Consider the following 72,089-nt stretch of genomic DNA (forward strand, 5'->3'; position numbering starts at 1 on the left):
TTTTTCTTCCATATATATCAAAGATGCATCAGCGATAGATCACAGTTTTTTTTATGCATGTTTTTATCAGTGCCTCGTATATATACATCGATTATTTTTTATACATGTTTTTATCAGTGCCTCACATCGATTATTATTTAATTTTTGTTTTCTGATCACAGTATTTTCATCTCTTTGATGGTTGTTGAAAGGTAAGCAGGAACATGTTCTGCTCGATTCGGGGCTAACCACATGCCTTTTCTTATCATATCATGTACGGTTGTTGTCCCACATAATACTAGATAGAACTCATGCACATTAGTCTAGCTATATTCAAAAACACATTATAACTATGCCTGGTAGATACTAGATAGAACTCATGCACATTAGTCTAGCTACATTAAAAAACGCATGATAACTATGCCTGGGTTTATTGCTATCTATGGTGTGAGTGATAAACATCATCTTCTTGTAAGTGATGAGAGGCTATATATATTCTCCATTTCTTTCAGGAGCCATTTGAACTAGCTAGTATGATGAGATGCCGGAGGATGACAAAGTGATACACATATGCTACGGCGCCCATCCTAATCATTGCTACGAGACGTAATCTTCACTATCTCATGTATTCATATAAATGAAGACACAATATTGTCCCGGGTTATATTCATTTAAATGAAAACTGGATTGTTACTATCTTATGTATTCATATATATATGAAGACACAATATTGTGCCGAGATGATTATTCAATGGATTATTGTAATTACTAGTAGGGTACCTGTGCGTTGCTATGAGAAATTTTGTTGATCACTGGAAAAAAATCGGGCAATCCAATAGACATCCGGAAGTACGGATGGACGGAGTTTGGAGGTGGTTTGACGGTCAGACCGGCAGGGTCCGAGTTCGAGTCTGTTTTCGTCGGGTCTCGGGTTTCCTTGTTCGGGAAGGCTTGTTTCGTGTTTCCTTTGGTTTCTATCCCGAGTTTGGCATGGAGAAGGGCCTGTAGAGGGCAAGACCAACCCTTATTTAAGGGACAAGGCCGGTTCATTGTAAAACCCCCGAATACAATCTACTTGAATCGTTCTTTTACTATGTTTTCTATTTTACCCTAGTTTAGTCCATCTTTGTCGGTTTGCGCCGTAAAACATCCGCCGCCACTGCGAGAGTGCGATACCTCTTTGTAGGTTTGTCCTGAAAACCTTCCGTTTTACCCACGAGACGGGTAGTTATCCTCATATTGATCTAAATCGGCCTAGAGGCTGATTTTGATCTCTAAATCGGCTCCGCTAGCCGGTTTAGTTGTTTTTCTACAAAACCCATCTTGATTTGGCCCTTTGGCTAGATCGAGGTGGTTGGCGACTCTAGGATCACCGCAAGGCATTTAGGTGCTGCGATCGTGCTTGTCGACTTGTCACAAAAAGTTGCCAACACGATTTTTGGCGACTCCACTGGGGAATCGATCTATTCGGACATATTACGGCCGAATTTGCTTTAACCTAGTCGTTTCGTTGAATTAATAGTTTCTACCAAGCGGCCGAAATTAATCTACGCATCACGCCGTCCGCCGCCGCTGCGAGAGTGCGACAACTCTTTGTAGGTTTGTCCTAAAAACCTTCCGTTTTGCCCACGAGACGGGTAGTTATCCTCAAATCGATCTAAATCGGCCTAGAGGCTGATTTTGATCTCTAAATCGGCTTTGCTAGCCGGTTTAGCTGTTTTTCTACAAAACCCATCTTGATTTGGCCGTCTGGCTAGATCGAGGCGGTTGGCGACTCCATATCATCGCAAGTCGTTTAGGTGTTGCGATTGTGCTTGTCGACTTGTCAAAAAAGTTGCCAACACGATTTTTGGTGACTCCGCTAGCCGGTTTAGCTATTTTTCTACAAAACCCATCTTGATTCGGCCCTTTGGCTAGATCGAGGTGGTTGGCGACTAGGATCACCGCAAGGCGTTTAGGTGCTGTGACCGTGCTTGTCAACTTGTCACAAAAAGTTGCCAACACGATTTTGAGATGCTTATGGCTAAGTACAAGAAAGGATTAGCCGGTCAACGATTTGATAATCAAACTAGTGATTCAAAAATACCAAGATCATCTCGTTGGAAGAGATTTGGTCAAACACCAAAGCAATCGGAGCCATCAACTATACCAACTCCATATAAACCTCCAGTTGTGATGCCATGGTATCCATATCCAATGTTACTATATGGTTATCCTTTTATGTATTATATGCCATGGATGCCTCAACCACCTATGCCGTGTCATCAAGGATTGAAGCAATCACCTAGGACGATACCAAGTCATTCTAACTCAAGACAAGACCGTTTCCCACGAAAGAATCGGTCCGGTCGATCAAAGGTGAAAAAGGTGTGGGTGAGGAAAGACCAAAAAGTGGGACATTTCCTTTCATGACGCCTTGATCGGTCCTAATGTATTGTGTAGTAATCACGTTGAACTCGTTCCCGCTCGTCATAGTTGATGAATAAATTCCTTGATTAAATCCGGCCATATAACTCATAGCCGAAATTGCTGACTGAATAGATTAATATACGGTCCTTGATTTCCGTCGGTATGCTACTGTGTGTATGTAGCAAATATTTAGAAATTGATGCTATTCTCTAAGCTAGCAACACAATCCGAACCATCACTTGGTTTGGCTATTCCATTATTGTCTAAATTAATAATACAATCCGGACCAACACTTGGTTCGGCTATAATGGTTGTTGCATCATTATCTAAGCTAGCAAGACAATCCGAACCAACATTTGGTTTGGCTATAATCGTTATGGCATCACTGCACAAATTATTAACACAATCCGAACCATCGCTTGATTCGGCTATACATGATATTGCACTATCATCTAAACTAGCATGTAAGCTACTGTCATCCACTCGGCTTTCCTGAGCCAGAGCTTCATTCAACACATGATCAACATCAAGAAATATCTGGTCATTCAATCTCTCTTTAATAGAATCAAGCAATCCATCATATGCAATGTTGGCCAAATCTTTGTCAGTTATTTTCAAACTAAAACATCGGTTTTTAACATCCCTAAACCTTTCAATATAATCAGCAACAGATTCATTGTATTTGTGCCTAACCGATGTTAAATCAAACAACCTAAGCTCAGTCTCACTAGTGTGGAAATAATCATGAAATTTTTGTTCTAATTGAGCCCAGGAAGAAATAGAATTTGCCGGTAAAGAAGTAAACCATGCAAAAGCAGTACCGAACAAAGATAAAGAAAACAAGTGCAATTTACATGTATCCCAATTAGCCTCACCACATTGCGCTAAAAATTGATCTACATGCTCCCATGTGGTCCTACTATCCTCACCACTAAACTTAGTAAATTCAGGAATTTTATAACCACGAGGATATGGGATAATATCATAAAAATTAGGATACGGCTTTTGGTACTCCCTAGCACGATTCCTTAGCTTTGCGAAATTCTCCCTGATAGTATTTCTAAACCAATCCTCCACAGTTTCAGGCTTTGGTGGATCTGGTGGTGGACTTGGTGGCCTAAAAGGTGGTTGTTGCGGCACAATATTGTTATATTGGCCATACCTAGTATCGGGAGGATATCCCCTATTAATATCATTGTAGGCATTAGGGATATGTGGAATAGCATGACTAACAGTATTAACAGGTGATGAATAATAATTAAAATCAGTACTGCTAGTCGTGGTATGAAAACCTGGAGAAACTCCCAGGGAACCGGTCTGACCGGCCCATGGCTCGGTCTGACCGGTGGTCAGTGGTGCGGACAGACCGGCCACAGGAGGTCCGATCTGGCCAAAATAGGGCACGGTCTGACCGGCTATGGTAGGCACGGTATGACCGGCATAGGATGCGGTTAGACTGGTGTCATGACCGGTCATACCGTTAGCTAGGTTTTGCATATAGCCGATTCCTGTGTAATCGGCTGTATAATCACCCATTGAACACCCCCCCTAGCATTATAAGCATATTGTATAGGAGCAAAACTAGAAGTAGCATATGCATGTACACAATGATTATTAACGTTTTGAATAGCAAAGGACGGGTTGGGCGAATCGAAGGTGAAAAAGGTAAAGAAGGTGTGGGTGAGGAAAGAAGCTAAAGCTCCGGAGGTTGTTACTATCAAGGAAAAGTCTCAAGATGTTCAAGTACCTACCGGAGATGCGGCAAAAATTATACAAGTGGAGAAGACTGAGGCCGGCACCGTTACTGTCAACATTGGCGGTCTAACCGAGACAGCTGGCCGGTCTAACCGCCAGTCTACGGCCGGTCTGACCGATCCTCCTGGCCGGTATGACCGACGGCTTGCAGCCGGTCTGACCGGGCCCAGAGGCCGATCAGACCGAGGGGCATTAAAGGTGAGCGGGAAAATTGAGAGCAACACAGGAGCTTCTACATCGACCAAAAATATTAAGAATCATTGTTTAGCTCCTGGAAAACAACCATAGCCGAAGTGGATACCTTCCGGCTTATCTCGCTCTCAAAAGAGGAGGCTACAGCGTCTTCGAGCCATAGGTCAAAAGAAAAAAGAGGCCGAAGATGTAAAGAACAAAACATGCAATAATTTAGAGCCTCGAATGACACCTAAGCGAGTGTGGAGACCTAAAGAAGTAAAAGTTAAAAGATCGGTGATTTCACGGAGTAGCGATGGATTCAATTCGATGAGACAAGAATCATCGGTCATTAGAGATAAGTCTCCTTCACATGATGCTATGGATGTTGGTGCGGTGTTCGTCTTGCCTTCGAAATCCTGCAATCAAGAAAGCTGACTTTGCTTGGGGGCAAGACATTAATATGCTCGTGAAGAAACCAAGAGAAGATGAACGGCGATGGATACAACATCACATCTTTGAGCCGCCGTTTGTTGGATGCTAAGGCAAGGTATGGGTTTATTGTGTTCATCATCATATTATATGCCTATGCCATGTTAGAACATTGCTTGATATTTAGCACATGTGTGTTTTGCTTATCAAATCCATATTATACATAAATGTTGCAAATGCCAGTTCTAAGTAGTGGAATTGGTAGTTTGGCATATAATTTGTTTCAAGTATGATTTGGCTCATGAGTCTTTAATATTTATTTAAAGCCAAATCGTATGTGTTTTTATGGATCACCATATAAGATATAGATATCATATGTATTGCACCATGAAAGTTTTGCTTATTAGTAATTCGGCTAATGTCAATGGTCAATGTGATGATTTGTTCTAGAGTTATTTTATTTCAGAACATTGGCATTGTTAATATTTTGCATACATGCTCAAGCCGATTACTTACATTTGTAGTTTATTGGAATCTATGCATGTGATACATATGACTTTGGTGATTCATTATTGATCATACTTCAATTGGCTAAGTGTTTTGATGCCATGATGATTATTGTTTCAAAAGCCATTTGAATTAGTATTCATCTAGACATGTTAGTTGGATGTTATAGTTTTTCATATGTCTAGAGAGAAGGAATTTTGGTCCAATAATTTGATACACCAAGCATCTGGCTATTATGTGAAGAAAAATTATATACCAAAGGCCGATGCTTGATTTTAAAAGTTTGGACGAAATTGGCAAAGTCATAGACCAGGGGCGGTCTGACCGGCATTGCACGGCCGGTCTGACCGGTGGTACCGGCGGTCTGACCGGCTCTGCATGGCCGGTCTGTCCGGGCAGACAGGGAGGTCTAACCGGCATTGCGTGTCCGGTCTGACCGATCTCGGGCAGAGAGCTGGGGGCACGTTATAATTGATTTAAAGACCGAATTAATTGTGAATTCAGACATTTGTGCCCATAAGTCAGATAGATTGGAGAATCCCTTTGAAAAGAATATTTGAAAGATCCTAGTCTTGGGATTGATCGGAAGATTCGGCGGCAAGCGCTCAAATATTATATCGCCGAAAAATAAATGGAGTATTAATTGGATAATGATCAATCTGAAGTTGCTAGGAGAGTAGTACATGAAGGGATTTGTGAAATTCATCAATCGGCCCGTAAGATAAATTGGTTGCTTAGGAGAGTGGGGTTTCATTGGCCAAAAATAATTGATGATTGTTTCAAATGTTATAGAGGGAGTGAAGCTTGTTAACGGATTGGCAATGTTCAGTTAGCGCCTACCGCTGTGTTGAATCCTATCATTAAACTATGGCCGTTCCGAGGTTGGGCTTTAGATTTCATTGGTCAAATTTATTCTTCGTCATCAAAAGGGTATTGGTTCGTACTAGTTGTAATGGATTACTTCACTAAGTGGGCCGAAGCCGTGCCACTCGAGAATATTACTTGTACGGAGGAGGTAATTGACTTTATTTTGAAACATATTGTTCATAGATTCGGTATTCCTCAAACGTTAAAGGAGCTTCTTTATGTCCAAGGAAATGAGAAGTTTTGCCGAATCTTATGATATTAAGTTGTTGAGTTCTTCTCTTTACTACGCTCAGGCTAATGGATAAGCCAAGTCGAGTAATAAAACATTATTGAAATTGCCGTTTTGCCAGTTGAGGTAAATCTTGTCTCTCTTCGGTATTTCAAGCAAGACGACTTGTCTGTTGAAAATTACAAGACCTTGATGGGAAGCAATTTTGAAGACGTCATCGACAAGCGTTTGAAGACTTTGAAGGAGATGAAGACACTTCAAGATGGTATTTTCAGAGAGCAATTAATGAGAGATAGCTTGAAGAAATACTTACCGAGCATTTGGTAAGATGCTTAGGAAGTCCTATGGCCGGTAATTGGATTATCGCCCTGAGATAACATGTTCTATGCTTTTAGGTTCACGTATGTTCACCAAAAAGGCAGGGGGCATGTGTTTACACCCAAATTTGGCACCTATGAACGAAATAGGGAAAATTGCCAAAGTTTGGAAAGTGCCGGGTTTCCTTCACTAGGGCCGGTCAGACCACAGGTATGTGGGCGGTCTGACCGGCTAGTAGGACCGGTTTGACCGCAGGTATGTGGGCAGTCAGACCGGCAGGGTCCGAGTCCGAGTCTGTTTTCGTCGGGTCTCGGGTTTCCTTGTTCGGAAAGGCATGTTTCGTGTTTCCTTTGGTTTGTATCCCGAGTTGGGCATGGAGAAGGGCCTGTAGAGGGCAAGACCAACCCTTATTTAAGGGACAAGTCCGGTTCATTGTAAAACCCCCGAATACAATCTACTTGAATTTTTCTTTTACTATGTTTTCTATTTCTATTTTACCCTAGTTTAGTCCATCTTTATCGGTTTGCGCCGTAAACCGTCCGCCGCCGCTGCGAGAGTGCGACACCTCTTTGTAGGTTTGTCATGAAAACCTTCCGTTTTGCCCACGAGACAGGTAGTTATCCTCATATTGATCTAAATCGGCCTAGAGACTGATTTTGATCTCTAAATCGGCTCCGTTAACCGGTTTAGCTATTTTTCTACAAAACCTATCTTGATTTGGCCCTTTGGCTACATCGAGGTGGTTGGCGACTATAAGATCATCGCAAGGCGTTTAGATGCTACAATCGTGCTTGTCGACTTGTCACAAAAAGTTACCAACAAAGTGCTTCGGTTGCTGCTGCTGCGACTTATTTGATAATTGTAACTAATCACGATTAACATGATCGAGCCGTGCCGTCAAAAGCGAAACAATGAATCCATTGGCTGGCTGGTTGCTTAGTTGAACCGTAACAGTCAGATGTTATACGGGCCGATTAGACCCATAAGGTCCATAGTTTGTTTCCTTTCTCAATTAATTTCACGGGTGCACAGAGATTAGGCCCATAAGGTCCATAGCTTGTTTCCTTTCTTAATTAATTCGTGCACATAACCAAGCAAAATATTCCATGGCGGGTGTTGCAGATCTGCTGCTTGGAGTGCCACATATCTGATACAGAGAGAGCTTCTTGGCAGTGTGAAGATCTGGAGGTGCTTGAAAATGCTGAAAAAAAAAAGCATGGGAAAGATCCACGTGCAATGTACAGTCTCAGCCTTTTATACCAAGAAATTGGTGAAATTAGAGGCTGGATAGGAATTGAGGAGTTGGCTTCTTTTAGCTCGAATACTATCTGCTCAGACACAGTTTGCTGATGCTAAAACCATTATTGATGCGGCTCTCGATCAGACTGGGAAATGGAGTCAAGGAGATTTATTGCGAACCAAACCCAGAACTCAAGGCTGCACAGGGCTAACTCAGGGACTGCTGTCGAGACATACACCAAACTTCTCGCTGTCATTCAACTCAGAACCAAAAGTCTCGGTGCTGGGATCTTCTTGGCAAAGGTGCTTTAAAAATTCTATTTTGAAATTCATCAGAGATAATCAAGTTTCTTGCACAATATCAATTACTCTTACACTAATAGCTCTTGAAACTCTACTGTTTCTGTTTCATTAGTTATCTGGTAGCATTTTCTACCAGCTGAACACACAATATTCTACGTTCATTTTAATTCCCATTTTCATGGCAAGAGAATAATTCCTTTGATGTAACCTACCTGATCTCCTTTCTGAAAGCATATTATCTGTTTAAAATGTAATCCCGAACGATCACAATTAAGAAATCACATCTCATTTTTTCAACCAGCAAACATTGCCCCTATCAATAAATTGCATGATCCACACTTTTTATCAGTAAAATCAACTACAGAAATCACAAATGCCAGCAACACTTCTGCAGGAAGACAACAGAGCATGTTCAACCAGTGCCATTGGCAATGATAAGGAAGCTTCTTGCGTTGCTCCTTCCAGTTTACATTCACATCAAGGAACCAAACAGCTGGTAATCAGAGTAGTAAAACACAGTACTGGCTCATGGTTTATCTGAATGATGGAGTATAAAGTAAGTATAGTGCACTACTCGTATACAATAGCAATTAATATTTAGCAGAAAAAGAGTGTGCATATAGGTAAAGAAGGTATTTCTTTGAATTGTTTAACAAATTGGTCAGGAAGACGTGTGAAGAACAGATCAAATGCATTGTTTCTTCCAGGGAATTGATTAAGTCAGATATGCTGTAGTAGGAGACTTTCCCTCCTGGTAATAACCACTCTTTCCATGTATTTTAGAAAATCGTGGCCATGTACACCTATTTGCTCTAAGGTTCATCAAGATAAAATGAAGATCATCGTAGCTTGAGCCTGCTGTACGCAAGGGCCAGGTGTTTTTCCATAGCAGAACAAATGTTTATTGCTTAAACAAATAACAGTGAAAATTATTCAAAGGAAATGATTATCGGTCAGTCTAGAATATCGGAATTACCACACAAGCAATTCACTTGTCAATGTCAAAATTTGACCAGATGTATTGCTTATAATATCAATTTCCATTATGTCGAATAATACACTGTTCATCCAAGGTGTACATATATAACAATAATGAGATGAGTTGGCCTTACCTTGATGCAATGTAGAAGAATCGTTCACTTCCAATTGGCACGTTATTAAATCAGCAGCACTTTTTTTGGAAAGCTCGCAAAGTGGGGCTGTTCACACGACGAAAAAGTGACCGAAGATACTTTTTATTAGTACATATATATATTACAACTCAAGCTAAAGCGGATGCTAAAAGCAAAATATTGGATCCTTTTAGGTACTTACCTACATCACTATTGGTAGCAGACTTATTTAAAACATGACTTTCCTCCTTCTTCCGTTTTCTTCTCTCACGGTCATTCTTGTTCCTCTCATCCTTTTTCTCCTGGGTCAATGATGCGTACTAGTTTCTAGCACGCTTTCTTACAACTTTAGCATGGGTAAGGTTAGTAACATCTCCATGCGAACCTGTGCACATGGGCAAATTGCTGGGTGTACTGAAGGACGTATCGCGGTCATCCGCAAATGGTTGACTATTAGGCGTAACTATACGATGCATAACTTTATGGCCCACATCAAAAGAATATATTCAGTGTTGGTTGATACAGATGGATATATCAAATTAAATTAGGAAACACACATTCTGATGAAGCATACCATTTGAAGCAGTTGGAGTGTTTTGTTCAGAGGTGTCACAGTTATCTCCCCTAGCCCGCGTATTTCTCGCTCCGGAAGCAAGAGGGACTAAGAAAGGAACACATGTGTGAAATTAGCATGCAAAAAAACTTTATTGTACTTTGAAATAAAAAACATTAAAATTTGCTGCACATTAACCAGTTAAAAGAACATGATCAGAAAGAAACCAGCTGATGCTTTGAGTCTAGCCCACATCACACACATATAGTCTGCACATTGGTGTTGGTGGATATAGATGGAGATTGAATTAAATTATTAGAAATCAAACAATCTGATAAGTATACCATTTGAAGCAGTTGGAGTGTTTTCTTTAGAGCCGTGACACTCTTCGTCGTTTCTTCGAACAACACATAACGACTTGGCTCTACCCTTGCCCCGTCTATTAGTGAAACCGAGACCACTTGTATTTGTTATATCAGCAAGAGGGTCTAAGAAAGGAACACATGGTCGAAATTAGCACACAAAGAATTTTTGCATATGGCTAAATAAGATGCACATAGCTAAGCTAAGAAACTCAAACATGATGTTGTACTTGATGGTGCAGCGCCCCCAACAAACTCTTTCATTTTAGTATTCCCCAAAATCTAGTTCCGAAACCAATCATTATGGAAAAACTAAAAGCTTCAGATCCCATAGCAAAGTTAAGAAGGGAGCGGTGAAGAAATTGGTCGTACCTTCAATTCAGGGAATGAGATTGTGAGGGATAGAAGCAGCTCTTCGCAGTGATACGTGACGAGGTGTGGGCAGTGCTACCGTCTTTGTGGATCCCGCCTACTTTATGGTGGTAAGTAAATTCTTAAGATGTTTCAAAACAAATTTAACAATTCAACATGGAATTAATCTAGCGTCAATCGCAAGAATCACTTCAAAATATATGGATGATACTGGTATCACCATGAGTCATGACAGCTGATCTGATTCAAAACAGAAAAACAATGTGAGTTGGAATCCTATATTCCTATATATATCTATATAGTTGATCCACACTAAGTGCAATTAATTTGATTTTCCTGTGATATGGTTGCTCCACGTCACTAAGATTGCTTTGGATCGTTCGATTAAAATTGCACGGCAGGAGATTAGGTCGTTTCTGATTCCTCCGTTGGTGGAAAACACAACGGATGACATGCAGCTCCCTGGCTTTTCTTTCTCGGTCTTCCATTCTGATCGCTCCACTAACCCCTGTAACCGATGAAAATAATGCAACCTCCTAGCGCCCTGACAGTTGAACAGCTTCGTTCTCGCCTCCATGCTAATTAGCGTGCCACAAATCAAAGGAAACCGAAGCAGGCAGCTGAGAAGGCCACCTTAATAACAGCCCTGCTTTAACAGCTACATATTCAGTAGCTCCCCAGGGACAGCTTGAATTTTGGGGTCCATCTTTCTACTTCTGTAGTATAGCGCGCTCTTCCTTTCAACATCTGCCCAATTTGCTCGAGAGCTTCAGTTTGCTTCGTCATCGACGGTGTTAGACAATAATTAGAACTCAATTAATCACACGTTATTATCACCTCGTTTTGTGTGAAACACTTAATCTTTATCTTCATCTTAATCTTTAGGAGATTCAAACACCACCATAAGGTTCTCTCACTCCTTCCTGATAGCAGATTATTTTTTTATCAGCTGATTTTTTTTGTCCCCCACAAGGTTTAGTATTTTTTTCCCCTAGGAAGACTCTCCTCTTTTACGAGATTATGCATTCTTACTTCTCATTGGATTTTCAATACATGTATTTTCCTTAATAGCCACCGAGTTTACAATACCCTTGCTCTCAATCTTTCTACTTTATTTGTTTATCGGCAATGAGAATTATGTTGTCTTTTCTCAGATTATGGTACTGTGGTTCGAGAACATTTGAAGAATCCACTCTGTTTCCTTTTTATAGCACAATATCAGTTATTATATTCATTCAATGATGTGATTTGATCAACCATGATAACAATCTGCAACAGTACTACAAAGGTACTCCTTATTATTCAGTTCAGAACTATTAACCCGCTTTTATGTTCTCATGAGGTATTGTTACTTTTCTTGAGTATAGTGTACAAGTATATGTGTATAAACTTTTTATGCTTTTTGGATCAGCATTTCCTTGGTTACCGATTCAATGCATCAATCAAAAGCTGCATAATTTATTTAGTTCATCAAAAAGTAACTTTGCAGGGATAATTTCATCTGTTCACCTGAAAAAAAGTGCGCAGCAGTACAGATTGAGGTAAAATCAATGTTTCGTAATGGTTTCATTCGTTGAATGTCGCTTCATTTTGCTAAAAAAAAACGAACATATATGATTTGCTCTATGTTTGATATAAAAAAAATTTATGTTGCCTCATTTTTACAGTTTGCAGCTATTTGTTTCTGTTTCTAGGGCATTTAGCAATGTCACATCATCTATACACCAGCTTGCTACAGCCTACGTTATCTTTGGCTGATGTACCTAAACTTAAGTTAACTATTTTAGAAATGTATCGGTGATCCGCATGTTTCAGCAAATAAAACCTGATAAGCACTTGCTGAACATCTTTATATTTCCTTCCAAGTGTTTTCAGTTAACAGTTGCCTTAGTTCCCTATCTTACATATATATATATTTATCGACAACATTCCACAGCAACACGCACTACTACGGAAATCATCTTTCGTGGCGGTCATTTTTGGTTTTTCCTAGCGGAAATTGCAGCCGCCACAAAGCAAAGTTCAGAGAAAATATCAATCTTCGCTAGCGGTTATCGGCCGCCAGCGATAATCAATTTTCGCTAGCGGCTGTATTATACCGGCCGTCAGCAATAATCGATTTTCGCCGGCGGCTGTGTTATACCGGCTGCCAGCGATAATCGATTTTCGCTGGCGGCTGTCTTATACCGGAGGGAGTACAACGTTAATTTGTAAACCCCTAATTTTTTAGATGGTATACGTACATGGAATCAGTGTTCGATCTGCATCCGTCGAAGTGCAAGACAATAATTATATTTTGTGAATTTGCCATGTGTGACTTATCGATATTTTCCAGGCTTCTTACGAGGCTATTTCAGTTCAAAATGTACTGGAGTAGTTATTATTAGCTTAATCATGCGGATGGTGCCATGAGGCTGTACGTCTGTTGATGCATTTTTAGATTTGGATCGATCTGGATGCCGCAGAGTCGAATCCAGCGTCTGCTCTTGCGTTTTTAGATGCCATTTTTATTTCACAGCAGACAAGGCTGCACTCACAGTTTTGTTAGTTATTCACCTTCAGAAACCCAGGCATGATCATTACATGCCCTCTCACTATATATATATATATATATGCACCTCTTACGATTTTGAGAGAGAGGATACAATTCTATATTTTGATATGTCATTTTATTTTGATTTATCGACAAAATGAGAATTTGGAGAGAACCTAATTCAAATCTATTGACGGATTATACACGAACACTTAATAATATATTAAAAAATAATGATTTTTATACATGGTAGGCCTCTAATGTGGATAACAACTTTACTCCATGTATTGATCTGTCATCTTTGTCATCTATGACACCCAGTTAACAAGCTTTGGCAGCTCAGTTTGAATCTTGGCACCCTACTTTTTTCCATATAATCTTTTAATGTGGCGTAAGAGATGATGCAGCAAATTGATTTTATCTTATTCGATGCACCAATTTTATGATGCGGCAAATTGAATGATGCGGCAAATTGATTTTATCTGACTCAATGCACCAATTTAAATGTAATTCTCATGTATGCAGATAAGCAGGAGGCAAATCAATCTAGATTGATATCACATGCATGAAGGTTAAGGCCTTGTTTGTTTTAGCTTAATATTATTGCAATCTAGATTATTAAATCAGATTACTCTAATCTGAATTATAATAAGCTGAGCTGCGAGCTGTGTGTTTCTCTGGATTATTGGAGAATCTAAAGGGATTATTGAAGACATCTAAGGGCAGTGGATCTGTAGCCACCGTCTGAAAAAGCTCCTCCAGCAGAGATTATTAGATTATACTGGATTATAGATTATAGTAATCTATTTGTTTATTTCAGCTTACTCCTGATAATCCAGATTATAATAATTCTAAGCTGAATCAAGTAGGCCCTAAAGCATCAAAGATTTTTCATGCAAATTAGAGAGTCCAAGTCCCAAACGTCAATTTAAATTGGAACTGAAACGGAGTACTAGACAAGCCTGTGGACCGGGCCTCCCTTCTAATTCCCTCGTAAAATCGTACGCACGCACACTTTCTCTCCCAATTCCCATCTGCGCGGGCTGCTGCGAATTGAAGCGAGCTAGGACATGGGAGGGAGAGGACGCCACACGCACGCCTGCAAAGCGCAAGGCCGGCCCTGGGCCTAGGCCGGTTGTGCGACCGCCTAGGGCCCAGGCCGGTGGGGGGCCCATCAATCACACCCCCTCCCCACAACAGCCCAGCCCAGCGGCTGCGGCAGAAACCCAGTGTGCTGAACCTGCGGGCTACGGCCTGCTATTTCGCGCAAGCGCAAGCCCAGGAGGGAGAGGGAGCGCTTTATTTTCCGTTTTTTTTAACTACTTTGCTATATCTTACTCGAAAGATTTTTTCTTATCTCTTACTCGATTTTCTCACTTGTGTATTTTCTTGTAAGTTACGGTGTAATTTATGAAACTTACATTATAACTTTTGTAAGTTACCGTGTAATTTTTAAATCTTCGCATGTAAGTTTTCAAATTTGTATTGGATTTGGTTTTTTTTTCTTGAAGATATGGTAATTTAGTGCTCATTATGGTGTTTCTTAGTTGCTTTTTGTCTTTTACTGTGTCTATCAGATTTTAATCTAAAGATTAAAAATATGTGTGATACGATTATAAAAATTTTTCGAAAGATGCAAAGGTGCTCCCTGTTTATAATTGCGACTTCTTTGGCGTCTTCGTTTTCTTTGTTTGTTTTTTTTTTCTTTCCGCAAATCACGACGTACTCCGCCTCTGGCCCTCCGCGACCACGAGCGACTCGCTGACTCCCGGCCACCGCCAGTCACGCGTCGCGCGCGCGGCCGCGCCAACGACGTACGCCGCACGGCCGATCGACGTACGCCGGATCGCCGGACTCGCCTCTCTCACGATCTCGGCGTCTCTCCTGGACCTCTCCTGACAGTGGACGCCGACGCCCGGGGCTACAGGAGGAGGGCAAACTGAGGTTAAAGACTTCTTGTTTGTTCTTGTGTTATTTCTTCAATTTTTCGAAGAAATTTAGGTTAGCGACTTATTACTTATGGACTTAGGATTTTCTCGCTTGTATGATTATATGATTTTTCGATTTTTCCACTCTAAAAGTTAGGTTATAGAGTATATATATTAGAAGTAAAAAAAATAGCATCACCCCTTAAGGGCCTATAGTGTCGAGTTCGTCTAGTGCCTTCCAAATGTCAAGACCGGCCCTAGCAAAGCGGAAACGGTTTTCTGGTTAGGGTTCGCGCCGCCCCCATCTATCTTTGCATGTTGCTCTTTCTAATCATCAATTTCGAATTCCTTTATAATTAATCAATTTCGAATTCCTTTATAATTAATCCTGATCGAGAGAACATTATCTCTTTTTCTCGTAATGTAATGCAGCAGAAGTTTCGTGAACATTATCTATTTTTCTTGTTGTAATGCAGCAAAAATTTCGTTTCTCCATTGGACTAGCATTAATTAATTTTTGCATTCCATTGCCATCCAAACTTGATGCAGATTCCACGGAATTTTGCTATTATGGGTCGCAAAGAGGCGACCGACGGCGGCAGATTTTTCTACGACTGGCAGAGAGGCGACCGACGGATGGTTGTTGTGACGAGGGCCACGAAGAGGAGGTTAAAGGAGGAATCCTGCGACCCGGAACTGAGAAAGATGAGGAGGGTGGAGGAACTGAGGAGGTTGAGGAGGCTGGAGGAGGAATCCGGTGACCCGAGGCTAGGAGAAGACCTGATAAGCCGCCTCCCAGACGATGTCCTCAGGGGCATCATCACTCTCCTTCCTACCAAGGATGGCACCAGCACCCAGGTCCTCTCATGACGGTGGCGCCCGCCGCCCGCTCTGGTGCTCCGTGCCTCTCAATCTTGAGGCTTAGGTCAATGGCGAGACAATGGGGAAGGATGTGGCCGCCATCCATGACACGCTTCGAGCCCACGAGGGCCATGTCCGTCGACTCTCCCTCATCTGGAGAGATGGCCACGACCGTTGCTTTCCTGTCGTCGAATCCATCCTTGGATCCCCCGAGCTTGACCGCCTCTAGGAATTTGAACTGTTCTATGATAATGTTTGCTCTCAAAATCCTCCAGTTCCACTATCTGTACTCCGTATGTCTGCTGCTCTATGTGTTCTCAGGATTCGTTCAACGCGTGATGGTGCACTTCAGTTTCCCATGGAGACTGCTTGCATGCTTGATTTCCCACACCTCAAAGCGCTCACCCTATCCAATGTCAACATCATGGATAGCGCTCTCCATGGTCTTCTTTCGCGATGCCCTGTCTTGGAGAGCTTGGTGTTGGTTGGGAACAGGTGGTGTCGTTGTCTCCATATTAGCTCCTTGACACTTCAGAGCCTTGGTGTGTCAGATGGTTTTTCCTCGGTAGAGGGGAAGCTGGAGAAAGTCACTATTGTGGATGCCCCACTCCTAGAAAGGCTTATTATTCCACGTGACAAATGGCAGGATGACTTTGTTGTTCGGGTTACTCAGGCACCGAAATTGGAGGCATTGGGCTATCTAAGCGATGGAATTTCTAGACTTGAGATTGGGACCATGGTTGTCCAGGTAGCAACATGCACATATTCCATAGGCATTTATATTTCTCGATTTATTTTTTTCTTCATGCTCCTCGCTCATACATTTCATTTGCCATGTCTATTTCAGAAACTGGTGCCTGTTAGTCTCTCCAATGTGGTGCGCACTGTAAAGATTTTGGCCATTAACACCAATTTTTATCCGAATGTTGTTATTGACTTTATAAAATGCTTTCCATGTGTGGAGAAGCTATACGTCAAGGTAGGAATTTTCTCTTTATTAAAATAAGTGAGTAAACACCCATTTTGTTCTATTGTGCGCGTCTTGGCATTGGCCATCTTCTTGGATCGATAGGCATATCATGTTTCTATCAACTCTTAATTTTTTTCCTTGGCAGGTGCGCTATTATGCGTACTTCAATAATGTACAACAAAATGTTTCACTTGAGTGCCTTGATCTACACCTCAAGATGGTGGAATTTATTAACTATCAAGGAAATGTGGAAGATTTGAACTTCATTAGGTTCTTTGTGTTAAATGCTCTAGTGCTAGAATGTATGAAGCTTGTAACCCGTCGTAACAAATGCGACGTGAAATGGATTGAAGAACAACATCAGAAGCTACAGCTTTATAGTGGAGCTTCACGGAGAGTTACATTTGATTTCCAAGCTGATTATGAGGGAGATAGTTTGGTACACATGAAGCACATCAGTGATTTGACTACAAATGATCCATTTGATAGATCATTCTGTAGATGCCGTGATGAGGAAAGATGAATTCCTTTGAAGCTGTTGATCAGTCATATATATACTTTGGTAAGTATCAAGAACATGTTAGTTTACACGCCTCAAAATCCTTTTTTGTTTTGGCATATTTTGTTGCAAGCCTAGGATATTTATTTTTCCAAAGAAGTTGAATGACATCCCTATTCTGTTTTTTTTTTCATTCTTTCTGATTTGCTATGACTGTCTGTTCCTCACCTATTCTACACAAAACAAAATTATGGTGGTTTTGCTACTAATTAGCCAACTGCCGGTTAGATACATACTACATTAATTTTCACCTCTAATGAATACGAGCAAGTTGTAAGAAACCATGTTAGCAAAAAAAATTGTATGTTGAAGAAATAATGAATATTTACTTTGAATTGGTTGTTTTATGGAACATTAACTAACTCCCTAGTCGAACGGCAATAAGCACGATTGGAGATTCTGAATATCAAATCCCTTATAGCTAGGCATTAACATTGTTATTTTTATATTTTTCATTTTGGTGCCACATGGGGTTTCAGTGAGACTTGAGTTTTAAGTTGTTAATTAAGCTATTGGTCCGTAAGCTGAGACACCAGTATAGGGGTTTAAAAAAAGCAGATGCTCACTTATTATCCAAAATTCCTTCATGACAAGGAGCTGCCTTGTTCTTTGTTCTTTTACAACGAAGAAGTTTTTTTTCCCCTGCATGATAATGGCAGCAGAAGTGTTCTGTCTGCTTTACCACCGTGATTCAAGAAAGGAATCCTCTCAATTATACTATCTATGTGTGTATATATATATATAGTGGTAATAATAAGTTTGCTAATTGTTTTTGTTTGGATAAAAAAATAGTTTTCTACCATTACACCTGTTTTTTTTTTGTTTTTGCTATGTATATATGGTACTTGAAAGAAAAATCTGATTGCAGTGTTCTGTTTGCAGGTGTATGCACATATTATAATGCTGCTACTAGATGGAAAGGAGTGCTACTGCTGCTGCTGCTGCTACAGAGACAGCCGATTGTTCTTATGAATTCTGTTAGGCCCAACTATCTACTATTTTTGACGTCTTTTGGATAGTTCAGTAGAGATTTAATCATTTAAGTTATGTCATTCAATGCACTCTGTTTATAAATTTTGTTTTGTCTTTCGTCTCAAATCCTGTGGCCATGATACGACTGAGGTTTAATTTGAGCGGAATAACCACTTGATGATCGGTAGTGGGTAAATTTAAGTTGCTTGTATGCAAGTGTAGTATGAATTTGATGGGTTAGCGCTTCAAATGCTATCAGTTGTAAGCTTGCTTGGCACGGTGGGATTAGGCTGTGGTGAGTACTAAATTATGTGCTGGACAGGTCAAGATCCCATCTAGAGAAATGAATTTGGTGAGTACTAAATTTAGTACTTTTTAAGCTGGACAGGTCAAGATCCCGTCTAGAGAAATGAAATTTCTGCCTAAAAAAATGAAAGTATTCAACAATTCAGTTCAATTTACAAACAGTACAATTTTATACCCCGTTTGTAAAGAAAAACCATGTGTCTTGAAAACTAGGAGTGAAATAAAAATACAATTAACTGCACAACCTTACCAAATTTTCATAATTTTGGAGCTAGTGCATTGCCCTTCTTTTAGTCATCTTGGCTTTTAGGTTTGGACCGGTCGATGCATGCAACTCAAAAAGCTAAAAGAGCCATAGGTCTCTAGTTCAAATCCTAGGTAGTGCACAAAATAAAAGTTGCAACATACTTATATTCCATGTCTGAAATCAGGGGAGCCTCCGCGTAAGGGGTGTGTTAGAGTAGAAGTGAACGATCGGTGTTTGAGTATAAGTGAAATGCACTCTACCTGAGGGGGTGTTGGAGCATAAATGAATTGCTGGTGTTTGAGTATAAGTGTATTGTCCGGCTCCCTCATAGTGTGGTGCCAGCTCGAGGCAACGGTGAGAAAAAGGAACCTCCAGCACTAGTGGCGGTGCGACTTGAAGAAGAGAAAAAGGGAAAAGGAGATAAGAGACTGGATGAAAGAAAAAAATAATAAATGAAAAGAAAATATTCCAAGTGGTTCTATAATTTGTCAATCGGCATAAGAGTTAGTGACAATGCCACACCCACGTCTATGTGGCATGCCACATCAATGTCACATTAGCGTCTAGGAGGGGTCGTGGTAAATTAGGATCAAAATGACTCAATTTAATAAGTTTTGAGATCATATATCCGGTATTTTAAGAGTATGGGATTTATATAACCCACATACAAATTTTAAAACCGATCATGCGCTTCAATATAAATGGAGGTGTAATTTACTATGACAATAAAATCGTGCTGCTCCTATTTGCTTAATTTGTCAGCCAGCTTGCTGCATGCCAGGGCTGGCAGGAATAGCGAGAAAATTATGTATGTGTTAGTTACCGTCTAATTTTGACAATTTGACCCTTTGAAAAAACTAATTTTATAAATGAACCGTCCCCAAAACTTATTTCGAAAATGACCTTTTTTTTTTCAGCGCCAAATCATGTGGCGCTGAACTTAGACACCTTAGCGCCACGTCAGCTGGCGCTGAATGCCGTGCCACGGCGGATGGGACGCTAAGTCAGCGTGCCAACATACATTCAGCGCCAAGCTATTTGGCGCTGAGGTGTCTAAATTCAGCGCCACATGATTTGGCGTTGAGCAAAATGGTCAGTTTTGAAATAAGTTTTGATGGCGGTTTATTTGTAAAAATAGTTTTTGCAAAGGGTCAAATTGTCAAAATTTGTGTTAGTTACCTCTCACAACATTTTACTTCTATTGGATAGTTGTTCAATCGGACAGCAATCTTTCTGGCACGCCATTTTGTCATCACACCATTTTTCTTCTATTAATGGATAGTAGTTTGATCACACAACAAGCTCCCTGTCATGCCATATGTGATTCTCATTCTCCCTATATATGTCATTACAAATATAAAAGGTGATCCATGTTTCCATAGATATGTCGTTGTCTATTAATTCAGCAATGAAATGAATGAGATATTGAAGTGGCCTACATATGTCATTACAAATATAAAAACATGTTTCCTTATATATGCCGCTATCTATCGATTCAGCAATGAAATGAATGAGATATTGAAGTGAGCCAAAGTTATGTTCATGTTATACTCTAAAGAACTGTATTCACAATTCAACGCGTACATGGAGGAGAACACTCACTTGTATGTTTTTATGCATGTTCTCAATCCAACATGCTGGAAAAAACTCATCGAACATGTCATGTTATATAGTTTTAGATAAAACTAGATCGAGATCCGACGATTTACGGTGGATAACAGCGGGGACCAATGCATAATTAATAGAACTGTAGCTTTTTTTTTCAAAAGTGATATCTGACGTGGTATCCCTAACTCTCCAGCAATCCAGCAATCCCACGGTGTTTAAGTAAACAAATATTTCATCCATATCCCAAACATTCTATTGATACCTAAGTAATACCACAATATTATTTCTTCTTCCAAAAATACCACACGCATCACCATGTTTATTTTTGTGGACAAAATTGCCTTCACTGTCTCCCCTCGAGTGAATCAGCTACAAAATTCTCAGATGGACAGTGAGATTGTTGTCGTCCCACGCCGAAGGTGACAACAAATTTCCACACAAAGAATGTACTACCTCTCGCTCGTGGACGATAGTCGTGACGCTGGCAGGATGTGCATCTTGCTCCGCACCTTTACATGGTGCGTTGTACTGCCCAGGTGAACATCAAGCACATGTGTTCGTGTTCAGCAGTGACACATTAATCAGTTGGAGAGCAGCAAGACAACTCACACACATCCTCGTACATTCACAGCAAGAGCTGTTCTTGGCTTTAGGGAAGAGGTACAACATGACAGGAGAACACCTCGATGCACTTGGGGTTGCTACGCCAATCCGTGCTAGTCGGCTCCCACGGCGGCAATTGGGAGAACTGCCACGGCGATCGCGGTGGCAATGGTTGAATCGACCAGGGGCAATTTTGTCCATAGAATAATATTTCCTAGTTGTCAGCTAATTTTTGTGGTATTCTTCGAAAAGATGCTTCTACCTTTTGGCATGCAATGAAGGTGGAAAAATCTTGTGGTATTACTTGGTACCTGTAAAATGTTTGTGGTATAGATGAAATTTCCCCATAGTTTTATCATGTGTGTGCATATGCTCCATCTGTATATTATAATAGGTGTCATCAAATCGTCGACAATAACAAAGGGCATGTTTGGGGGAGCTTCTGGCATATAGATTTTCGTCCAGATTTTGAGAATCCTGAACTAGAAACCAAAAGCTGGGAAATCCAGCTTGTCCAGATTCTCAGAAGAGCTACCAACCAGCTGCTTTTCATAATCTTAAGTTTCCTCAATCATGCCCAAAGAACACTTTAAGAGACTGGTATTTGGCTCCTCTACGGCATTTAGGACTGGCGTAGCCTCCCGCGCAAGCTGACATGTCACTGCACCCACGTTGGGATCCGGTGGGATTTCGCGAGCACCCGTCGGCCTGTGTGTTCATGTCATTGTTGGTTGTGTTGCGAAAGAAACCTTTATTTCATCAATAATTTGTATTAGGCCCCTACTCTTTAGTTTCTACGTTCTGAATTATTACGAACAGTCCCTTTACAAAATGACATATTCTATACGAAGAAGCAAAAAATAACATAATAGGACTGCGCTCGGAAAATGGGAAATTAAGGGCTTGTTTGCAAAAACTTTTATCCTTATCACCCCTCCCATGAAACTTCATGATCTATGATTTGGCTATTGAGATCTGCCAAGATTGTCCCCTTCTTTTTGTAGTTCTTGCAGTATATGAAGAACCCAGATTGTCCTTTTCCTTTTTTCGGTTCTTGCAGTATACTGAGTCTGTTTGTGTTATGAAGGCCTGACTAAGTGTTAGGTTGGACCTAAATTACGTAATATGGTTGGTGAGTCAGAACAACGTAGTGGCCTTGGTGTTTGGCAGTGTTGGGTTGTGCTAACTGGCATATATTTTTTATGACATGGGCTTCATTTACAAAAAGCCTTATGTTTTTTTTGTCATAGCAGTAGCCTCATGGTTGCTTGCAATGGCAGTAGCATACTAGCATGAGGTATTTCGTCGGGCCTCTGCTTCCCATGGAAAAGAAGTGGCTTCATTATGGCCTTCTACACTATTAATCAAATTGAGGCATTGCATATAGCACTATAGTTCTTACCAGAACTATATATCTCCATGCTTCAGTTAAATAGAAGAACAAGCCTCAATTCTTAACAGTACCATGTTAATTCTCATGCGTTGGTTGCTCCTGCTTCACTGATTGCCCACAATGCTGAAGGCCTGAAGTGGATGGGAAAGTGGTGATTGAGAAGATTGAGGACAGTGAGTGGGAAGTCGGTTACAATGCGATGAACAACAAGTATGGGCACTCAATTGAGGCAGGTGTTATCGACCCAGCTAAGATGAGAAGATGCATGCTCTAGATGGTTTCTTGCAGAGTGGAGGTACAATGCATGGTACAAACGCCACATGTTGTTTGACCCAACATTCAAATACAAATGTTAGGTCTATCATGCATGTTTTTTTAAACCGAGCCAGCCTTGGCTGGTGTTAAGCCTGGGCAAAAACTGTACAGATACCACAGGTGGTCTAGAGAGAGGAAACAAAATAAAGAGAGAGAGGAAGAAAGCATATCATAGTGAAAAGGCCTATTCTCCTGGCATCAATGCGATCATCCCTTTTGCTCCATCCATTTTCCATGTGGCCGATTCTTCCATGGTCTTGCTCAGTACTTGCTGATGTGTGGACTCTTCCGCCCCGAAGACTGGGTTGTTGGGCTCGGTCCAAATTTCCAAGAAAAGTATAGACACTTTATATGCATATAGAGTATAGCCAGCCAAATTATCACTGCATTTTGCTTAATACCTGTAGAACAGATTATTAGCATTTGCTTTTCGCAATTCTGAGATGAGATAATCAGGTACTCACCCCCCCCCCCCCCTCCCCTGCTTTTCTATGGCTTCATCTTAGCCATAGAAAACAATTGATGGCATGGATTTAGTCAAATCCACCGGGTGGAGTTGTAGCCAACTCCAGGAGATCTGGACTCCCACAGGGACATAAAAAAGAATAATATAAAACAAATATTACGAGATATTTTAGACCATGTATCGTAGTATTCGGTATTCGGTAGTTTTGTAATTATGTACTTTACCAATTCAATTATGCAAATGCTAGGACTAATACAAATTGTAACTTAGCATTTGCTTCAATACATATTCTAAAGTTCTCTCCGTTAATTAGTATTTTTAGCACTTCCATCAAGCTGCAGTTCAACATTGCCATGGTACCCTCGAGCAGTTCAGTGCCCTCTTGTCTTGTCTCCAGAAGCACCGGCGGCGCCATTGTATCGCAAGACTATTCCTTCGCCATATATACACCAAGTTGCTGGCTACACCTTCGTCGTGCTTCATCGTGCTCCCTGATGGCTTCTTCAATGGCACAGGGGTTCGGAACCCAGCCCAATGCCTTGCCATGATGGTGGGTTCGATTATGCTATCAAAATCAACATCTATGTGTTGTTCTAAGTGTGGGTTTCCGTGATGGAAATTAGACTGAATGTATGCTGTTGGTTTGGATTTGATTCGATCTGTTCTAGAATGACTCACGATTTAAGGCCATCCCACCCTAAAATTTTACACTTGAACGTTCAAATACTTGCATGAAGTATTAAATATAAGCTTAAAAAATAACTAATTGCACAGATTGCGACTAATTTGCGAGATAAATCTTTTAAGCCTAATTTGCTCTATGATTTGACAATGTGACGGATTAATTAGGCTTAATAAGTTCATCTCACGAATTACTGTTGGATTCTGTAATTAATCTTTTTATTAGTATCCGATTACCCCATGCGACACCCTGTATAATACCCGATATGACACGGTAAAACTTTAGACTCTGAATCTAAACACCCCCTAGATGGAAAAAGATATGTTTGCCCTTGTGCTGTCAGGCTGCTCGATCTAGAGCTGATTGCAGTCTAAGTTGACGGCAAAGGAGAGAGAAGTGACGGAAATGGAAGAAACTTTAGGTGCTATTAAAGTAAACTAGTAATTTTTAGTGTTATAAATCTAAAAACGTAAACTTTCGATGCTATACAACCAATCTTCCCAAACTTAAATCCCTCGTGAACTATCCAAAAGACGCCTAAGATAGTACATGTTGGGCCTAAAGAATTTAAAAGAACACTCGGGTGTCTCAGTAGTAGCAACAGTCCTTTCCACCTATCAACATCAATATATCCGTACACCTGCAACTGCAAGTGCAACCCTGCAATCAGATTTTTCTTCAAGCACGGTTTCTAGGCTGAACTCCATCATCAGATCGCATATCCAAGGTGGTATTGATATGGTACTGATATGTGATGATTTGCAGATAAATTGGTCTTGTCGAAGATAAATTGGCCTGCTTATAGACTGCAATTCAATATTAGGGAAATTCCTGAGATGCTTCACATATACATGATCCAAAATCCAGGTTAAGAAATCCAGGAGAATTAAGAAAAAAAAATACAAATTGGATCAGTAAACTGAACAAATTTATGAAGAAGACAAGAGACACATATGCATCGCATTCATCACGACTCAACACTGCCTAATCCCATCATATCAAGAAGTTTATAATTTTCGTTGATCCAGATAGGATTTAAAGCACTAAGCCGTCAAAGTCATACATTAGTATGAATTTCAGACAAAAGACAATATAAACAGAGTACATTAATGGCATAACTTAAATCCCTCGTGAACTAACCAAGAGACGCCAAATATAGTAAACGTTTGGGTCTAACAGAATTCAAAAGAACACTAGGGTGTCTCAGTATCAGCAACAGTCCTTTCCACCTTAGCAACATCAATATATGCATACACCTGCAACTGCAAGTAGAACACTGCAATCAGATTTTTATTTCAAGTACCATACATAGCAAAAATAAAGGGGGTATAATGGTAGAAAACTATGCGTATCCAAGCAGGACAATTTGCAATCTAACTAACTGCTGCATACATAAATAGTACAACTGAGAGGATTCATTTCTTAAATTGCGGTGTTAATGCATACAGAACACTTCTGTTGCAGTTAGTATGTGGCAAGGAAAGCTGCTTCGTAGTAAAAGAAACACAGAACAAGGCAGCTCTTAGATCTCCTTATCATGGAGGAATTTAGGATAATAAGTGGGCATATCTTAAACCCAACTTACTGACCATTACCTTAACAACGTAAAAGTGAAGTCTCACTAAAACCCCATGTGGCACAAAAAACAAAAAACATAAAAACACAATGTTGATGTCGGGATATAATAGATTCGATCAATACTCAGAATCTCCTTTGATGCTTATTACTGCTGTTGGACTAGGGAGTTAATTAATGTTCCATAAAAAAACGACATTTAAAGTAAATATCCATTTTTTTCATGAGTATTCATATTTTTCTTACTAACATAGTTTCTTACAACTTGTTCATAGCCATTTGAGGTGAAAATGTAGTACGTATCAAACTGGCACTTGTCTTAGTACATGAACATGTTCAACATAAAAAATAATATTCTGACAGCTGTAAACCAGTGATGAAAAACTTCGAACTGAACCTAAATTGAAATTGTGAGACTGCATGGATGCCAAAATGAGGTACAAAAAACAAGAATAATGTAGCTCAGAGTGGAATGAATAACACAGTATCAAGACCAACATAGTCTAGTTTTGTGTACAATAAGTGAGGAAGAACACATCGTCATACCAAACAGAAAGAGTAAAAATACTAGAATAGATCAATGCAATGCAACTTCTTTGGCAAAATACATATTCCATTCTTGCAACAAAATATGCCAAAATAAGATATTTCAGGCATGTAAACTAAACATGCACTTGATACTTACCAAAGTATATGACTGATAAACAGCTTCAAATGAACTAATATATTTCCTCATCACGGCATCTACAAAATGATCTATCAAAGGGATCATCTGTAGTCAAATCACTGATGTGCTTCATGTGTACCAAACTATCCACCCCATAATCAGCCTGAAAATCAAATGTAACTCTTCGTGAAGCTCTGCCATAAAGCTGTAGCTTCTGATTTTGTTTTTCAATCCATTTTGCTTCACATTTGTCACGACGGGCTACAAGCTTGATACATTCTAGCACTCGAGCATTTAACACAAAGAACCTGATGAAGTTCAAATCTAACATATTTCCCTGATAGTTTATAAATTCCACCATCTTGAGATGTAGATCAAAGCACTCAAGTGAAACATTTCGCCGTATATTCTTTAAGTTCCCCTGATTGAATGCCTGACAAGAAAACAATTGAGTTGAAAGAAACACGATATCAGCATAGATCCAAGAAGAGGACTGATGCCGTAGCCCATAGCATAATAGAAAAAAAAGAGAGTGTTTATTCACTGAATTTAACAAAGAAAAAACACTCACCACAATGTATAGCTTTTCTACGCATGGAAAGCATTTTATGAAGTCAATAACAACATCCAGATCAGGAGTGGTGTCAAGGGCTAAAATCTTCACACTGCGCATCACATTGGACAGACTAACAGGTACCATCTTCTGAAATAGACATGGTGAGTGAACTGTATGAGTGAGGAATTTAAAGAAATAGCATATTAAGACATATAAATGCCTGCATGATATGTGCATGCAGCTACCTGGAAAACCATGGTTCCAAGCTCAAGTGTGGTAATTTTATGGCTTAGATAGCCCAATGTCTTCAGTTTCGGTGCCTGAATAACCCGAATAACAAAGTCACCCTGCCATATAGTGTGTGGGGTAAGCCTTTCCAGGAGTGGGGCATCCTCAACAATGACTTCCTCCAGCTTTTCATCTTTTCGGGTATCATTTGACACACCAAGGCTCCGAAGGGTCAAGGAGCTGATCCGGAGACGACGACAGCCCCTGTTCCAGCCAGCACCAAGCTCTCCAAGACAGGGCATTGTGACAGAAGAGCATGGAGAGTGCTATCTGAGATGTTCACATTGGATAGGGTGAGCTGCATAAGGTGTGGGAAATAAGCAGTCTCCATGGGAAACAGAAGCGTGTCACATGTTCCACTAATCCAGAGAACACGTAGAGTAGGCGAGAGACGGAGTACAGACCGCGGAACTGGAGGATAGCGAGAGCAATTATAATGATAGAAAAGTTCAAACTCCTGGAGGTTGTCAAGCCTAGGCGATCCAAGCAAGGAATCAACGACCGGAAAGTGGTTGTAGTCAAAGGTCCAGCTGACAGAGAATCGGCAGACAGGACCCTTGTGGGTTCGCAGCGTGCTGCGGATGGTGGCCACATCCTTAGCTATTCTGCCACCATTGACCCTGGCCTCAAGATTGAGAGGCGCGGATCGCCATAGGGGGCGCCACCGCCGCGAGAGCACCTGGGTGCGGGCCGCATCCTTGCCGGGGAGGATGGTGATGATGCCGATGAGGATATCATCTGGGAGGCGGTTTATCAGGTCTTCTCCTCCTCCGGGCGCCAGATGTGGGTTGCTGGATTCCTCCTCCAGCTTCCTCTTCTTGGCCCTTGTCACCACACCCATTTTCTTGGCCCTTTTTGCCACTCAACAAATCTGTGTGGATCAGGTACAAAACCTAACCAAGAACCTCTTATTCTTTGTGCGCAATTTTGATCAGGCACAAACCCTCTTCTTTGTTCGAGTGAATGAATGCAGACGCTACACCCCTGATTGATATCCAATGCAGACCAATAAACCCCCTGTCCCCCTGGTTTGGAAATGCAAAAATGTGGGGAAACGAACTTAATTTCTATGACATTGCAGGAAAAAAAAAGTCTATCGAACCGAATAAACATGTGGAATCCGAGATTATTATAGGAGCAAAAGGGAAAAGATTAGGGGGTGGGGAGGCAAACCCTAACCAGAAAATCGCTTCCCTCTCCGTTGAGCGGCCGCGTCTGGGAGTTCACCCTAACACATGTACACTCACCTTCGCTTCTCCTCCTCCGCCGCCGCCGCCGCCGCCGCCGATGGGGGAAGAGCGCGGCGGTGGAACTCCGGACGCCGCGATGGAGCAACCGTCCAGACTCCAGAACGAAGAGAGGTAGGGGGGACTGAGGAAGGTATTTGGGCCTGATGGGCCGTATATGGTCGTGGCCCAGGAAGAGAAAGGGGAGGGACGGCCCAATTTGATTGAGTTTTTTTTTTTTTTTGAGAATTAACTTGATTGAGTTGAATTGATACTTGACTTCACATTTTTCCCGAAATTAGGTGGAAGGTAGATTGACAGATTGTTTGGTATTTGGGATGAAGTTTGGAATTTTTTTTTCCGTATTTGGATAGATTTGTAGCTAGAGGGGATAGATTGGAGGGCCAAATAAAAATATTTCACAAATGATATTTGAGTTTACCTGAAGTATTTGAATTCTTATCAACCTCAAGGACAAGAGGATATCTAGTGGGGAAGAATATTGAACTGAAGAAGTGAAATCTCAAACAGAAATCTCTCCTCTCTTTCAACCCTCTCTCCACCTTTTAACCTTGATTTAGCCCATGGATCCAAACATACCACCCTAAGCTAATGTTTAGCCTATCAATTCATGACTAAACATTAGCTCTCAAAATTAACCCTGGGCTAATCTTCCAAATAGAGCCTAGCTAGCCTGAAATTTGTGCTGCCTGTGGAAATGCGGGTCAGTGCCGGAGTTGCACGGCCGCTGGATGGGCTAATGTTTAGCCTATCAATTCATGACTAAATATTAGCTCTCAAAATTAGCTCTGGACTAATCTTCCAAATAGAGCCTAGCTAGCCTGAAATTTGTACTGCATGTGGAAATGCGGGTCGGTGCCGGAGTTGCACGGCCGTTGGGTACATGCTCCCATGGGAGCGGACTACGTCTGAAGTGTGAAAGATGCACACCTCAGACGCGCTCCTCATCAGGGTTTTCACTTTTGATTTCGGCTAAAAATTCGGCAATTTCGGTAGAACCAAAATTTCGGTATTTTTGGACCAAAATTTTATGAAATTTTGACACAATTTAACTGAATTTGACTAAATCCATAAAATTTAAGAAAAAATGAAAATTTCAGTCAAGATATTGACTTATGGAATATCCGAAATTACCGAAATTTTGAAAATTTTGAAACTAAATTTCAATCCTTGCTCCTCACCGGCGGCTGGTACTGCACAGCTTAACACCCGCGCGTGTGCTGCCTTCTCGTCCTCCTCACCGTGAGGGCCTCCAAAGCCGACTTCATAGGGATTGCAATTTCGGTAAGCAACTATCATTAAAGATTTAATCATTTAATTTAAGTTATATCATCAATTAATGTACTCTGTTTATAAATTTTCTTTTGTCTTTCGTGTCAAATCCTGTGGCGATGATACGACTGAAGTTTAATATATTTGAGAGGAATAAGTACTTAATGATCAGTAGTGGGTAAATTTAAGTTGCTTGCATGCAAGTCGGTTGTCCACATGGCAGTTATCTAGCGAGTGGGGGTAGCACGAGACCCTTATTTGTATCCGGTCTCCACGAGACAACATATGTTTTCCCTTTACTAACACACAAGGCAAGCAAGTACATTCACGCCCTATATGACCTTCTATGCATTAAAAAACTCATCAATTATATGTGACTTTACTCTCTATATGGTATGGTCTCCCTATAAATAAACCCACATATCTAGACAAAGAATGCAGCTCCATAATTCTATATCTATCTTACTTTCATCAACTATTAAAATGAGATATTAGAGAGAACCAAAATAGTATCTATACTCCGCCGCTACGATATCGACTTTTACGCATACACTGAGAAATATACAGTAGATAAACTATTCACTAGCGATAATTTCGACTATTATTTTTAAACTGACAAATATACAGTAGATGAACTTCTCAATAACTATATTAGTGTAAAGGACTGCTCTAAATCTAAAATGTTTTTATTCCTCCGAAGGCGTTTTGTTGTTGTTCAATAGTTAATCTTTGAATGTTCATATATGGTTTTACGTAAGAAGATGAACCTAGACCTATTCCATTGCGAAACTTTGGTTAATTAAGGTGGCCAAAAGTGAAGTTTACTTAAAAACAATATTTACTAAGTGAGATAGATCGATTTTAGCTCAATTTTGAATGAACAAAATTCCTTATATATATAAGATTAGAAAGCATGTACATAAACCCTCAAAGGTGTTGTTTAGAGCTCTACCAAAACAATTTCAACGCGAGCCATGACATGGCACGTATTCTTAAATTTGAAGAAAAACTAGCACTGTTGCGACTAAACGCTCTCTAAAGCACCGCTAATTTCAGGTCCAGTTGCTTAATGAATTGGCTCAGCTTTTTAGTAAGTTGCAGCTGAGCTAGCTGTCCAAATCACCCGATTAAGTGTAGCAGAGTCACAGAAGTGCTGCGGCGCCGCGGCAACGGAAGGGCATGAGTGAGCTTAGCGTTTGGCATTAGGATTTCAGAGAATCAGATGTCATAGTGGGTTTGTTCAATCTCTCCTCCTCTACTTTTGTCAATGATATTTGATTCTCATTTCACCGATCAAACCAATGAACTAAATTCATTTCTTTTTACGCACCAACAGACAAATAATGTAGCAAAATAATTGAGAGGATGGTGTTGGTTTGCATTTGCCGTGATCAATTGGGATTATTGATTTTGCTTCACCGCTACTCCAACTTGAAAGATTTTGTGTTTTGCTTCACCGCCACCAGCACCAGGTGAGATCCTCACAGCCACTACAATGGTGCAGGCGTCCGTGCATGGATTTTGCTTGTTTGTTGTACCTGTGTCTCCAATCTCCTTTGCTCGATATGGTGCATGCTGACAAGTACATGCCAATCCATGCTCACCATATGTTTGTAGAAATGCCAATCAAATAGAATGCATTTTTCTTCTCCAAATTCTTAAGCTCCATTTTCTCACACACCTACTCTATGACAAATTGTAGGTTTCTTCAGACATGTTGATTGTCTTGGTATTAGGCGACTAAGTCATTCATAATTGTAGGTTTCAACCATGTGTTGGATCAGACCCGGTGGCATGAAACCTTGATTCGAAGGCATAATAATAAAAAAACTGAGTTTATGATTTGTGGTACCTCCACCTATTGATCTTGGACTGATCCTTTCTCTATTTCATATGTGCACCAAACAAATTCATTTTATAATGATCCTAATGATAGTGGTTGGAACAGAAATACCATATGACCTTGAATTAATTAATCATAACGACGGTAGTTGGACAAGAGTATGGACATGTAAATTTTGGTCCCTTTGGCAATTGGCATGGGAGCTGTATATTTTCACACAATTTTTTGCACTGCTACTTATAACCTTGCTGTGACCCGTAGGTTGTCAGCCAACAGTGGATGTTTGCACTGCTACCACTGCAATGGACAAGTTATTTCCCTCTGTGCTCCCTTCGCCCTACTGCAAGGTACTTTATTGGTTATAGTTGTGAATTATTAATTTACTTGCATACATTATATAGGAAGAGGGTACCCTTGCCGACATTACTAACTTAGGTGTGGCATATCTTAGAGGACAACATGACAGAGAGAGATGTATATATGCTTCCTTGACGATATTTTATTCATATCGTGCCTAGAGTTAAATTCACAAGGGATATAAAATAATGGAAAAAACAAGGTTAACCAATCTACTGCATTGCATCTTGAAAACCAATTTATGTTTATCATAAATGAATTGTTGCTCGCATCAATTTTTATAAAGCAGTCGGTATATCACTTAGATCATGTTATTCGGGGATTCACACCGCATATGCTATATATTAATATTAAGTCACTTGGTTGACTATAATTATCAAAACCACTCGGTTGGTTGGATTATTTACTCCTTGACTATATGTTCAGTTTGTTCAACTAACCACATAGTCGGGGGCTACACCTATTAGGTGCATCGACTTTATTTTTCAGCCCTCCACAGTCTTCTGATTTGGTAAAGGTACTCGGGAGACCATGGCAAAGATGATTGAAGCACTCGGCTTTGGAGTAATCTGGTTCGAGAGAAGATTATCTTTTCGACTGTGAAGGTCTCAGGGGCTACTGTGGAGATTATGGGTACCCCATACCTACACGGTATGGTTATCCGACTGGTTATAGGGGATAACTTATATCTATAGAATATGTAACGGATCATGACTTGGGTATTACGTTTCCTTATATATTATGAAACGGACTAAAGTCCTAGTTTGATAAGATTGTAAAGTAGATTTAGGAAACCGATACCGTATTGGTTAAGGTTTCTATCTTATAATCCTGCCCCCCATCCTATATAAGGTGGGCAGGAGGACCTCTAGGGGGCATGAGACATAACTAGATCGTCAGATCAATACACACCCGGCGGATTCAAATCTCCAAACAGGAGTAGGGTATTACCTCTCATTGAGAGGGCCTGAACCTGTCTAAATTCTCGTCTCCGCATCCATCCACTTTTAGATCTCGTGTAGTACCCTCTTTTATTATTGCCGAATTCATGTTTCGACAGCGTTGGCGAGGCGGACGAGGCCCGCACGGCCGCGGGCGGCGTGCCGTCCTCAGCCTCGGCGCGGAGCTGCGCGTTGGCGAGCTCGCGGTTGCAGCGCTTCCTGCCGTCCTCAGCCGCCGCCCCCGCCGCCCTCTCTCTCCTCCCTCCCCTTGCTGCAGCGAGCGGCGGCGAGCACGGCTAGGTGGCTTCGGCCGACGGCGAGCGATGGCGAGCACGACGGGGAGGGCGAACTGGCGGAAACCGCGAGGATCCTCACCGCCGCCATTGCTGCCCAAGCTTTTTCGCGTGGCTATGTATACATGCACACAGCCACCAGCTCCCTTGCTCATCTGCATGCGGCCGTGTTGCTACTGACCAATGCCCAGCTAGCAAGCTCCACTACAGCTTTGACCACTGAGCCGTTGCTGTTCACCTGTCTCCTGAAATGGACAAATAGTTGGGAGTCATCAATCGTCTTCTTCGTCTCCTCGCGATCTGATTCTTTTCTGTCACCGTGTTATGGAGGTGAGCCATGGAGATATGCTTTGCATTTCGTTGCCTTTCTTCTTCACAACACAAGCAGAGAAAAAAGAGGACCTCTTCAAGGTTCCCCGGTTCCCGGCCAACCCCTACAACTGCAGCAAGGGGAGGGAGGAGAGAGAGAGGATGCGCCAAAGGGAGGAGAGAGAGGGAGGGAGGAGAGAGAGGGCGGTGGGGGCGGCGGCTGAGGGCGGCTGAGGACGGCAGGAAGCGCTGCAACCGCGAGCTCGCCAACGCGCAGCTCCGCGCCGAGGCTGAGGACGGCATGCCACCCGCGGCCGCGCGGGCCTCGTCCGCCTCGCCAACGCGCCGCTCCGCGCCGAGGCCGCCGCCCTCAGCCGCCGCCTCCGCGTCGCCGTCCGCCGCCGCCGCAGCTCCGCGCCGAGGCTGCCGCCCTCAGCTGCCGCCTCCGCGTCACCGTCCGACGCCGCCGCAGCTCCGCGCCGAGGCCGCCGCCCCCGCCTGCCGATGACCGTGTGAGAGAGAGAGGCGAAGAGTGAGAGAGAGAGGAAGGGTGTATGACAAGTGGGTCCCACAATTGTTATATATATATAGAATGCTGACTGGACTGCCACGCATACGCCACGTAGACCAAAACCACCGCGGATTGGATCGAGGGGGGTAATTCGTCTGTTTTGTATAGTTAGGGGTGAAGAATGTCCGGTTTTATGGTTCAGGGGGTAATTCGGACGACCACGATAGTTCAGGGGGTAATTCGTACTTTTTCCTATCTCTAATAATTGTATAATACATACTTACATGACCAGTTGGTGGCGGTATCTGTTACAGGACATGGTGGTAGCATAATATCCAATGGAACGCAGTAAAGATAATGTGCGGTGACGTGATGATGCATGAATCTCCATTGAACACATCAAGTGTTCCAGCTATATGGCACTATACTGCTAACTGGCTTCTGGCTTTGATTGCACATTGGATAATTCATTGAAGTTAGAGTGATCAATTATCTCTATGTTTATGTCATTGTTCGTAGCTAGAAGTATGGATATATTATACATAGCAGACATGCTTTCTTAATCCTTAGGTAATACTATATATGTTTCTTTTATGAAAATCTTAAAAGGTCTAACATCAATTTGTCCATACTTTGTTTGGATTTTATTTTTTGCAGGATAATGTAATAATACTGAAGATTGACGGAATATGTGAGGGAAGATTATAAGGCAAATGCATCAGTATTTAGCTATAGAAAGCTTTAGTTTCCTATTAATTAGAAGTTACATGAATTTGTATAGTTTATTTTTTTGTGCATTTGCACATTTTTATTTGGATGTACAATTGATCTGTAAATTTCACTACTTATTAAGTAATATATTTTCAATTTTCTATCCAAGGTTGGCTGTTGTGGTTTCTGCTAGTGAAAGTATTATTTCAGTTTAAATACTCCATAAGTCCATATAGTAACATGGACAGGAATAAAAACACTCCTATGTTGAGACGTTTTGATATATCTCTAAACATCTGCTCTACCAATCTATAGCCATCTTTAAAACGTCTCAAATCTGGTAGAGGCATTAAAAAAACGTTTCTAAATTTTGAGATGGTCCCTGGGGAGGCGCTTCTATGTCGCTTTTCAAAAACACCTCCTTAGTCCCATAAGGACGGTTGAGAACGTCTCCCCACAGTAAATAAAATGTCTCCGTAAGGGTGTGTTTGTTGTATCGAAAAAAAAAAAGGTGTGTTTGTTGTAGTCAGACCATCAAATCTATAAGCCACTCATCTGATATCTTATTGTGCAAATCTGTCTTGAAATGCTCATGCTTGAAAATATGTGCTCCACTCAATCATCAATAGATTAGTTTGCAGAAATTGAATAGAATAATAGAAATAACCAATACAGCCAAATAGGCAGCAACCAGCAAGACCATGATTCCATTTATTCAGTGACTCACCGGATGCTAGTTTATCCTGCTTTACGGCCGGGCTATATATAGGAATGAACGGAGGAGTGCGCCGTGCTCTTGAAGAAGAGGAGCATGACGGAGCTTCTGCTGCTGCTATGGATTTTGCTTAATTTGCTGTTTTTTTTTTTTGGAGATGGCATTCTTGCACGAGTTTTTTGGTATCTTGGGGTATACTCCCTCCTTCCCTAAATGTTTGACGTCGTTGACTTTTCTAAACATGTTTGACCGTTCGTTTTATTTAAAAACTTTTGTGAAATATGTAAACTATATGTATATATAAAAGTATATATATTTAACAATGAATCAAATGATATGAAAAGAATTAATAATTACTTAAATTTTTTAAATAAGATGAATGGTCAAACATATTTAAAAAAGTCAACTGCGTCAAACATTTAGAAATAGAAGGGAGTATATTGGAGGAGTCGCTGTAGTGGGTGACGGGCGCACCGCGCGGGGTCGCCGCTGCTCTTGAAGATGCCGTGCCGTCGGTAGCCGATCGAGCTGCATTAGAGCACCCGCAATGATTATCTATAGGCTCTCTACAAGAGATCCATGTCAGCATATTTTCCTACTTAGAAGAGATTAAATGAAGAGAGAGAGCAAAGCTATCTACTAATCTGGAGATAGTCTATAGAGAAAAACGAGATAATGGATTAGAGAGCTATAGATACCCATGTAGACATACCATTGAAGTGGTTTACTATTAATTTAGTCTATTGTTGAGATGTACATATTTTATAGATAACATATTACTTTACCATTTCGGGTGCTCTTATGAGCGCGGATGGAGCGCACGTACGTGGCGGACGGCCTCCACGATCGACGTTGCCGGTAGCAGCCTCGCCATTGGGGGTGACAAAACGTCCATGCTGACGCCCCCGTACGCGCAGCATCTAGCTAGCTAGGCGAGGCCGACCTTGAATATGTGCTAGCTACTTTCTCTCGCGGCGTCGAAGGCGCAGACTCCGGAGACGGCGGCGACGACGCCTGCGCTGTCGTTGTCCGGCTCTCGCACGGGAACGGCACGGGCACGATTGATTCGGCATGCTAACAATTAGGCCCCGATATATGCCACGTAAGCAAAACACAAGGAAAAAAAAATGAAATGGACAAGAGGAGAAAGCCCTCTCGATCGTATGCACATCTTCCCATGTAATCTTGTCCACCTTTCGTTAACTCCTAAGCACATCTCCATACTAAGTTTTTATTTGACACAACTCCAGGCCTCAAATCAACCGTAGATTTGAAGTTTGTATAAAAATTATAGTGGTTTAAAATTTTAAACTTATCTAATTTGTGAACAAAATGACTCATCTAAATTTTACCAACGTAATTGTAGATTTAGGACCATATATTTATAAGGAGTAATACCTAACTACTCCAAGAAATCTTGGCACTGAAGTTGTGCTAAAAAGGTCGACCTAAGGGTGTATACAAATGGGTTCCGAATCCTCTGTCGTTCGCTCTGGCTAGGCTACGGCAGGGTGCCGTTGAGTGATTGGCCTTTCCTTTAATTAGGATGAATGGGCAAGATTAAATACAAACAATGTAACTGAAATCGCTCAAACCTCCCTGCTGCTCTCGCTCTTAGAGGAATCACAAATCTAGAAAAAACAATGGAATTATGGAGCTTGAACTTTCGATCTCTTGGACTGTTGTAGCATCGCCGCCAGCGATATCGCTGCATAGCCGCCCAAACATCCTCTCGCTTTGGATTAATCTCCATCTTACCGGGTGTGTCTGCTGCTCTTATTTTTGTCTCTTTGATGCACGGTGAGCCTGCTCTTCATCTAAAGTTCACTTTCGCTTTGCTGCATATTCAACAACTAAAGGGCCACGACGCGGCACCCTGCAGTAGCGAGGGTTAACGGGCCAGGATGTGGATCCGTATACGTGGATCACTTTATTCAACTTATAAATGGGTTGGCGGGATCCACTTACAGTACTCCTATATATCTGTTTGATAGAGTTTTAGGTTTAGCTTTATCTCTTTTAGAGTTCAGTAAAAAGTAGTTTCAGCTTCACTCCAAAATAGAAGTGGAGATGCATGGCTAGAGTGTTCTCGTAAATTGAGCTAGCATGGTGGCCCGCGTAGATTGCACGGCTAGCATCATTATATTTTCTCTCATATAATAGCATATATGTTTTCTCAATTTATTATTAAAATATATTAAAATGACAACACAATTTTAAATTTTGTACAGACTTTACTAAACTACCAATGTGTAACATTCATACTGTATTGTATATACATGATAGTTATTAATTATTTTTAATATCAAATTTTAGTTATTTTTAAATCGTATTCCTATATGGACTCTAGACTCGTCTTCCAATATTCTTATTTTTTTAATTTTAAATTTTAGTTATTTGTAAATTGTATTTGTATATAGACTCTAGACTCTTCTTCCAATATTATTTATTTTTAATTCTAAATTTTCATTATTTCTAATTAATTGTATTTCTATGTTAACTCTGAGCTTATCTTTTAATATTCTTTATTTTTTAATTTCGAATTTTCGTTATTTGTAAATTATATTTCCATATAGACTCTAGGTTATTCTTTCAATATTATTTATTTTTAATTCTAAATTTTCATTATTTCTAATTAGTTGTATTTCTATGTGAACTCTAAACTCATTTTTCAATATTCCTTATTTGTCGAACATGCATTTACCTAAAAGTTTCACCTTATATATAATTAAAGTGTCTACGAAAATTTCAACTTCTCAATATAGCTAGGCGATTTATTTAATTCTGCTTATTGTGAATAATATTGTTTCAATATGCTAAATTTACTTGAGACCATAAAACTTGTAGTTATGTGCCATACAAGCCCTGAAATTTGCAGATTATTTTAATTTTCTTAGAGAAAATAGCAGATTAAATTGGATTGAATAAGGTAGTTGGTGTGGCCTGATGATAACGACATGTACTAAGTATGGTCGATCGAAATCGAGTAAGCGAACGCGGTCTCGTTAATAATTTCCTGCGTTACAACTTACAAAGACATACCCTCTCATTTCTTGACTGGGCAGTCAACAAAAGAGAGATGCATCAATCTGAGCTTCATCGATCATATTCACTTCATTCATTCCGTCTGCTGATGCTTGATTACTCGATCTTGGCCATGCCCATGATGCGGCTGGCGGCGCGCACGGTGTTGTCGGGCGGCGAGCGGGGATCCACGCCGCCGGAGCCGGACATATAGTTCCGGACCTCGATAACTTGGAGCGGGGATCCACGCGACCTGGCGCCTCCCTGGCCGCGGCGGGACGGCAGGGCGCCGGCCGGCCGGGCGCGGGCGAGGCGAGTCGGTCTCCGGTCACGGCGGCGGCAAGCCTCCCAGATGGCTCGCGGCAACGGCCGGACGTGGGCGAGGCGAGCGCGGACGCCTCGCGCGGAGGTCGCCCGGTCACCTCCCCACTTGCGGCGGTCTCCGGTCACGGCGGCGGCGGCGAGCATCCCAGCTGGCTCGCGGCGGCGGGCGGCGAACCGGCGAAGCACACGGGATGGATGGATTGGGGACGCCGTCTCCCACCGGGATGGATGGATTGAGGATTATTTTGCATCTGCAGGTGGGCCCAAGCGTCATGTCCGTTGGATTTGTTTCCGATGGTCCAGATTTACCTAATATCACGTCGTGACTTACCTGTGCAATGTCACCCAAGCTGAGTCCCATACATGCGCATGAAAAGAAGCCACTTTCATGGTGGGACCCATACTAACAAGCTTTAGCCTTCTCTCTTTTCTGATCAACGATGCTCTTGTTGTATTGCATGCATAAAAAATATTTACTGAAAGAACTAACAATGAACTAGTACTGCTATATATCATGCTATAATTTGAACCTTATAAAATTTTAGTAAACATAATTTTGCTAACAAATGAGGTATATATTATTAATTAAACGACATAATGGTATATCAATCACTTTACTTTACACTATAAATCAACGCTATATTCCGGAAGAACTATTATGAGTTAGAACTTAGAACCACATAAAAATTGGGCTAATAACCTCATAAAATTGTTTAATTACTAACTTAAAATGCCTAATAGTATGTTTGTAGTAGTTGTTCAATTATTAGCAAATCACTTGATTAATTGCATATGGATAAACACAATCGCCAATTTGTCATCAGCACATGTTAAAGCTGTGAGCTGTGGCATTCGTGGTGGGATGACGACGTACACCATTAATTCTATAACGAACCTGGTTGGGAGTACTTCCGACAAAACTTGAATTCTATAAGTATATAAGTTCGTTGTTTTTGCTTTGTAGCTATAAGGTCACTGCCTACAAAGTGTCGAGAAAGTGATAGCGTTGGCTGCTGGATCGTCATCCTGTGATATAATGCAGGAGTCGCCCCGGCCCGCTCTACGAATTGAGCAGAAAGTTCATATATATAACTTAATTAGGAATAATTAAGGTTTTCTACAAACGAGTGCAAAGATAATTTATGATTTGATTGGTATACTTTGGCACTAAAAGTTGCAAGTACTGAAAGTAGATCCTTCACACACTTTACAGAATTGCTGCTAAAGTTTACTAGTATAGAATATATACCACATACGTAACAAACAAAAGCGTTACTGCTAACCAGTAACGTTCAAAGGGTAATGGAGTTGAATCATAGTATATAGAACGATCCGCGCATGTGTTAATCATGAGACTGCTATGGTGCTCTCTACTTGTAGTATTCTACTACAAGTAGAAGCAATCTGAGCCATTAATTTATAAGGGCAAATTAGTATTTTACTAATTTATGGTTAAGGGTAATTTTTAACTTTTACTTTTTTTTCTTAATAGTAGGATCAGTTCGTCTGTGTCACCGCTCCTTTCGTTCTCGCGTGCGCCCGACTCCGGCGGCAGTGCCCACTCCGGCATGTGCGAGCTCCTCCGTTGAACAGATAATACTACAAAGAACTACTGAACAAAGCTATATAGTCAAATCGAGGAGCAAGAGCAAATGTGCTGTTATAAACTCACCATGATTATCTTTAAAACCTATTTATTAGTTTCTCCACATGTTGTGTTTTCAGTTCTTAAAGAATTAAGCCATTAACATCGCTAAATTTGTCCAAGATGGTACCGAAGTATTTAAGTTCAGAGTGGTCATTTGCTCAGTTCAAAGCGATGCTCAAAACACCGTAATATTGATTGGCTTCGATGGCGTTGAAATCGTTGAATTGATCTGACTTCTTGTCGTGGTTCAGGGCTTCAGGCTCGCTAGTTATATGTCTCCTTCTCGGGCCTGGCGTGGAACGCATACTGATCTCTAGCATTTGAGCCGCTGGGCAAGGAGTAGCCTCCCGAGGCTGATCCCCCGCCGTAATCCCGCAACGATCTCATGGAAGCACGCCGCCGATCTGCTCATCGCATCTGCTCCGCCACACTCACCCTAAACCTAGCACGGCCCAACGATGCTCAAGTGTTTCTAACTGATATGCAAAATTACGAATTCAACCATCCCGTCCATATTTTTTGGACGATTATACCCTCTAACGTTTCTACTACCGCTATTTAAGATAGGAGTATAAATAGATCTGACCCATTAGATATAAAACGATCAACGGTTTAGATTAATTTATACTCCGAGTAGAAAGCACCGGAGTGGGACTCAATCATGACACGTTGAGATGTGCAACAACAGAGATACTATATATCTAACCTTTCTACTTTAGCCTCCTTGCCTTTATCTATCCGATTCATTGCTAGATGATATATACTTCCTCCGTTTAACGATGTAAGTTATTCTAGCATTTTCTATATTCATATTGATATGAATATAGAAAATACTAGAATGACTTACATCGTTAAACGGAGGAAGTATATATCATCGGGGTTGTCTCTTCTGATACAAGAATATAATTAATCTTGTAGATTATATTAATATTCTATAATTAATGAATTATCTATTTATACTACATACATCTCAATTACCAGTAGTAGAATTTACAAATGAACGGCTGAGATCACTTCTCTTTATTGGTATTTGTTTAATACTCAGTATATATTTAATTTAAATCTTGATGTCCGGGCACCATATGTACACAACCGTAAAGATACTCTTATCACTTCCTCTATTCCTTCCCTCGATTGTGCCTACAACCAGTTGATATCTTCAATGCCTATTAATTTTCTTTTCTTCCCTGAGAAGGCAAATAATCATCAACCATCAATTTCCATTTGGTCGTCAAGAAATTGCAGCGCATCGCAGGCCGGGAAACACGTATTAGCTAGCCACTACCAAGAGAGGGCCTACGCAATTTTTGCTACTATATATATATATATATATATATATATATATATATATATATATATATATATATATATATATATATATATATATATATATATATATATATATATATATATATATATATATATATATATATATATAATACTACCAGATGTACTGTCGAAAGGACAATATACATTTTAGTAGCAGAAACCGTCCATATATAGCAAGATTAAATTTGGCTATGATCAAGCTAGCTCAATGTAATTTGAGGCGTCCTATATATTTGATATATTGCATTTCATATATATTCGTTCAAAGATTTAATCAGTGCTATTTAAAGTGCCTGGCAGTATTTTCCCTAAAAAAGATTTAATTATCAATGCTGTTATTATTTGTTAAAAAGAACCAGATGAGATATATGCAAAAGTAATGCGAAGAATGTAAATGTCGATCGAGCTTCCACCAAAGTGATCGATATAATTAATGTACAATGTTCTTTTTTCCAACAGAATTGCATGCTGGTGGTCCAACTCTATTATTAGGCCATTCCCAACCCAATGACTAGGATGGTGTCCATAGCATTAAGTAAGCTGCCACATAGGATGAAAAGTAATGTGACAAGTTAATAAATGAGGAAAGAGAAGGAAACCATGTCTTGCATGAGACATGATTTCTTCACAACATCGAAGACATCATGTGAGATAAGTAGCATTAGCATTGAATTTAAGTATGGAATAGTGGTGTTTGCATTGGAAGAGTGGTGTCTAGTACTAGTTTTTTGATGATGTGGAGTTTATGGAAACCATGTCTAGTGTCATGGGTTGGGAATGGCCTTATGCACCTTAAGTGCATAGATAGATAGATCATATAGATAATTAAGTCATAAACGACATAGCAAGATTAAATGGTTGCCCAATGGCAATGGACTTACGATAGTTGAGCAAGTATATATACAGGTGAAGTTAAGTCTCCATGCATGCATGCAAATGATGATCAACCATGACAGTGCCCAGTTATTGCGCAAAGCATGTACGTACTCTTCCAGTGAAGGGAATCTTACTACGTTCGAGAGGAAATTTAATTGTTATTCTGCCCATAATTAGGAGTAACCTATAGTAGTAGTACAGCTATAGCATTATCTGTGTGCCACTTGCAAAAACGGACAAGCCAAAGGCCAAAGCATCATCATTTGATTAGTATAAACCATCACTAGCAATACTAGTTATTAACTTTTTAATTCTTCTCCACTAACCATCTCACTACTACAAAAATCGTTTTTCTATACGAGGGGGTCGGTAGGTTCCATGCGGGCCGCTTGTGGCGGCGCCTGCAAAAACCGCCCCCCCGGGGGCGGGTTGATTAGCCGCATGCGAAGATCCATTATCGCATGCGGCTGGTTAAGACAGCCGCATGCGATAATAGGTCTATTTTCGCATGCGGCCGTCTTAAGGGGCCGCATGTATTAGGGCATGCGGCTCCTTAAGACGGCCGCATGCGAAAATAGGCCCATTATCGCATGCGGCTGTCCTAAGCAGCCGCATGCGATAATGGATCTTCGCATGCGGCTGGCTTAAGGGACCGCATGCGATGATCGGCCATATATGCTCCTCCAGGCCCGAGCTTGACCATTTGAAAACGAAGCTTTCTCTCTCCTAAAGCAAGCACCAATTAGGGGGGGAGGTTTTCAACTCGAAATTTTTACTTGAACTCTATACGAAAGGTGAAGAACTCTCTATCCTGCTTCATTTGGCTCCATTTTTGTTATATTTCGTTGGTGGAAAGTGGAGTTTTTTTAATATTTTGACAAGGTTTGTTCCAACTATTTTTTACAAAATCTAGCTTCAAAATATATGTTTTGATGGGCAAATTTTGCATGTAATCAATTGTACATACTAGTTACATGTATTGTTGTATTTTTTTTGGGAGACAAATGCATTTAAACTTTTGTATGAAATACCTGCGGTCTATTTTTTTATCTGTAACTTTTTTGCCTTTATATAATTAGATGGATCGGTCGTCATGGATGTATGAGATGCGGAGAACGCAGCCGATATTTATTAAGGAAGCATCTAAATTTATTGATCAGGCTAAGGAGCATGCTTTGAGGGAGAATATGACAAAGATCTTTTGTCCGTGCCGTCATTGCAAGAATCAGAAATTGTTGGTAGATCCTGGTGAAATATTGGGTCACATAATGGAGTACGGATTCACCGCCAACTACAAGGTTTGGACCTATCACGGGGAATTCGCCAATCCGGAAGATGACGATGAAGAGTTAAGTTTCGAGATGAATGAGGCAGAGAATTTTATAATCGAAGACATGTCGCGTGAAAGAATGATTGTCGATGTTTCCACCGATAGTGATGATTTCGATGGTGGTTTTGATTTAGAGGATATGCTACGCCATGTTGAACCAGAGGTGCTAGCGGGTAGGTCACGAGGATTGGAGAATTGGCAAGCATTAGAGAAGGCATCGAAGGATCTTCTTTACGATGAAACGAAGGGATGTGATAAGGATTTCACAGTCTTGCGTTCAGTGCTTGAACTTCTGAGATTGAAGGCTAAACATGGATGGTCGGACACAAGTTTTAATGATCTGATGAGTTTGTTGCGTGTGTTGCTTCCTAAGCCTAACTTTGTACCATCGAACACGTATCAAGCGAAGAAACTCATATGTCCTTTATCTCTTGGTGTAGAAAAGATTCATGCTTGTAAGAATCACTGCATATTATACCGTAAAGAATATGCGGAATTGGAATGTTGCCCAACGTGTGGCACAAGTCGGTATAAAACGGGGAATGGGCCCGTAGATTCAGAGTGTACCGATCCAGATTCTGATAAGGGTAAGCGCGGGAAGATTCCTTCAATGGTGATGTGGTACCTACCAATTAAGGACCGCCTGAAGCGTCTGTACTCAAACCCGACTGATGCTGAGTTGATGAGATGGCATCAAGAGAGCCGGAAAATAGATGGTATGATTCGACATCCCGCCGACGCTCGCCAGTGGAAGACATTTGATGCAAAACACCCAGAATTTGCTAAGAATCCTAGGAATGTAAGGTTTGCGTTGAGCACTGATGGAATGAACCCGTTTTGTGACTTAAGCAGCTCGCACAGCACATGGCCAGTCCTTCTCACAATGTATAATCTTCCAACATGGATATGTCAGAAACGAAAGTACATTCTACTCACTATCCTCATACAAGGTCCAAACCAACCTGGAATCGACATAGATGTTTTCCTTGAGCCTTTGATGGAGGACATGGAGGAGCTTTGGAAAGAGGGGTTACGACTATGGGATGAGTTTAAGCGGGAGCACTTCAATCTACGTGCGATCATATTCGTTACCATCAATGACCTACCTGCAAACTTTTCATTATCTGGGCAGATTAAAGGGAAGACTGGATGTCTGATATGTCTGGAGAAAACTTCATACAAATACCTGACGTCGTCTTTGAAGACAGTGTACATGCGACATCGACAGTTCCTACCACAAAGACATAGGTACCGTAAGATGGCTAGATTGTTCGATAATACAGTGGAGAATGACACTGCCCCAGTAGCAAGAGGTGGTACATACGTGTATGAGATAACAAAGAAGATTAAGGTTGTATATGGAAAGGGAAAGAAGAAGACAGTAAAGAGGAAGAAAGCTGATGGTGACAACGGTACTGCGTCGCCTTTCAAGAAGCACTCAATTTTCTTTAAATACTTAGATTACTGGAAGGACCTAGAGATTCGACATGCAATTGATGTTATGCACCTCGAGAAGAACGTGTTTGATAGCACCGTTGGCACATTGCTGGACATCCCGAGTAAAACGAAGGATGGATTGAAGTCACGTAACGACCTTGTAGATTTGTCCATACGGCATGACCTTCACCCAGTACTGCTGCCAAATGGGAAGACCGAGATTCCTCCTGCTTGTTACTCGTTGACACTTGATGAGAAAAAAGCCTTCTGTAAATGTTTACAAGGGGTTAGAGTGCCTACTGGTTTCGCATCGAACATCAGGAAGCTAGTATCAATAAAGGATTTGTCCATTTCGGGATACAATGCGCATGACTGTCATAGGTTGCTAACGGTGTTCCTACCAATTGCTATAAGGGCAGTCAAACCAGTCCATACAAAGGTGGTTATAACAAAGTTGTGCTACTTTTTCAATCGAATTTCGCAAAAAGTATTTGATCCTTTGGAATTAGGTCCGCTTCAGACATTTGCCGTCGAGACTGTATGCCAGCTTGAGATGTATTTCCCACCATCATTTTTAGATATGATGGAGCATTTGATCGTTCACATCGTCCCTCAGATTATTGAACTTGGTCCATTATACTTACATCAGATGTGGGCCTATGAGCGTTACATGTCGATCCTCAAAGGCTATGTACGCAATCGCGCTCACCCGGAAGGATCAATGATAGAGGGATACACAACTGAAGAGGCAGTCGAGTGTTGTATGGACTACATAAAGGATGCTAATGCCATTGGCATTCCTGTTCATCGACATGAAGGTAGATTGTCTGGAAGGGGTACTGTTGGTAGGAAGCAGTTCTTCGATAATGATTACAAAAAGGTGTCCGCGGCACACAACAGCGTTCTTCAACAGCTCGCTATCGTTGAGCCATTCATTGAGCGACACCTAGAAGAAATCAAAGCCTGCTTCCCAGGGCGGTCCAATGATTGGATATCAAGAGAGCACAAGCGTCGCTTTCCTCTGTGGTTGAAAGATCTAAACCTGCCAGTTGGTGATTCTGTGGAGGAACTTACTTTACAAAGATTGGCATGTGGGCCTTCAAGTATTGTCAATTCATGGCAAGGTTACGACATCAATGGATTTACCTTGAGTACGACTACGAAGGACATGAAAAGCACCTTACAAAACAGTGGGATCCGTGTCGAAGCGATTGACACGAGTGGAGAAAAGAGGTCGTATTATGGGACCATTCAAGAAATATGGGAACTGGACTATGGCCTAAACATCCAGATCCCTGTGCTCCGTTGTGAATGGGTTAAAGACACAATAGGGGTTTCCGTTGATGACTACGGGCTAACGATAGTCGATCACAGTAAAACAGGCCACAAGGATGATCCATGGGTTTTAGCAGAGCGTGTGGCTCAAGTGTTTTATGTGAAGGACCCTTCAGATGAAAGAAAAACTATTGTCATATCCGGAAAGCAACAGATCGTCGGCATCGACAACATCGAAGACCCCAATGATTATAACCAGTTCGACGATGTACCATTGTTTACTGATCTTCCTATGCGAATTAAGAAGGTTGAGAGAACAATCGATGAAGCAAATATGTCGTACGTTCGAGCAGATGGTGTTGCCAAGGTTATTAAGTCATAGTTATTTCGTAACCTTTAGTTCTCATTGTATTCCAAATGTACGTGCATGAATTTAGGTCCCCCTTATGTTGTAATCATTAGCATGTAACATTTGATTACGAGTTTTGAGCAATTTTCATGAGTTTTCTTAGTGCCAAAAACATTTGGAATGTATAATTGTTGCGAAATATTGGGAAAAAAAATATATATGGACAGTTTACTTAGAGAAAAAAAATATGAGTTTTTTTGGTAAAAAGATCTTTCTATGCGGCTGGCTTAACAGCCCGCATGGAAAGATCTTTTTCGCATGCGGCCGGCTTAACAGCCCGCATGGAAAGATCTTTTTCGCATGCGGCCGGCTTAACAGCCCGCATGGAAAGATCTTTTTCGCATGCGGCCGGCTTATGTCGACCGCATGGAAAGATATTTTTCCATGCGGTCCCTTAAGCCGCCCGCATGCGATGATCTGCGCCTATATATAGGGAGCGCGGGGAGCCAAAATTTTCTAAGTCCCGGCTCCCGCGAAACCCTAGCCGCCAGGCTGCCAAAATTTCCCAAGTCGCCATCGCCGTCGTCCCCGCCACCGCCGGCTCCTCCCCAAAGTCGCCCCGCCCCACGCCGTCGCCGCCGCCGCCGTCAGGACCTCTCCCCCCTCGCCGTTGCCGTCGCCGCCGCCAGGACCTCTCCCCCCTCGCCGTTGCCGTCGCCGCCGCCAGGACCTCTCCCCCCTCGCCGTCGCCGTCGCCGCCGGCAGGTCGCCGTCGCCACCACACGGAACTCTCCCCCCTCGCCGTTGCCATCGCCGCCGCCAGGTCGTCCCCGCCGCCAAGTCGTCCCCGCTACCGCCGGCTCCTCCCCGAAGTCGCCCCGCCCCTCGCCGTCGCCGACGCCACTGCCAGGACCTCTCCCCCCTCGCCGTCGCCACTGCCAGGACCTCTCCCCCCTCGCCGTCGCCGTCGCCGTCGCCGCCTCCAGGTCGCCGTCGCCGCCGCACGGACCTCTCCCCCCTCGCCGTTGCCATCGCCGCCGCCAGGTCGTCCCCGCCGTCGCTCGGTAACATTTACTTTTAAAAAAAGAAATGTGAAATGTGCAATTGTGGATTGTGGATTGTTTAATTGTGCATCGTGGATTGTGATATGTGCAATTGTGGATTGTTTAATTTTGAGAATGTTTAATTGTGGATTGTTAAATGGAGATTTATGTTTAAATTGGGACTTATGTTTAAATTGGGACTTATGTTAAATTGGGATTTATGTATAATTGGGACCTTTGTTAAATTGAGATTTATGTATAATTGGGACTTTTGTTAAATTGGCAGCTATGTTAAAATGTGACTTATGTTTAAGTTGAGACTTATGTTATATTGGGATTTATGTATAATTGTGATTTTTGTTAAACTGAGATTTATGTATAATTGGGACTTATGTTAAATTGGCACCTATGTCAAATGGAGATTTCTGTTTAATTGTGACTTATGCTAAATTGGGACCTATGTTAAATTGGGACTTATGTGAAATTAAGTTATTGGGACTTATGTGAAAATAAGTTAAATTGTATCCTATGTTAATTTGAGATTTATGTATAATTGGGACTTATGTTAAATTGAGATTTATGTATAGTTGAGACTTATGTTAAATTGAGATTTATGTATAATTGGGACTTATGTTAAATTGAGATTTATGTATAATTGGGACTTATGTTTAATTGAGATTTATGTATAATTGGGACTTATGTTAATTTGAGATTTATGTATAATTGGGACTTATGTTAAATTGAGATTTATGTATAATTGGGACTTATGTTAAATTGGGACTTATGTCAAATTGAGACTTATGTGAAATTGCGTTAAATTGGGACTTACGTAAAATTGGGACTTATGTCAAATTTTTTTACGTCAAGTTGGAAGATGTCGAACGAAAAGGTTCCATCGAACGCACCAATAGCGCCTCAAGAAGGTAACGCTCCTCAAAATTCCGGTAGCAATAAGCAGCCAGGCGCTTCTAGTGAAGAAACGTGGCGCACACCAAGTGACCCGTTTCCAATGGAAATAACACAAGTCGCCCCCCGCGATGATGATCCGGACTACATACCTATCGAACAGGCCGTAAGTGCTGAAAATCGTTAGCCATGTATTATTCCCTAACTATGATGTGACATGAACCTAATAGTGTATAGAGTTACCTATTCTGTGCAGATGGTAGTCCGACGCCGCTCGAAACGTAAAGCCGGGAGGAATAGGACAGAGCAAGAAGTTGAGATGGACACCGCTACGTCTGCACCTGAACGTACGGAGACATCTACAAGTGCAGGCGGGAGTGGGAAAAAAAGACGTGGTGAGAGAAGCAAGAATAAATTACCCAAGGAAACTTACAACGTGATTGCTCTCGATCAGGATGGGAAGCCCATCGAGCCACCGATAGTGCGGTCCAAGTTCAGCAACGCCTGTGGCACTCTAGTCAGGACGCGTTGTCCCATTAATGTCAAGTTGTGGGAAACAGTGGACGACAACATCAAGACACTTCTCTGGAATGAGTTGCAGAAGTATTTTGTGTTCCCTCCTGAATCAGAGGTCAGGGGGAGAGATTACGCACTTAAAAAGATGGGAGATCGATGGCGACAGTGGAAGTCCGATCTAAATCGGGATTATGTTCAGAAGAATCTCCCACCGTTTACGGATTATGGACATATATCGCAGGCTGACTGGGACACGTTTGTTGCGGATCGTACAACAGCTGAAGCATTGGCTTTGAGGAAAAAAATGTTCGAGCTCGCGAAGAAGAACAGATATCCCCATAGATTGGGGTCGAGCGGATACGCTGGTCACGTTGATCAATGGCGGGAGATCGAGCAAAGATTTGCCGCGGCCGGTAAGCCCCTGCTGGTAGACCCCATGGTTGAACGTAGCAAGAACTGGGTTTGGGCGCGCAGCACAGGTCAAGTCTCGGATGAGGGAGACATACTATTCGAGACTCCAGACATAGAAGAAGTGACTACTAATTTGCAGCAGATAGTCGAGAAAGAAAGATCAGGACAGTTCGTCCCACGGAGGGAGAGAGATCAGCTTACTGCGGCGTTGGGGACGGCTGAACACTCTGGACGTGTAAGGGGTTTGTCCTCAAAGACAAGTTGGAAGGTCGGGTTTCCACAAGACGCACCAAGTTATAAGAAGAGAGACAAATACAAAGAACAACTATCGGACAAGATCTATGCGCAAGTGAAGGAACACTTCTACTCGTTGGCAGCTGAAAACCCGACAGCATTTCCAAGGTTATTCCCTGATAGCCAGCAACCCACACAATCCGCACAGCAAACAACTAATGTACCCAGCAGTGTAGGCTCAGTGCAGACAAGTACCTTCCCTGTGGATAGTATAACTGGACCAACTCCGTGCAGTCTCGTCGTACCAATCGGCCGCGCTGGAAAGACTAAGGAGGTTGCAACGGGTTTAGCGATACCCGGACGTCAATTCCACAACACGGCAATCCCTGAGGATTACGCTAGGGTACAGTTCGCCAAGGTCCATAGCGACCACGTTTCCTTGGAACTAGACATACCTGCACCTCAGGGGATTGAACTTCTCGGTGATGCAGTGAATCAGTTTATCTTGTGGCACCGCAGAGACATAATCCTGAGCGCGGCCGTTCTTGCAGCAGGATCTTCAACCCCATCCTCATCGCAGGCAATGACTGCTACCGCTCCTGCACCACCGTCGCCTCCTGAACCACCGTCACCTCAACATCCGCCGTCACCACCACCGCTTAGGTCACCGCCTCGCCAACCTACACCACCACCCTCCCCTTCTCAACAACCGCCTCTCCCGACCCCGCAACCAGTTCAAGCCTCTCCCACCTCCCCAACTAAACAGCATGCTCCCCCGGCTCCGCCCTCAGTTCAAACCTCTCCACCTACACCCCAATCTGCTCTGGTAGAACAAGTGCACATACCAGATGGTACTACATCCGAACCAAAGTCTAATACTTTGGAACCTCGTCGTATAATTCCAAAGTTGATATCGACATATGACCCAAAGGAGATTGACAAGGATAAGGAGAAGTTCATGTTTTCAGCTTTCAGGAATTCTGAGAAGAGAAAAGAACTTGTTCACGTCTTGTCAGACTCCCAGAAGTCAGTACTAGCGGCCCAAGATGAAGTGCAATCCTGGTTATCTGCCGATGTGCCTGAAACTTATGAGTATGGCAAGCCATTCTTGCCAACTTATCTTATGAACAAGCTACCATGGGAAATGAGGGTAATGCACGAATGGTATATGAAGGCATCTAGGAAAGGTCTCGGTTTCATAAGCGTCGCCGTCCCGGAAGGCGCTTTCATGAGTGGTCCTAATGGGATATTTTTTATCTCTTTCCAAGACCTTTACGCCCTCTACAAGCTAGATAAAATGGACGTTAATCTCGTTGCGGCTTTCTGTCTGTAAGTCTAAACTCTTTATTACATGTTGCACGTTTCATTCGAAACAAATAAACCAAATCTCATTTCTTCTTTATTCATTGTACAGTATGCAATTCCACGAAGCTGATAGAACTGGAGCAAAGGTTGGATACGTCGATCCAACAAGAATATGCAAAACACAACACACCGTAGAGCTGAGACAGGACTGCGAGCAATTGGTTGGCAAGACCCCGGAAGAAAAGGAAGAATATGTGAAGACATTGCACAAGAGGAAGAAGCTAGAAGTAGCAACATACTTGGCAATAGCAATGTTGGCGCACGCCGACAAAGATGTCTTAATGGTCCCCTACCAGTTCACGTAAGCTCTCTCTTCTTTTTGTTTAATTAATTTATCTTCTTCGGAATTTTCTGTCTCCAATAAGCCTATCTTATATGTAGAGACCACTACATATTATTCCTTGTATATCCGAAAGACCAATTGATCATATCATTGGACCCCGCACACTATGACAAGGAGACATTTATGGAATTCCTCACTATTTTGAATTTGTAAGTGATAAACATTTCATTACTATAAATTGTTTAGGTCGATCACCAGTCTTCTAACTACTAATAAAACAATTGTTTCCTTCAAACAGAGCACACAAGTACTACCGCAAAAGAGGTGGACCAGTATATATTCCATCCCAGAAGAAGTTATCCGTCAGGACTGGCTGGCTGGTACTATCAAATTTATACCAATACAACTAATTATCGAACAGTACATATATACTAAATATATCTACTGAGATCGGTCCCCATAATTATATCGCAGTGCTACAAACAACCACCAGGAACCAACTTGTGTGGTTATTACGTGTGCGAGATGCTCAGAGTAAATGGGAGGTACAAAACAACCAGTAACCGAGTAGGTCATCGAACTCTTCTCTACAAAGAAACCCATCTCGCACACACTTCTCACTGAGTACCGTTTTATTTTCCTTTCTGTGTGCAGATCCCCGAAATCCCATATATTGCACAACGATTCAACCACACTACTATCTTGAACGTGGCCGCTGACCTCTGCCGATTCATCCGTCGCGATGTCTGCAACGCAAGAGGTCTCTTCTACGACAACCAGAGTGAACTCGCAATGGACGACAAATTTAAACCTCTCAGAGAGTGGGAGAAAGAACATATGCAATAACATGTACACTACTTATACATATGATGAAAAAACTGTGCCACTTGTATTATATATTTGTATGTAAATTACGATTGAATTAATGGTTATGTATTACATGTTTGTTACTGCGGCACTTGTCTTATCTTATATGCTTACTACTCCGAAATACGATAATAAATCCCTCAATAATTTAATATTAATTACGAATCACCAAAATGCTAGAATAAATATTATTTTAGCTATTCGGAAATTGAATTTCGCATGCGGTCTACTTAAGACGCCCGCATGCGAAAATAGATCTTCGCATGTGGTCTTCTTAGGTCGACCGCATGGGAAAATATATCTTCGCATGTGGCTTCTTATATGGACCGCATGCGAAGATCTATTTTCGCATGCGGCCGTCTTAAGTGACCGCATGCGAAGATCAATCTTCGCATGCGGCTGCGACGGCCGCATGCGCAAATGGTGATCTTTGCAGACCATTTCGCGCATGCGGGCCGGCCAACCGCATGTGAAGATCGATTCCGCCCGTATGCAAAAACGCTTTCTGTAGTAGTGTCTGTTTGTACATGTGCTTATGAAGAGGAAATGGGCACAAGAGTTAGCTTAGCAAAGTGGGTTAATTATCATGATCCCATGCGTCAGAGATCAGGGCCTACAAGGTGATGCTCCCCCACAGCGTTGTTTCAGAGGCTAGAAATTTCCCGTCCTTTTCAGGGAAGCTCAGCCACCTATTTCCTGAGTGGTACAAGCTATATACCGGTGTTGATTTTTGGAAAAAAAAATACTTCGTTGTTGCTCTTTGCTTACCATGATTATTGGATCGATTAATAATTACTGTTATATTCCATAATTAAGCATCTAACCAATAGAAAGCGTGGATCAACACATTTTTCGTCAACTAATGCTCTAACATCTTAGACGTGCACTCCCATATATACATGATGGACCGGTGGCGGGAATTATCTAATTAAGCCTAAGGCTCGACTAGAGCTTATTAACTAATAGTGTGCTAATTTTTTCAAAAAAAAAATTACATGTTGATTTAAAAGAAAGACCTATTTATGAAGGCAAGTCTGTGCTTGATCGAGCATTCGAGCCCAAGCTACCCTAGGCACTACTTAAAAAAGCATTTTCCCATGTGGTCAAAACTTTTTTTTTTCATGCAGTTGGGCCGCTGGCCCATCTACCTAGAAATATCTGCAAAAATAGCGATTTTTCAATGTGGGTGGCATGCCCGTATGCAAAATTCCGATTTTCACAGGCGGGTGCTTATATCATCCACACGTAAAAATAAAAGTCCGAAAAAAAATCGAAACTTGTCTTTTTACTATAACTTCATGTCTACGCACGTTTTAACTCTGTAGGCCATGGCAACCATTGAGAGTTAGGACTGGTGATTATATATATGATCTTCACAAGATTGTCGTCATCCATGCATAACTATTTTGTATTACTAGTATTATACAATTATGTGATGGTCGGAATTGTGCTAAAACAAACTTATGTGTGCCAGCTGGAACAAGTACATTTTGCACAGAATCATGAGCTTGAATAACTAATTTGTCGAATCACAGAGAAGGTACTTAGCTACTTGCTTACACTTACAATAGAAATTGCAGAAACATGTAGTGGTATGCAACTTCATATGATCGAAGTACCATGCAAGTGTGTTATTGCACCTTGGAAATACTCTATTCAATTTTAGGATGACTCTCATTTCAGCATTGATTCATAGCAAGCCTATGGACATGGAGACTGCATGGATGCAACTGCATGCAGTGACTCTTGTATGGGAGCTTTTAAAAGATAATATATATTGAAGAAGTTGGCTGTAAAAAAGTAGTTCAATTTGTGCATTTATTGCTTTTGGTTTCTCTACCTTCATGCTCGCGTCATCACTGTTACTTCCTGAAGATGCATTAAACGCCCTAATAGTTGTTTGCTTCATGGGAAATTTGGGACATGAGAAAGCTTAGTGGGCAGGATAAAGGAGAAAGAAGCGGTGGAGGAAGAATAATAATCCAAACTTCCTTTACTTGTGGACCCATCATTGTTGACTAATGCACTTACATTTGGGCTAAAGGAGGTAGTAAACCCATGCATGAATTGCAAGGCTAGGTGGGCCCTGGCACTGCCAGGGGGTTGTGTGGAATTGAGTGTGAAGCTAGCTCTACAAACACACACTGAAGTCTAATTAGGTTTTTTTTATCCTATATATCATCATTAATAATATAGTTTGAAATTAAGTGATGATCTAGATTTATTCATATGATGTAATATAATTAGAGTAATAATCTTGTGCAGGTATACATATACACCACTCTCTAGCTGTTTGGTCCATGCCATTCTGTAGTAGTTTTCCCGTCATGCAGCCTTACAAGCACACCCACACCAACCAAACGCGTATTTAAAGGGAACCCATCCTGCAGCTCTCCCACTGCCTTTTGATCTATCATCACCGGCCAACTCCGGCTGCTACCGAGATGGGTAGATGCTGGGAAGCGGCCGGCGGCGACGTCAAGGCGGCGGGGATGAGGAAGAAGAAGGAGAGCCCCAGCAAGATGCCGCGGCCTCTCATCTCCATCATGATCTGCCTCCTCTCACCGCCATTAATTGTAGCTGCCGCTGACGCGCTCATCCCCACCAGCTGCCGTTTGTTCGTCGTCTCGTCCAACATCAGCCTCGCCTTCAGTGAGCTAGCTCCCCGGCCCCTCTGATCCATGCATCCATCTCTACTCCACTGAATTGTTGTTTCTCGTTAATTTACTTGGGAATTCACTCCCAGCATGCAGTTTGCCTAGCTACTAATTAATTAAGCAGCAAGTGCCGGCCCCCAAACGATTCTTTCATCGATCTTTTCTTTTGCAAATGATTAATTGAATCGCTTGATCTAAAGTAGAGAGTTAGTATTTTTTTTAGGGGAGGTAGATAATCTTTTTTGCACAAAACGGGATGATTCATTGAACCCTCGAAAAAGCTAACAATGGGGTTCCTGGGGGTGGGTGAGGCTGTTTTTCCCTGCTTCCTTGAAGTGAATTAGCTAGATTAATTGTCTCTATGGAGATCCTAATTAATGGCTATAACTAATGTATGTGAGTGACCTAGGTTTTATTGCTATAATAGTGGAGTACTAGAATTAGATATTTAGATTCCTTTAGTTGTAGTGCTCGACTACTGCATGAAAAATCTATCTATCTATCTTCTATCTATCTATTATATACTAAAAGTCCATTAAACTTCCTACAAACGCTCTCAAGCTGCCACGTGGCGCTCTAATAAATTAGAGAAAATCCTAGAAATTCTAAGAAAAAAGCAAAACATCTACCCCTTGATTTTCACTTAAATTGGTGGGTCCAATATTATACACCGTTAGATAAAATTGATCTTAAAACAAACCAAATAATATGGGTCCCACCTCTCCTATTTCTCCCATACGTACATGTGGGCCTGTTGTACGTACGCCTCCCTCCATTTTTTTCCTTTTTTTCTTCTTTTTTCCATTTATACAATTTGATTTATATTTGTTTAAATAATCATAATTTTTAAAAAAGAAAATACTATCATATAACTCCCTATAAACACAGGTAACTAAATTAGCTATACAGACTTTGAAAATAAAATTTACACCATATTATATGTAAATTAGCTCTAAAATCAATAATGTAAGATAATTTACTTTGTACTATTATTTTCATATAATGCACTATTTTAAAATAAAGCTTACACAATATTATATTGTGTACCTATCAAATAAACAATTTAAGATCTATATTAACTAATATATACGTGTACTAAAACAAATAGACCCATTATTTAAATCATCGGATCTAATTTTTTATTACTTTGGACTATTATTCTCAAATAATTCAGTGTTTTAAAATAAAATCTACACCATCACCATAATGTTGTATACCCATTAAATTAACAATTTAAAATATATATTAACTAATTTACATTTACACTAAAACCGGTGGACCCATTATTTAAATCATTGGATCTATTGTTAATAATGTCTAAAGTTCTCTTTTTGGCCCACTGCACAATACACGTCTGCACCTTTGCCTTTCGCACATGTGACATAGTGTCGTGTTTGAGGCATCTTGGGTGATCACGACCGCTGCAGCGCTACCGCTGTTGTTAATAGCATGAAAAGAAAATTAAAGGTGTGATGCAGCGAAAGAAGAATTAAGTACCGTGGAACACTTAACTCTGTTTAAGCTGAAATCGAGAGTTGATTAAATAATAATTATAATGCATTGTGTTATGTTGTATTTGAATTTTGTATTATTTATTCGTACAGTTGAAAGAAATCATTATGTTATAATTGTGAGCACAATATTAACGAATATCAATAGAACTCTTACTAGGATAAGAGTGTTATAAGGGAGTTTAAGGCCCTATTTTTTTCCCTGATTCCATCTTTTGAATTTTCGTTTGCACGCTCCACGCTTTCCAAGTTATTAAATGGTGCTTTTCTTAAACAACTTTTTAACTTTTTAGAAGTCAATTCATTCATTTATAATCTCAAATAGCTATCACATAAATCAGATAATTCATCAATTTCAGTTGTCTTCATCAATTTCAGTTGTCCTAATCCCTAAAGTACATATTTTTTTTCATGCGAGTCATGGTGATAAGTAAATTGGCGATCAACGCATAATCAAAGTCGTAAGATAAATCTGTAAGAACTACTATGACCAATTGTAAATAGGTGTCAAAATTAATTGCTATTAATTAAACATCTAATGGCTTGTGAATGGATTTTTAAGATACCTTAACAAAAACTAGAACCCTTAAATTATTACAAAATAACAGTATCCGAACTTTAGTTTGCCCTTAATCTATGAGATAAATTTTTTTAACAAACAATAAAAATCTTACCTTTAAATAATATAAGTGCCCGTGCATACGCGCGGGCCACCTTCCTAGTTGCAAATAATTGCTCTTCTGAAGAACAATATGCATATGCTTGTTCTCTGCATACTGCAGTGTCTTGCCTGCTGTTCTTCTACCGCCAGAAGGATTATTTCTACTGCAACCAGCGGAAGAGCTTGGGCAAAATCATGCTGGTACTCCTTGCGATCATCATAATGCTGATTACTGCTGCCTTCACAATTATCATCGCAGTTGGCATGCGGCCATGCGCCTTCACCAGTGGTAATCCCCAATATTGATCGATTCCTCGTTGTTGTTTTATTTCCTAATTTATTTATTTTTTATGTTTTTTACTATGCACATCGTCGAGCAGCCTGTAGCTGCTGCTCATGGAAGAAGATTAGTTCTACGGCCTGTAGCTAGCTTAATTTATTATGGGCATGGTTCGTGGTTTTGATTTTATGCGATTAATGTGGTATAATTTATACTTCGATCATCTAGGGACGATATTAATTTACCGTTCATATATTATTTGCAGGTTTGCAAAATAAATGACACCAATAATATTTCATCACCTTTTTCCAATTAATACAACAAATAGTTCTTCTATGTAATGATAATTGCATCAATCAGAGCAAAATTAAAGTCTACTTGATATTGCAATCTCACTAGAACCACTAAATGTTACTAGCTCTGCTTTGGCCACTGGTAGGGACGCCGCCGCAGGAGGCGCATGCCGAGTTCTCATCGCATCAAATAACGACCCACAGAGGTAGAAATCTCCTGCAAATTCCACAGGCGCAACATCCGTCGCCTCCTCCTCATGCGATATGCGTCGAGAGGATCCACGCCGTCGGCAGCTACACTGCCGTGGCTGAATTCCCGGACGGCTCCGGTAGGCTCTTGCTGGTCAGCCAAGACGGCAAGATGATCTGGCTGGTAACCTTCTTCAGCGGCGGCGGATCAGCAATAACGACACTGTTCCTCGACCTCAGCGACATGGTGGTCGGCCATGGCGCCGACGGTGTGGGGATCAAAGGCATCGCGTTTGACCCGGATTTCATCAACAATGGCTGTTACTACGTCTCGTTAACCTGCGACAGCGTGTCGTCGTCGAATTGCGGAGCTGCTGCTGCTGCTGCTGGTGCTAACGGTGCTCAGCCTCAGCGGTACCGGTACTGGCTCCTCGTCGCAATGTTCTCTGTCAAAGATTCCATGGTGAGAAATACTCCATCTTAGTAGTTTTTACCCATGCCATCTAAATATTTAATTAGGCCAAATTCTAGAACCAAATCAACAATATACGTACATCGATCATGCATGGTTCCGCGCATATAGCTAAATTATTCTGTATTTATCATACATACAAATTAAATGATCGAATTTGACTTTGCAAATTTGTAGTGCATAAAATATAGTATTGTAATCTCTGGTTTATTTCTGAACTTATCATATTTTCTGATAGCAGTTTTTGTATGACGTGCATATATGAAACAGGGCCAAGCATATGCAAATTAAACAATTTTTTTTCATCTTAGTTAATCTTCATTAGTTTTCCTTGTCGCTCTCCTGATCTAAAAGTTGAAGGATTAGTCCTAGGTTGTTTTGAACAATACAAATAATGATTTTTTTAAATATAATTATATAGAATGCAACTATGAAATGTTAATTAGGGAATGACAAAAACATTCAAACCAAAGGAAATGATGACGATCTACAAAATAGCGTTGCCTCCGCCCCAGGAGGTTAAAATATATGGGCTCAACCAGGGAGGTCAGATATTTTTCAACCAGTACACAAAAGACGGATACATATATGTGGCCATCGGACACGGTGTGATTCAGACAGCCACCGGTTTGGTGGATTTTTCTTCGGATATGAGCACAGCGCTGGGCAAGGTTGCTCGAATTCGGGTGAATATCAACTACTTTCCAGGTAATAATACTCCTCTCTCTCTCTCTCTCTGCGCTATATTATATATACATGCATTGATTCATGTGGTCTTTGATCCAACTTGACCTAACTGACTTGTCTATCTAATTTTACTCACTTAATTATAATTCGGCACTTTTCACTCTTTTGGTATTATATTATTTGTCGGCCACAGATTTTTAGATATTACTCACTCCATCCCATTTTGATCGTCCCCTAAGGTTTCTGAAGTCTTTCCAAAATGATCATCATCTAACAAGTATCTCTTTGTTTATTTGTGCAAAAAGTAAATGTGTACCATTAAAATTGTTGCATGCAATCAACCAAAATTAATTTCTATTGGTGCAATGGCATGTAATATTTAAAACATGAGCAATCCACGGGACACAAAGTGATAGAGCACCTTAACCGATGAGAATTAATTTGAGAATGATGAATATTTTGGTGTCCTTGATATTGGTGCTCTTTACTTAGGGGATGATAGAACTGGGATGGAGATAGTAGCTAAGATTCCACGATATCTAATTATGGGAGAGTAAATTTTATAAAATCCCATCTTTTTTATGATCAAAGTTGTAGAAAATTACATGTATTTAATGACATGTGACACATAATACAGAATACATGGTATATCATTGTCCAAGGTTTCACAAACCACATCCCTATACATGTTGAACATTCATTTACCTAAAAGTTTCACCTTATAATTATAGTGTCTATAAAAATTTCAACTTCTCAATATGTGTGATTTATTTAATTCTTCTTATTTTGAATAATATTGCTTCAATGTGCTAAATAATTTCCTTGAGACCACAAAACTTGTAGTTATGTGCCATATATATCCTGAAATTTGCTTTAGTTGAAATATCAACTTTAGTGCAATTTAGCATAAACTTTCATTTGCATGCATGCGTTTGTTTTTATTTCTAACTGATCATGCATATGTATGCATATTCTTGCTATAACCTTTGTGTTTGGAGGTGGATTTTCATCCCTTAAGGGTCATTTGTGCATTTCATTTAAATTGTCATAAATTGTTTTTTTTAAAAAATATATGATAGATCAATATGAGATATGTTATTCCACAAACATGCAAATTCAATATCAACTTGTACAAGTAAAAACAAAAATAACAAATTTCATGCTATTCATAGTCAAGTTTATTATGCTTCTACAGATACAAGTTGAATTTTGAATTTGCACGTTTGTGGAATAACATTTTTTTTTAATTTTTTGGTAATTTTTTAAATGACTTGAAAAATAAGGAGATATCCCCTTAAGGGATAAAATGAGTTTCTCTTTGTATGTATATATATTGGAAATTAAAGGAATCATTAAATGTACACTTTTTTTAATCTTAAGCGAGTACATTATTTTCTTTAACACAGGAAAACCAAAGAGTATTTTCTTTAACACAAGAAAACCAAAAGGTGGGTCTAGTACGCGACCGTTGGTGTTGGACGAATGCGCCCAAAAACCGTCAGAGTAGAATAATTTAATTTGATTGTCATCTCAGCACTAAACATAAGTACTTACGGCAAATTAAATACGCATTTCAGGGATGCAGCAGCAGCCAGCTGAGATCATCGTCATGGGCATCGGTGACCCCAAGGGATGCAGCTTCCATCCCAACATGCCCCTCATGTTCTGCGGTCTCGTCGTCAATGGGTCGGCGCAGGTGCGTTTGATCGACACTGAGGGTGGAAGGTACAGTGTCATCCACCACGGCAGTCTACCGAATATAACTGGCGGCTTCTACTTTCGAGCCTCCACGGATCCTTCTCTGAAAGGATGGTATGTTTCTCTTATCTTCTAGGATATACATTATACCAGGTTTAATGTGTTCTCTCTTACCTCTTAAGACATAGTGAATGAAAGCTTTCATATAATTTGGCTAATCCTAAAGGTTGATTAAATTGTCATTTGTTTTACCCAATGAAAAATATTGAGCACACCTCTTTATTGATATATAGGCTATGACTTAATTACATAATTAAGTAAACTAGTGATGCGATAATTATATATGGTTTCTTACCGCCATTATCACGTATGCTAGCTATACTATATTTCAAAATTAACCTACGCGTCCAGGCATAACCATACTGGCAATAACAAGCCAAATTAATTAGTGGGCCTACAAGGCAATCAAACAGGAAGTATTGAATCTTCAATGTCACTAAAAATATAGTGAAAGCTCCAAAATATTCAAAGTAATAAATATGAAATTTACTATAAATAAGAAAAAAGGTACGATAGTATTTGAAGCCTCCATTGTTCTTTGTGTGTGAAACAAAAATACAAGCGCGTGAATTGTGTTTTGCGAATAGAATATCGTAATTTAAAAATATTACCATATATTTTCATGCAGTCTGAATATTACACACATATATTTTCAATAATATTAAATTTTAAAACAGAAGTACAGTATAAATTAGGACGAGTGCATATCTTTCCTTGTTACAACGTAATTTATTAGATAGTTAATTCAAACAGTAATAAATGATGTTTATCAATCTTAAGTATCAATCCTTGGATCAACTAATATGCCATGCACGAACTGCTCATATAAACCTCTCTCCTTAGACTATTTTTGTATTGACGGTAGTTCAGAACCTTGCCGATCGACAAGACATCATATATGCGCTCAATATTAATTATTACTATAATCCTTTTCTACCTGCCAAAATTTTGAGATGCATTGAATTTCTTCAAATTTTAGTCGTAACTAGCATCGGCCGATGATCCACACATTTACTTGGCTTGATTTGTGACACTAATCATATGCTATGGTTATAACTTATATAGTCTGATATTTCTTGATATTTAAGATATGTTAGTATAATATATGTTTATTGAAATACTAATTAAATAAATTAGTACAAATTTGGTATATAGCTTAGGTAATTATTTTATCAACATATTTAATTTGAGTATAGTATACAGATCCGACAGGTTAGTTAGAAAACTTAGTGTTCAAAGACACGAAACAACTTCAATACTACTGCACGTATCAATTGGTGCTGCTTCCAATGCAAACATGCTTAACTGCAAATGCCATTGTTTCCAGCTGTGTGATCTATGAATTTTATGATGGAGTATATAAATTATGTTAAGTGTGTAATTAATCGGTATCACATTCTCAGGTTATTAATCTTCTTTTTTTTCGATGTCCATGACAATCTTTCATTTGCATTGGTATCGGCACCTTCTTTCTCACTTTCTATGGAAGCATTATGATCCAACCATCTGTCTTTCATGATTGAAAGTTAGATCAGACTAAAAAGAACACGGTAATCCTTAGCTTGGAGATATGAATTATATAATTGTTCCTTTCTTCTCACTTACAAAGCGAAATACACATGCTTTTATTTTCTTTTATTAATGCATACTTTGTCAAATTTCTGTAGTGAATAGCCTTACTAAATATATGTGGTGAAAACGGAAATCTCATAGCACTTTACCCTTAATAATTTGCCACCAGCCTTGCTATGTTCACTCTTCATTATGTATTTATAATATTATTTTATTATTGTCCTGCATATTAGTTTGGTTGATACTTTGTCATATTGTGGTATCAAATGATAGATTTTATTTTTTATTTTATTCTGAATTTTAGTTGATCTTTTTTAATTGGACTCTTCTTTACATATTTATATATAGTACTGTTTTATTTCTATTCCGAACTTTACTTTTTTTTTGCTTATACTTTCAAATTCGTATTGAAATCAAATTACTGAGTTTGTTTCAAATTAATTTTAGATCTCATATTATTTTGTTGAGTACATGTACTTTTATGTTAGAACTCTTTTCACATAATTTTAGGTTTTTCTAAACTGTATTTCCGCATTGTGACTTTTTATTTGATTTAGATTGTTATAATCCGGGGATGCATACTTTAATCAATGGCTTAGTTTTTTTTTTAGAAAAAAAGCTTTTTTATCTACTTAGGTATATTTTTAAGGCCCTGAGAATGAACGTGGAACCTACCTTTTATATTGCTTTAATATGAGATAATATATTTGTTTATATTCAATTGAGGGTTCTATTTTGTTTCAAAGTTGTAATATATGGTCTTTTTTTTGATATTTCAGTTACATCTATGAATATGGCCCTGACTTAAGAGTTGCTATAGAGAGCCCGCAAGGCAGCGGCCAATATACCTCTGCGAGTATCACCAAGATGGGCTGCTCCGCGAGCTCTCCCTTGCCCTGTGACGACCCCAAGGGCACCGCCACTATCGGCGAGGACAACAATGGGAACGCCCTCTTCCTCACTACCAAGGGCATCTACCAAGTCGTCCATCCCTCCCTTTGCCACTTTGCCACCGGGGACGGGGGTGCCGGCGCCGGTAATGGAAGACATAATCGTTCGCGGGCGCATTGGCCACCAACGTTGACGGAAATGCATGTAATACATCACATTCCAAAATAATGATGCATGCAGTGTCGATGCGAGTCGCCGAGTTAACCTATGTAATGCAGTGTTGAAGGAAATGCTTTAGAGATTAGCTTCCGGAAAAGAAGTTGGAACTTGATATGAGTATTCTATTAATCCTATTAAACTCTAGGCCGGAATGTTACATACGAAATTTTTTTGATGACGGACGAAAATTTTACCTGAATCCATATGTATTTTTTATTAGGTATGGATTAAACGATTCCTTTAAAAAAATGTACTTACGTCCATACATATGTACAGGGTGTGTGGTGTCGGGTTTGGGAGGTAAAATTTTCTAAATCATAACAATTTAGTTCATCATGATTACCTTCGATTGCTAACTATAAAATAGGAAGCAGAGAGAGATTTGGTTTTTAGATTGATTAAGGGTGTGTTTGGATGGAGGGATTTAGGTGAATAGGACATGGCGGCATATTTTTGTGGGTGTTTGGTTCCTAGGTGGAGGTGGGATAGGGCGGCCCCGTGGGGAATATTCCCCCCAGATGCCGAATGGAGGGATCCGGCTGATTCGGCCGAATGCAACCGCCCGAGCGCTCGGGCGAGCAGGGGTGAGCGATAAGTGGGTCGCGTCACCCCTCATTCTTTATTAACAATAAACAAATGAATTGGATGGTAATTATGGATTTCTAGAGTCCAATAAGATTCTGTTATGTGAAACACATCTATGAATGTATCATGTAGAGTGTGCGGGGCTTCACACAGCCGATCGTAAACATGATCTACCACTAAATAGATCTAACTATGTGTTAACGACTAAATTTGGTAAAACTATTGATCGGATTCAAAGCTAGAGTCAAAGCGGAACTCGGCGACTCGCATCGACACTGCATGCATCATTATTTTGGAATGTGATGTATTACATGCTTCTATGATTTGTTTGGTTACTATTGATTTAGTTTAGCTATGCATGTTTATAGAGTGACTTATAATGATATAATATATGCTGACAAGTTTTTTTCTTGTATTTCGTTGCTATTTGGATGACATACAAAGTGCATGGGTCAAACTGTGGCCAAATAATATATTTATTACATAGCAAAATATAGGCATGTGGATCTTAAATTGTCAGTTTAGTTATAAATATATCATTAGTTAGATTAGAAGTAAGACATGTATCTTGAAAAAATATCATCATTTCAATATACAATTATTAGTTGTTTCTTCTTTAGTTTTATAGTTAAATAACCCAAAAGGGTAGAGGAATGAAGAGCGTGGATTTTGAGGCACGGAAAGGGGGTTGGTAGTTATATGCGCATGTGAGGGGTGCTGGATGTGAAGGGGACTTTGTGTTTCTAATTTTTCTAAATTATATGAGTGAAAACTAACTATTTGGTGCTTTATTTTTTTTCTTAGTTTGGCGGTTTAATGTTTTCCTCAAAATAGATCTAATTGTTGGAAATAATGGGTTGCTCAATAATGATTAGAAAATAGATGTAGAAAATAGATCGATTGTTTTTATATTAAATTGTTAGTTAGAAAAATACTCTCTCAGTATTTTAATGTATGACGCCGTTCACTTTTTAATCAACGTTTGACCATTCGTTTTATTCAAATTTTTGTGCAAATATAAAAATATTTATGTCATGCTTAAAGAACATTTGATGATGAATCTAATTAAGTCACAATAAAATAAATGATAATTATATAATTTTTTTAAATAAGACAAATGGTCAAACGTTAGATAAAATGTTAACGGCGTTATACATTAAAATAAAATATGGAGGTAGAAGGAAAAAAGAGATCAACTGAACAGGAGAGATACTCAGGCGAATCGCATATATGTGCATGCATACGTACGGCAATCGACAGGAGGATACATACATGCGTTTGTTTTGTTTGGAGATGTATTCGATCGGTCCACTACCAGGAGAAATAGAGGAAGATAAATCTAATATTCGAATATAGTGGATCAGTGTGGGAGAGGAAAAAGACGTGAATTGTGGAGTCCTTTTAAAGATAAATCTAATATTCGAATATAGTGGGTCCACCGGTTTATTAGATTGCCACTTGTCAGTTTAGTATCCACGTGACGGCTTAAGAGTGTTTATAGGAAGTTTAATGGACTTTTAGTATATAATAGTTAGATAGATAGACATATGGATTTGTTTTTTAAAAAATAACTCCTTAAGTTGGTTCTAATATTTTGCTCTGTTAACTGCTGAAAGTATAACTTTGCATAAAAAGCACACGTTGTAGAACTTTTCTAGTCGTAGCTAGGTCTATTATCAGTTTTCTAGGCTCAAATGGTTTCCTCTGGAACCGGCCTTATTCGATTAATACCTTCTCCAAAGGGATATATTGAGAAGAATTTGAAGAGAATTAATCTCCTCAATCTCTTCCAATCGCTTCTTCATCATCATTTCAGCACACAAACGGAACTCCAAGAACTAACTTTCAACCGAGCACAGGGCAGATCAAATCATTTTTGGTGTAAACGTTTGTTATATCTAGCTAGGGAAAAGAACTGGCTCATACCTGCAGTTTGAGGGTTGGTGACGCCCGTACATCATTGCAGAACCAAATCAACATCGGTCCTAATTAAACTCTGCTGCCTGTTACTCCCTCAGTTTCATAATGTAAGACTTTCTAGCATTGCTCATATTCATATAGATGTTATATATGTCTAGATTCATTAACATCTATATGAATGTGAACAATACTAGAAAGACTTACATTATGAAACGGATGAAATACCTGGTAATTAAGTAGAGAAGAAGTTAGATTAGCAAGGTGACACTCATGAACTGCAGAGCTGAAGAGTAGAAATTAGCAAGCAAGCATGCATGCAGCCAGCACAAGGAAACAAAGGAATTAAAGCTAGCGTACGCGCGTTCTTCTAGCTTGCTGCTCTAGCTAAGCGACATGGTTGAATCCAAGCTCTCGCTGGTTATTCATCATGGATACTAACACAGCATTTGCTTGCTGCTCTATAGCTAGCAACATTTGCAAGCATATGGGTTTAATTTGCAAATGCTGTTGCTCTTCGGTTTAGTACTGAACGGCCATGGCTACTATATACTCGTTCTAAATCTGGGCAATGGGAGTAGTATGTGAAACGGCCAGGTCGACTCTTGTTTTAAAAAATATGAAACAAAAGTAAACTAAAACAAGGACCTCCAAATGTAAAAGTAACTAAAGGTCTCAGCTTTCATGGATGTGAGACTGATAGTGGGGATCCATCAGAGACACCAAGCCGTATGTCCCCACAATGTCAGTCTCTGTTTACGGATAGTCTTCTCGCAAGCGGCGCCCCGGTGTGAGATAAAAGAAATGTCTAGTCATAAGATAACCGGATGATACAAAAGCTCGTTAGATCAGACCACGTTGTGCTCTAAAAAGAAACAATCAGACCACATTGTGACAGCTAATTATGCACCCATAGATTGTATAAATAATAACACACACACCAGTCGGCTTGGAGTAAAAAAATTTCGACTGCCAGCATCGATTTATTAAGGGCCTATTTGGTACAGCTTCAACTCCTAAATATAACTTCAGGAGTTGAGTCTGGAGTAGAGTTGTGGAGCTGCCTAAACCCAGCTCCACAACTCTAGTACATTTTGTGAGAGAGCTCCGTCCAACTCCACTCCTAGTTTTGGTGGAGCTGAAACTGTTTAGCTGAGCTCCAGCTCCAGGAGGGGTGTAGCTGGAGCTGTGCCAAACAGGCCCTTAGTGCCCACTAGCTCATCACGCAGCAGGGTGAAATAGAAGACTGGATGGCCTAATCTGTTGCCGAAGGGTTGGGAATACCCCCGACGCTGCTGCCAGGTGTAAAAATATAGGTAATGTGTGGTACAACTATATGTCTAAAATTGAAAACCGGAATCTTAGATTCCTTATAAGGACCGGGTTATTAAAAAAGCTGTACCAATAATCATTAGTACCAATAATTATTGGTATCGATTTATTTAATAAACCTAGACTTGCAATAGATCGAGTTATAGGTACCGATTTTTAAGAAAGCCGAGCCGAGCCGAGAATGAGAGTGGGCGAGAAAAGAGAAAAAAGTCCTTTTCAAAATCGCCATTTCCACCGAGCCCCATCCCTTCCCCCATCCTAATTAATCCTCCTCTCCTCTCCTCTCCTTCTCTGATAGTTTCTTTTTAGAGTACAACGTGGTCTGATCTGTACATGTATTATCCCCATTATCTTATAGCTAGACTTTTCATCACACCGGGGTGGCGCCGCTTGCGAGAAGATCACCGTAAACAGAGACTGACATTTCGGGGACATGCGGCTTGGTGTCTCTGATGGACCCCACTATCAGTCTCAACCCACGAAAGCTGAGATTTTTAGTTACTTTTTATACATTTGGAGTCCTTCTTTTATAGTTTAGTTTTATATTTCCAAAAAACATGGCTCGACCTGACCGGCTATTTCATGTGCTCCGACGATCCACATTGCCTGGATTTAGAATGGGATCACAATAAAGCCATGGCCATTCAGCATTTAGGTTGTGTTTAGTTCCACACTAAAATTAGAAGTTTGAAGAAAAAAAGTTAGAAATTTATGTGTGTAGGAAAATTTTGATGTGATGGAAAAGTTGAAAGTTTGAAGAAAAAGTTGGAACTAAACCATGCATTAACTGATCGAGGAGAGCAGCAGCATATTTGCAATCAAGCTAAGCACCCTCGTAGCACTCTGCCTTTGCATCCACTAGTAATCGTGCACGTGCAATGCACATTAGAAAATACAACTTAAACCAAATATATCGCACATATGCAGCAGCCTGATTTGTTTTTGAAGTGAGACTACCTTCACACCGCTGTAGCCAATAATTTCATAAGGTGAATTTTGCAAGTCGGTAGCAAGGTCCTTGACCAGTGTGAAGATTGCCTCCTCTATCATCATTGGCTGCACATAGCAGTGAAAAGAGTAATTCAAAATTGCATATATACCTTGAACCAGCCATCGAATGTTTCTGACACCTCCGAAAGGCATGAACTTGATACTGTGACATTCTAATATGGACAGGAGCACCAGTATGAAAGATAATCAATACAACAAAAGAACAACATCAAATGATCAATGCAAATGAGGTTCAATTTTTTGTGCGTATTTATTTACCTGTTGTTACAGACAATTGTGGTCTAGAGCTTCCTGCATTGTCCATTGAATTAGCCTGGGGAAAGTAATTAACTGAGAAGTAACATATAAATGTGTTATCAGCTATTTTACATCCGCATTATATATATTAGCACTACACAAGAAAACTTCAAATGTCTAAGCTATCGTACGTGATTGGTTCATAAGTAAAACAGCTTTGCAAATGAGGCTAAATTTGGTGTCTAAGCTATCCTTATAGACAATTGTGATGTAGAGCTTCCTGCGTTGTCCACTGAAGTAGCCCGAAGTAAGTTATTCTTTTAAAAGTAAGATACAAATATACAATTGGCGCACACCATTGAAATAATTAACTGAGATATCAATCAATCAATCAATGTTGGGTTAGAAGCATGGCTTAGGAATGAACTAACCTCATTGGGAGCCTTCATGATAGCTACACCAATTTCACCATTTCAGTGATGAGGAAAAAAAATCAATTGGCAAGTCAAGTAAAGCACTGTAATTATGTAAAGCAACGAAGAAATCATCACCTTTGACATTGCCCGAGCTCCATGCAGCAGTATACGGTAGGCGTGCTGCACAAAGTACTTCCTTGGGTCTGTCAGTTTCACCTATGGATTGAAAGTTTTGCAAAATGAAATTATTAGTCACCCTGCCTCCAAATGCATCATAGCTGCAGCAACCTTAGAGTGAGAAAAATGAAAAAGGATAGCTGCAGCAACCTTAGAGCGAGAAAACTGAAAAAGGAAAATCAGTTGGTCATGTTCATCAGTTGCATGAAGCAACATATGGTTCTCTTGGTACCGTCTCATCAGCCAGGACATCAAGAAATGAAAAAAAAGGAAGATCAGGCCAGAGAAGCATGAATAGAACGCAACCAAAATCAAAGGCTTGTAATTGGTAAGGTACATGAAGTATTTTAAGCTGGGGGAGGGTGCATACGAGGGAGCGTATAACTCATGGATCTAATCAGATGCAAACAAGAAAGGAGCAAAACAGCAGAAAACATTCGGCTTTTTGCTCCCCTTTTCCACCAGTGACCTAGATCGCAGGCTGCCTCTATCCTCACGCAGCAGCTTTGGCCCCTGGGATCTACGCTCCGCACCGAAGCCTTGCAGGCAAAGCGACGAAGGCATATATGGCGGGTGGAGTTTCCGATGGAGCTGTTCGTGGCGACGGCTAGGAGGTATGGCGTCCAGGTTTCTTTGCGAGACAGGGCTTGCGGCGAGGATATGGTAGCACACGGCAAGGAGGTTCGCCCCCCGGGGGGTGCGGAGAGGACAGGGCTTGTGGTGCCGTTACAGGCCGCCGGCAGGGTGTGGCACGACGTGAGAGGGGTGGAGGTGTAGTGGGCGGCTGGAGCCTGGAGGTTGGGGTTTTGGAACCGTGGCACAGGTGAGGCGAGGAGGGCCGAGGCGGTGACTGCGCTGGCGGCGGAGACGGAGTAGCCCCACCAGCACCAACGGAAGAGCGCACCACTGCGGCACCGATGGATGAAGGATGCGCGCAGTCGCACGGAGGAAGCGATCTGTGGAGGCATGACGGATGGCGGCGGTGTTTGCGGGCTAGGATGGCGCGGCGGCGGTGTTACCGGGCGGAGATAGCACGATGATAGCGCTGATGGTTGTCAGTGCGAGGAGCAGCGCGTCCGCTCGTTGGACGAACGGATGAGAATTTCACTTGGCGGATGGACGGTAGGGATTGATCCGGGTGATTTGGCCCGTAGGATTGGAGGTGTACAACTCCTTCTTTTTATATTAGTATAGATGATTTACCAACCAGCTTTAATTAGCACTACAAGAATCTATTTAATCTATGACGAAAAAAATTCATCATGGATCACTGAAAATTCGTCATAGGAATTTGTCCGTGACGATTATACTTATTGTCATCTATTGAGCGTCACAGATTAAATCTGCCGACGTTTTCTCCGAAATCGTCACGGATCAGCACAATCTATAACGTTTCTTAAAAGTCATAAAACACTTATGGGCTAGTGTAGTCCAGCCCAGGCCCAACCTGTATGACGAAATTAAACGTCACAGATGGTTGCCACATGGCGACCAACATGGCAGGTGACGTGGTCGTTTTGACACGTGTGCAATGACGTGTCACTGATGACGTGGCAGCTGACGTCAGCAATTTTTTTTATATGGCCCATTATTTTTAAACAGCCCATTAATTTTTTTAACTGACCCATTTCAGAACTAGGCTCATTTCAAAACTGGCCCACTTTGTCAACTATCAGATTAAAGCCTACTAAACAGACACATCAAATTCAATCCAATTTCTCATACCATCTCAGATTCAAACATAATAATAGATACCATCTCAGATTCAACTAATAACAGATACAATCAGAATACAACAGAATTCAAACAATAGTTCATCTCAGATTCAACCTAATAACAGGAAATCTGAAAACAGAAAACCAAAACAAATCTTTCGAACATTCGATGGAATCACTCCTTGCTTCTCGTCCTCTACTAATTGCTTTGTCTTCACCAAAAGCTCCACCAAATTTCTGCAATAACGCTGAGACAGTTAGCATTTTTCCTGCCTTGAGAAAATATTAGGCTACTATCAAAGTTGTAGAAATCATCGAGGTGCAAAATTTTTATTTTGGTTATTTCTCCATCTAACTCTATATGTACAATTTGAAATTTAAAATTCAAAGTTTAAGAACTTTAAATAGAATTGTTTATTAGTGAACGATTTCAACTAAAAAAGTCTTCAACAACAAAGTTGTATAACTCATCAATATCTAAAACTTTTATTTTGGTCATTTCTTCATCCGACAAAGCGATTTGTAACATTGTCCACAAAATGTATATATCTCCTATATAGTTTATAAACTATAAGAGAGATATGTAAATTTTATGAACAATATTACTATCACTTTACCGGATGAAGAAATGACCAAAACAAAAGTTATAAATATTGATGAGTTATACAACTTTGTTGTTGATGATATTTTCGGTTGAAATCATTTAGTATTTGAAAATGTTGTTTGAAGTTGTCATAATTTGAAATTCAAATTCAAATTACTAAAACAAAGTCATATAGCAAAATGACCAAAACAAAAGTTGTACATATTGATGAATTATACAACTTTGTTGTTGATGACTTTTTCAGTTGATATCATTTAGTATTTCAAAATATTATTTTAAGTTGTCATAATTTGAAATTCAAATTTTATATAGATAGCTGAAACTCAGATGGAGAAATAACCAAAATAAGATA

The 72,089-nt window shown here is 40.5% G+C and overlaps 1 long non-coding RNA gene, 1 other non-coding gene and 2 pseudogenes across 2 annotated transcripts; 1 reads left to right on the forward strand and 3 right to left on the reverse strand.

Annotated features, from left to right (window-relative positions):
- Positions 1–8,502: 8,502 nt before the first annotated feature.
- LOC107279687 (uncharacterized) lies at positions 8,503–10,500 on the reverse strand (annotated as a pseudogene).
- A 5,205-nt stretch (positions 10,501–15,705) lies between these two features.
- On the forward strand, positions 15,706–17,423 carry LOC107276399 (F-box protein At4g22280-like; annotated as a pseudogene).
- A 7,591-nt stretch (positions 17,424–25,014) lies between these two features.
- Positions 25,015–28,485, reverse strand: LOC4352503 (F-box protein At5g03100). Its single transcript, XR_003239857.2, has 5 exons — positions 28,385–28,485; positions 27,095–28,162; positions 26,865–26,996; positions 26,312–26,726; positions 25,015–25,313 (listed from the first exon to the last, which is right to left on the reverse strand). It is a non-coding gene; the product is annotated as an F-box protein At5g03100 (transcript).
- A 37,769-nt stretch (positions 28,486–66,254) lies between these two features.
- On the reverse strand, positions 66,255–68,937 carry LOC112937476 (uncharacterized). Its single transcript, XR_003240116.2, has 3 exons — positions 68,847–68,937; positions 68,535–68,633; positions 66,255–66,473 (listed from the first exon to the last, which is right to left on the reverse strand). It is a non-coding gene; the product is annotated as an uncharacterized lncRNA (long non-coding RNA).
- Positions 68,938–72,089: the final 3,152 nt, after the last annotated feature.

Source organism: Oryza sativa, chromosome 12 (assembly GCF_034140825.1).
Source record: "Oryza sativa Japonica Group chromosome 12, ASM3414082v1".
NCBI classification, from domain to species: Eukaryota; Viridiplantae; Streptophyta; class Magnoliopsida; order Poales; family Poaceae; genus Oryza; species Oryza sativa.